Below are 72,089 nucleotides of genomic sequence, written 5' to 3' on the forward strand. Positions count from 1 at the left end.
TACGGCCACGCCAATCGCTACAAATTCCAGATGAGGCACAAAAACAGCAGGTGCTTCAACGGATATCAAGTGCTCCTTTAAGTGGGCTCTCCTCCACATCAACTTCAACATCACAAATACTCCAGTCCTCAAAGGTGTCACCCAAATCGCACTTGCTTCCTCACAGCTCCCAAATCTCCAGCTGCCCGTCTGAGTATGAGGTAGAACAGATGGTTGAGTCTGCAGAGCTGTTTACTCACACTGTAGCCTGGGAATCAGAGGTCGACTCCAGCGCTTCTGTGAATCCAGACGAGGAAATGATCTGCACTGATGCCCAGAATCTTTATGAGTCGGATCCAGGACCAGACGCAGAAGGTTCTGACCATAATGTAGACCCTCATTCCCAAACTGTAACTCCTGTTGGTGGAGACAATGAGGAAGACGATGATAAGACTCAAATACCTGATTGGAGCGACAACTTTAGTTTTTTGTCAGGGCAGGAACAGGTTGGCTCTGAGGACGACGGGTGTGATAATGCACAGGGTGATGATGATGAGGTCGGAGATCCCACTTACTGTCAACCCACAGTCAGCCAAGAGATGAGGTCAGCAGAGGAGGTGGAGGAAGATGCTAGTGACGACGAGGTCAGGTTGCGCCTTCCTGGACAGAGACGTAGTACTGGAAGCACGTCAACAACTGCATCCTCAAACACAACTCTGCCTCTCACCACAAGTCGTGGTGGCTCTTCAGGTCGCATGGGTGCTAAGCCTTGCATAGCCTGGGCATTTTTTCAGATCGATAAAGATGACCCAACTCGTGTTATCTGTAACATTTGTCAGCAAAAGCTAAGTAGAGGCCAAAAAATACATAGTTTGAGTACTTCATGCATGAACCGGCACATGGACATGAAGCATAAGTTGCAGTGGGAAGCTCAGTGTGCTACAATGCGGTCTAGCCGGCCGGGCCAACCACCGTCTGCCATATCTTGTGCATCCGCGGCCTCTTCATCCTCTGTGACTGGGGGGACAGCAGTCACACCTGTTTTGGGGCGCAGACCTGCCACCTCTTTACCCGCAACAGCCAGCGTGATTGGCAGGTCATCATTTTCTTTGGAGGTGGTAACACCAGCTGGTCTTGAGCGCTGTCCGACATCGATAGCACCACCTTTGGATCAAGGCAACCTAACATGTCCGCCTGCATCTTCCTCACAGACCAGCAGTTTGCCGGGGACACCCTTATCAACCCCGTCTAAGCACAATAGCCAGCCCTCGGTCCCTCAGATGTGGACAAGTAAAAGACCATTTCCTCCTAGCCATGAGAAAGCTAAGAGGTTGAATTTCACCATCTGCAAGCTCTTGGCTACAGAAATGCTGCCTTTCCGCCTGGTGGACACAGAGGATTTTCGAGACCTTATGTCCGTCGCAGTGACCCAGTACCAGATGCCCAGTCGGCACTACTTCTCAAAGAAAGGTGTGCCTGCGCTCCACCAGCATGTCGCACACAACATCACCGCTTCTTTGAGAAACTCTGTGTGTGACAGGGTGCATTTCACCACAGACACTTGGACGAGTAGGCATGGACAGGGGCATTACATGTCGCTGACTGGGCACTGGGTAACTATGGTGACAGCAGGACAAGGGGCTGCTGTCCAAGTCTTGCCGTCCCCACGAGTTGTGCGTCAATCCTCTTTATGTAATTTTTCCTCCACTGCTTCTGCCTCCTCAACCTCCTCTCGGTCTTCCACCTGCACCCAAAGCCTGTCTGGTCATGCCACAAGCTATCTAACTGCGCAGAAGGGATCCTGCACACCTCCTTACTATGCTGGCAGTAGGGCTCAACGTCATCAGGCGGTTTTTACATTGAAATGTCTGGGAAATGTGAGTCACACAGCTGAGGAGTTGTGGTCAGCTCTGGAGAACCAATTTCATGAATGGTTGTCTCCACTGGACCTGAAACCAGGGAAGGCCGTGTGCGACAATGCTGCAAACCTGGGTGCGGCCCTTCGCCGGGGCAATGTCACACACGTGCCTTGTATGGCTCACGTGTTGAACCTGGTTGTCCAGCAATTTTTAGCCCACTATCCCAGACTAGATGGCCTTCTGCAGAGGGCACGGTCGCTGTGTGCTCACTTCCGCCGTTCGCATCCCGCAGCTCAGCGACTTACATCTCTACAGAAGTCGTTGGGCCTGCCACTTCACCGGCTAAAATGCGATGTGCCTACCCGGTGGAATTCAACTCTGCACATGTTGCAGCGACTGTGGCAGCACCGACAAGCCCTTTTGCAATACGTTCTGACGTATAGCCTGGGCCAACGAGATTCAGAGGTGGGGCAAATCACGCTGGAGGAGTGGTCTCAGATCAGGGACCTATGCACCCTTCTGCACAGTTTTGAAATGGCGACGAAGATGTTTAGTGCTGACGATGCCATTATCAGCATGACTATTCCGGTGATTTACATGCTGGAGCACATGTTAAACAGAATTCGGAGTCAGGTGGTGGCACAAGAGGAGGTGGAGGAAGTAGAGGAGGAGGAGTTGTATGCGGAAGGGCTAACATCTGCAAGGTCCAGACGGTCGGCAGCACCAAGGCGGCAGGCATGTGAGGGTGGGGGAGATGATTTTACCAGGGCGCATGGTAGCAGCCAAACTAGTGAGGAAGGTGCAGGAGCCCAGGAAGAAGTGGAGGACGAACTGATGGAAGACTCATCAGATGAGGGAGACCTTGATCACATTTCTGTTGTGCGAGGTTGGGGGGAGAGGACAGAGGAAGGAAGCATGATTGCTACCTCGCCACCAACACAACAGGGACTTGGTGCTCCTGGATGCGCAACACACATGAGTGCCTTCTTGCTGCACTACCTGCAACATGACCCTCGAATTGTGAGAATTAGAAATAATCCTGACTACTGGGTTGCCACACTGTTAGATCCCCGGTACAAAAGTAAATTTGCAGAAATTATTCCTGCCATAGAAAGGGATGCACGCATGCAGGAGTATCAGCAGAGACTGTTGCAGAATCTTACATGTGCTTTTCCACAAAATACCAGTGGTGCACGTAGTGAATCTCACAGTTCCAACTTGCCAACCGTGGGACCGTCAAGTGTTCAGCACTCAAACCGTAACAGAACCACAGTATCTGCTGGTAACATCAATTTTGCGGAATCATTTCACCACTTTTTTAGCCCATCCTTTCCAAGGCCACAGGAGACAAGAAGTCTGACACATAGTCAACGCCTAGAGACGATGGTACAGGAGTATCTCCAAGTAAACATTGAAGCCACGACTGTGTCACTGGACCCTTGCTCTTTTTGGGCTTCCAATCTGGATAAATGGCCTTAGCTAGCCACTTACGCCTTGGAGATCTTGTCATGCCCCGCAGCCAGCGTTCTGTCTGAACGTGTGTTCAGCGCTGCTGGTGGTGTGCTGACAGATTAGCGCACGCAGCTCTCCACTGATAATGTAGACAGACTCACATTCATAAAGATGAACAAATCATGGATCCGAAACGACTTTTCTAACCCTGTGTCATCCTGGGGAGAGTAAAAGCTTGATGATTGGTTAAAATCACCCTACCAACCGTTTTAAGCTTTCAAATTACTAATCATGTTTATCTGTATCTTGACTGGAAAATAATTTGGGCTTTGTAGCAGTGTGCAGCACTGATCCTATTAGGCCATCTATAATAAGCTTCACCAGATTTAAAATTAAAAATAATTTTTAGCTGCATCTAGCCCGGAAAATAATTTTGGGGCTCCGAGATGCGCAAGACACATAAGTGCCTTCTTGCTGCACTACCTGCAGCATGACCCTCATATTGTCAGAATTCGAAGTAATCATGACTACTGGGTTGCCACACTCTTAGATCCCCCAAACTTTTCGATCAACCTTTTCATTTTAATAAAGACCAAAAAAATGGTAATTTTTGAAATTATAAGCATTAGCAGGTTGTTAGAAACTGAAATCAAACAGTTTTCAACTCAAAACTTTATTCTAGGTGATGTTACATTTTCACATAGGACCCCTTGTTCGAAAGGAGCTTCTGAACTCTCTCGTCCATTGAATTTGTCAGGTTTTGGATGGTTTCTGCTTCAATTGTTTTGCATTAGGACAGAATACCCTCCCAGAGCTGTTGCTTAGATGTGAACTGCCTCCCGCCATCATAGACACTCCTTTTAATGATGCTCCAAAGGTTCTGAATGGGGTAGAGGTCAGGGGAGCATGGGGGTCACACCATAAGTTTGTCCCCTTTTATGCCCATATCAGCCAGAGATGCAGATGTTTTATGTGCAGCATGAGATGGTGCATTATCATGCAGAAAAATGATCTTGCTGTGAAATACACGGTTCTTCTTCTTGAACCATGGCAGGAAGTGCTGTTTGAGAAAATCCACATACATTATGGAGTTCATCTTTAGCGCCTTCAGGGATCCTAAAGGGGCCGACAATCTCTCTCCCCATGATTCCAGCCCAAAACATTACTCCACCTCCTCCTTGTTGGCGCTGTAGCCGTGTTTGCGTGGGGTGTCCATCAACCAGCCATCCTCCACTCCATTCATCTGGACCATCGAGCGCTGCACGGCACTCATCCGTGAACAAAACAGTTTTGAAATCAGTCTTCATGTAATGTTTGGCCCACTGGAGCCGTTTCTGCTTGTGTGAAGTGGATAGAGGAGCTCGACAGGATGGCATATGCACAGCTGCAAACCTCTGAAGGACCCTGCATCTTGTTGTTCGGGGGACGTTGGAGGCACAAGCAGCTTCAAAAACTTGTCTGCTGCTATGACAAGGCTTTTTTGCCGCTGCTGTTTCAACCTGACGTAATTGCCTGTAGGAAAGAGTCCTCAATTTGCCCTTATCAGCACGCACACGTGTGTACTGTGAATCAGCTACATACTTCTTGATTGCCAAGACACTTCATCCTGATCATCGCACAATGTTGATTGTAGTCATGCCTTGACCTAAACACTCCACAATTTGTTGCTTCTCAGCAGCCGACACATCCTTTTTCTTTCCCATTTTGGCAGAAAATGTAGGCTGCTTAATAATGTGAGAGAGCCTTCTTAAGTAGTCTTGCCTTTCATTGGACACACCTGCCAAACTAATTAGCACAGGTGTCTGCAATTGCTTACAGTGATATAAAGAGCCCTGACACACATCACCATCAATGAGTTTAACTGACAAACAAACAAATTCTTCCCTTATCACTCCTAAACACTTTTTGCATAATAATTTGGAACGCGGTGTACATGTGCTTTTCCACAAAACACCAGTGGTTCACGTAGTGAATCTTACAGTTCTAACTTGCCAACCGTGGTCTGTATGGAATTGTTCAATAAAGGGCCCAAAATTAAGATAACATAGATGGGAGAGGTCTCTATGAATAGGAATTCCTAAGTATTTGATACCCTGTGAGGGCCAGGCAAAGGGAAAGTTGGACTGGATGGAATCCTATATGGATTTAGGGAGGGAGACATCGAGGGCCTCAGACTTCGCTGCATTGATTTTAAAATTTTACCATGTAACAAAGTGATCTATTTCAGCCATAACAGCAGGGATGGATATATGTGATTGAGTGATATATACTAGGACATCATCAGCAAATAGAGAGCACTTGTACTCGGTGCCTCCCACCTCAATCCACCTAATATTGGGGTTATGGCGAATTGATGAGAGCAGGTGCTCCGTCACTAGGATGTATAAGAGAGGGGACAGAGGACATCCCTGCCTTGTCCCATTGGTGATTGTGAAAGGTGATGAAAATGTTCTGACGCACCCCCTGGGCCTTGGGACACCCGGTGCCGGACCCTTTTTGGTGGATGCTGGTGGTTGTAGTCTTCGTGGCAGCGATCCGGTTCCGTGGCTCAGGGCGGTCAAACCAGTGGCGGAACTATTTATGTGGTTTTGATGTTTAAATGTCCGACTACGCCACCCGTGGATTGCGGTCAGAGTGAACCGCCGCTACAGGGCAGACCGCTAAGGCTGGTGTTGTGGGTGCAGCAGAGCGTAGCATAACTCCCCACGGGAGGAGTATAGCCTCAGGGCAGTGTATGCGGAGGATGGGGGTGATGGTGCAGGGCAGCAGCAGTAACGACATGGAGTCAGTGATGCAGTTCAGGGCCTTTACTCACAGTTCTTATTATCCAGACCACGTCTGCAGGTAACGGCTGCCCACGTCGTACTGTGCTCACCAGGTGAGGGGCTCAGACAACTCCCAGATAACTTTGGAGCGCTTCACAGGACCCCCTTTGTGTGTCCTTTGTCTGGCCTTTCTTACCAACACTTCTGTCCGGCTGCCTCGGTCCTCCTCTTGGTAAACTTGGCGCCAGTTTCCCTGACCCTATGTGGTGCCTTCCTAGCGGGTGGAGCAAGGGGCTGCGCCACATAAAATGTCAGAGCCTCCGGTTTCTAGCTGAGGGTCGTTTCCTGCCTCCACTAGTTCGGGGACCGGTCTCCCCCTTTGGCCTGACCCCTCCACGCAGGTGGATTCGGGCGTGCGGTGGCGACTCGCCCGTCCGCACCCCTGGGATCCCTTCATTCCTCGTTCCTGGAGCCTTCTCCGCTCCTCTTCCTTCCTTCTCCCTCTTGCAGGCCTGGGCCTCTGTTACTAGGCCCGCCTCCGGAGCAGAGCTCATGCAGAGCCCCTGCTCCCTGCCACTTCTGCTCAGACTTCTCTGCACTGAACTAAGATGGTGCCCACCTTTTATACTCCCTTCTCAATGCACCCAGGAACTGCTTCCTCCCTGCTCCTGCACTGCAGGGTTCCCCTTCCTCAGTGTTCCCTCCCCCCACTCCAGCCAGGGACAGGGACTGTCGTGCCCATCTCAGGGGCATATTGGTCGCCCTGCCCCACGGCAATATGGTGTAATGCATGCAGGTGTCGGGTCCTGATCCACACTCCATCCTTATCTGAGAGTGAGATATCACACCTCTGGGTGAGGTGCTATACGTCTGTAGCAACCGAGCCCTCGGTGCTACAGTTCCATTTATCTTCAGCCTAGGTGACGTATTGTGATACAGGGCCGTGATTTTGGCTATAAAAGGGTCCCCTAGACCCCTACCCCAAGCTTTTTAAGAGAATCATATATGGCGTGCCAGGAGACTCTATGGAATGCTTTCTCAGCATCCAACGAGAGTATCTACTTACAAATTTTTAACTGCATCTAGCCCAGGAAATACTTTGTGCCTAGTAGCAGTGTCTGCTAGTCAGCGGATTATCCCGGCTGTTAAGCAAGCTACACCACCTGTAGTTTGGACACTTAATTATTTCAAAGGAAATGCTTCGGGACCATGGGATACTTAGTGAAGAGCATCAGGAGGCACCCCAAGGCATAGGGGCTGGGACTGGCACTAGGATGCCTTGCGGTGGACAGCCGAGCTCGATCCTTATAAAAGCTTTTTAACTGCAGCAGCTTTAGTGGACGCTACTGGAGCTGGAATTACGCGGCTGCTGGCATGAGACTTGCCCTCCAATAGATCCTTGTAAATGGATTTAAAGTGTATTCATTCAAATTAGAGGGACAATTTAAATTAAAAAGCTTAGAGCTGCCTCCACCACAGGGGGGCTCTCTCGACCCACCAGCGGACAGGCACCAGTATTGGGAGAGGGGGGCTGGCCGTCAGGGTTCACCGCGGCTCTGGCACAAACCCGGCGACACGGAGGTGGCACGGGCAGGAGCGGACTGGCCGTCTCGGCTTCTCACTTTTTGGATTTTAGAAGGGCATGACATGCCTATATCTGTGTCTCCCCCTCCTTTTACTCCTCCACCTCTTTTCTTTTCGCATGACTATATGTACTTGTCACTTTTCCATGTGTTAGTTGTGTCTTCTGAGCAGTTTGTCAGCTTTTGGACACCTTTGAAGGTGTTTTCTATGTGTTTCTATGTGTTTTTGTTTGCCTGCCATTGGTTTTAACGGTGTTCGAAGGTGTTCGACGAACAGTTCGACGAACAGTTCGGCGAACACACGGGTGTTCGACGAACCGAACCGAACTCGAACACTATGGGGGTGGCTCAACACTAGCGGTAAGTATGTATTTATTTATTTTTTTAAATCAGTGAGTATTGATAATACTGGGGCTGCATTTTACCCTATGGAGGGGGCTGCATTTTACCCTATGGTGGGGGCTGCATTTTTACACTATGGTGGGGGATGCATTTTACTCTATGGTGGGGCTGCATTTTACCATATGGTGGGTGCTGCATTTTACTGGAGGACCATGATGAGTGCATTATACTGTGTGTAGGACCATGGGGAGTGCATTATACTGTCTGGAGGACCATGGGGAGTGCATTATACTGTGTGGAGGACCATGAGGAGTGTGTTATACTGTGTGGAGAACCATGGGGAGTACATTATACTCTGTGAAGGACCATGGGGAGTGCATTATTCTGTGTGGAGGACCATGGGCAGTGTCTTATACTGTGTAGAGGACCATGGGGAGCGTCTTATACTGTGTGGAGGACCAGGGGCAGTATCTTATACTGTGTGGAGGACCATGGGGAGTGTCTTATACTGTGTGGGGGACTATGGGGAGTGTCTTATCCTGTTTGGAGGACCATGGGGAGTGCATTATAATCTGTGGAGTGTGAAGGTTTGTGTGAGGGTCATTATACTGTATGTAGGCCCATTATACTGCATGGAGATCTGTATGGGGGTCACAATTGGGGGATCATACTGTGTTGAAGTCACCATACTTTGACTCGGGAGCTGAGGTGGGGTACAGTAGGGTCACTATACTGTGACTGTGGAGGCCAATGTGAAGGAATCCACCATGGGAGTATCAAAATGTGTTTGGGGGCACTTTTGTTGGCATCATACTTTATAGGGGCAAAGAAAGAGGAATCTAGGACTTCAGCAGGAGATATGCTCTTTAATTCATTTTTTTGGGGGTGCCCAATTAGAACTTCTCCTATGGGGCCCCATGATTCCTATGTACGCCCCTGGGTGGGTGCGGCTGTTATAGTTGTACAGTCATTTAAAGGTATGGCCAAGTCATCTGGGATCCATGCCTGGTTCATTATGAGGAATGTTAGGTTCCCCACATTAGATGTGGATAGGTGGATAGGTGGATGTGCTTGTCTGTGATCACACCCCCGCCATGCTAAACACACAACCCAACATAACACTTTCCGCAAGGCAGGCCAGCACCTGAAAGGAGGCATAAAAGGCAAGCTCAGGCCATGTGTCCTATTTGAAGACCCAGAAGTTAAATGGGGCAGATCCATCTGTTATTATGTAAAGACGTGTGGATACCTACTCTTCCACCATGTTATTTTAATGCTGGCTCCTGCTAATACGGACCCTATTACATGGTGGTACTATATGTTGTGGCATGCTCTTAATGTTTTGCCACACTAACCCTGCCTTCTGAGGTGCTGGAGGTTACCCAGCTGCATTGGCTACTTCCTTCTACACCTCAGCCTTGTATTCCACTGTCCCTGCTGTCAGGTGGGAAAGCCATTAGCAGTATGTGATTGTATTCACACATTTTGCAATTCCTCTCCAGTGATGGAAGTAATGATGGAATGTTGTCTTTGTGGCAGGGATCCAGCAGTGTGGCTACCCAGTAATCTGCACTGGTAGAAATATAGGCAATTTGGTGGTTGTCAGGGTTCAACAGGGTCGACACCGGGGAGATCACGCAATATCCCACCGCAGCCACCAATTTGTCAAGGTTCCACTGGGGAGATCATGCAATATCTCACCGTTGCTGTCACTCTGTCAGGTATCGGCAAGCGACCAGTGAGCATATAGCATCACACCTTCCAAAGCATGGAATATGTGTATACGCCCCCAGTACGATCACTGTCAGCTACACGATAGCCCAATTATTATTATTCTCTGCCACCAACGGCCAGATGTGAAATATAATAGAGTCCTGGTCAGACGCCAGCATTCTGGTAGTGTATATGGCTTTGGGGGAGGGAACGATTACAGGACAAAACAAACAGGATTATTAAATTTTATATTTAATCCAAAAGGGAGGCAGTGCTATGAAAAATATACAAGATTTTACAAATGGACATTTACAATACAGAATAGACAGTTACATAAAATAAACAGGATTACAGAAGAAACTTACTATAGAGTTTGCAGGGACGAATCAGTATAGCTGGAGGAGGGGCTCCCCGATTTGATTTGAGCATTATCGAACGTGATACGTTGCTTATAGTATCTATATTCCCCTGGCAAAGAATGCTCATCTATAATCCATAGACTCTTTTATGCCTAAAGGAAGATCTGCCCACACACTCCCGGTGCTGACATCACAGGGCTGGACTCTAGCCTGCACATTTTATTTAAGATATCTGTTTTTTGGGATTGGGAACTTATCACTGGTTGATCCCAAAAGCCCAAAAGTGATATCATAATTTCTATTATGATTTTACCTTCATTTACAGACCACACATGGTGTAGCAGCGATCCGTTATTCCGGTGCTCTTGCTCTACAGCTCCCCGGAGGGGCTTACGGCTACGAAAAAATAAGCATCTTGTTCCTTGGCTGACCCTGCCACTAAAGACATGGGTCCCCTTATTATTAGTGATGCTCGAAGCTCGCCGGAGCAGTATTTCCGGGGTTGCTCGGCGGGAGCTCGGGTTCCCTCCCTGCATGTTTGGCGCTCTTTAGAGCACCAATTAACATGCATGGATTGTCTGCCACACACTGTAAAGCCGCAGCCATGTTGGTTGTAGCATTACAGTGATTGGTTGGCCGCACAGCATCATCAGGTCTATATCAGACCTGGCGCCGCCATGCTCGTCAGAGTCTACTCCTCAATCGGGCAGTGTAGGGAGAGGTGCTGCTGAGCTAGGCAGAGACTGGGTTGTTTATTAATTAGTGTAGGTATTCTACAAGATTCTCTACATATCCATCTCAACTAACAGTCCTTCTGAGGACTAATCTAGCTGCAGAGATATCAGTGCTAGGCAGGCAGGCAGGTTATATAGCAGACTGCAGTGCACATAGCAAGAGTTCCAATTCGGTCTGCTGGTGCTTTTACAGATATTTATAAAATTAGGCCCATGTATAAGCGCCAGGAATACTTTTTTTTGGATCTTAATCCTGATTATTTGCTTAAAAAGCAATCCAGAGAACACCGTTTTTCTGCGCCATTTGCTTGTTGGCACTGCAGAATATAGCCAGGTCCTTTCCATATTACAACGCTAAAAATCCAGCAATTTAAAACTGTGGTTTGTCGGTCACACGGATCACATATAATTGTGCTGAAAATATTGCCATTTCTGGCCTCCATTGAAATTTTGTTGCAGTGTGTCAGTGAACTTATTGACACAAGGTCGATGCTGTTAAAAATAGTTACCTACAGGCCAGCTATTTAAAACTGTGGTTTGTCGGTCACACGGATCACATATAATTGCGCTGAAAATATTGCCATTTCTGGCCTCCATTAAAATTTTGTTTCAGTGTGTCATCGAAGTTATTGACACGAGGTGGCTGTTAAAAATAGTTACCTACATGCCAGCTATTTAAAAATGTGGCTTGTCCGTCACACGGATCAAATAGAAGTTCACTCAAAATTCTGCCATTTCTGGCCTCCATTAAAATGTTGTTTCAGTGTGTCAGTGAAGTTATTGACACCAGTTTGCTGTTAAACATAGTTACCTACAGGCCAACTATTTAAAACTGTGGTTTGTCCGTCACACGGATCACATATAACTTTGCTTCAAATTAAGCCATTTGTAGTGAGCGTGGAAGATATTGTCCTCCATTTAAAATTGGCAAGGCATGTGGCAAGGGAAGGGGAACTGGACATGATGGTGATGGTGATGGTGCATGCAGAGGCCGAGGCCGAGGGCAAGCTGAAATTGTGCCACAACAAACACCCACATCTCTGGCTCGACCTTCCGGTCCCAATTAATAGGGGACCGCAGAACATCACTATTGAACACAGAGCAGTTTGAAAAGGTTATTGGTTGGATAGCAGATAATGCTTCCAGTCACTTAGCCACCACCACCACCGTGTCTTCCACACAGTCAAGTCTCAGTAGCCGTGACTCTGGACCACATATTCCTCACCCTGATCCTCCTTCCTCCCACCATGCCGAGTGCCCAGAAACAACTGATCCCACACTTGGACACTCCGAAGAGCTGTTCACTTTTCCATAAATAGATTTGGGCCTCTCGCCTGGTCCTCTTGAAGCGAGGCAAGAGGAGATTGCATGTAACGATGCCCAAATAATTGTGCAGCCACGGTCATACGAAGGCGATGGTGGAAAATGTCACAAGATGAGGACGATGATGAGACACAATTGCCAGAAAGTCAGGAGGAGGATCAGGGTGCGGAAGTAGAAGACAAGGTGGTGGATGATATTGTAACTGACCCAAAGTGACAGGAGGACATGCAGAGTGAGGACAGCAGCACACAGGGAAGGGAGGCAGAGCGCCCCAAAAGAGAGGAAGAAGCAGTTTGGTGGCCGCAAACAGAAAGCGGGCAACCGTTCCCCGTAATACCAAAATGACGGAAGTTGCCAGTACAACTGTTCAGTCTTCCTGAGTCTGGTTGCTTTTTAAAGACTCTACAGATAACCCCAAAAAGGCCATTTGCACAACCTGCCAGGCCAGCATCAGCAGGGGTAGCAAAACGACCAGCCTGACCACCACCAGCATGTTCAGGCACATGGCAGAAAAGCACCCGACTTTGTGGGCCAAACCCCAGGGTCCAGGAACAGTGTCTGCAGGTGACACCACTGCATATTCCGCTGTTGTGCATGCAAGCCAAACCCCTGTCCATAGTGCATGTGAAGATGCCTCCTGCCCTGCACCTGTCATTGCACACTCTCAACTAGCACCATCAGCAAGCACGTCCTTGTCCCAGCGCAGCGTTCAGTTGTCCATACCCTAGTCCTTGGAACCCAAGTGCAAATACACAGCCAAACCTGATGGCAGCGACCGTCCTTCGGTACACGGTCTCCAGCCACCACTATTTCTCCAGTTGTGCCGTCCCCGCATTACACAAGCACGTGTCCCACAACATTAGCTGTGCCCTCAACAATTCAGTAACTGGGAAAGTCAACCTAACCACGGACACGTGGACAAGTGCTTGTGGGCAGGGACGGTACATCTCTCTGACAGCACACTGAGTTAACACAGTCGGATCTTGGTACTGAACTCATCCTCCCGATGCCGAGTATTGCGGACCATAGGTCAATCAGGGTTGCCCTCACAGTCAACAGCTCCTGCACCTCATCCTCTTCAGCCTCCTCCTTCTCTTCAGCCTCCATCTCCGAAATGATCACATCAGTCACAAGCTGGAAGCACTTCAGCACCGCCTCAGCCAAGCAGCAACAGGCTGTGCTAAGGCTAATATGCTTAGGTGACAAACCGCACAATGCTGAAAAGTTGTGGACAGCTCTGAAAGAGCAGGCTGATCTGTGGCTGACAACGCTGAACCTACAGCCAGGCATGGTCATGTGTGACTATGGCCGGCACCTTGTGGCGGCTCTGAGGCGAGCTCACACATGTACCATGCCTGGCCCATGTGCTTAACCTCGTGGTTCAGCGGTTTCTCAAAACCTACCCGGAGCTGCCAGATATGCTTGTCAAAGTACGCCACCTGTGTGCCCATTTTAGAAAGTCACCTACAGCTTCCGTCGCCTTTGTCGTGCTTCAGCAGCATTTTCAGCTTCCAGCTCACTGACTGGTGTGTGATGTCCCCACGCGTTGGAACTCTACACTGCACATGTTGGGAAGGATTTGTGAGCCGAAGAGGGCAGTTGTTGAGTACGAGCAACAACAAGGCCGTCGGTATTCAATTCAAACTACACACATAAGACCTCAGGAGTGGACATGGATGTCAGACATATGTACCATCCTCCAAAACTTTGAGAACGCCACCAAGATGTTGAGCGGTGATGACACCATAATTAGCGTCACCATCCTGCTTCTCTGTCCTCTGAAATGCTCTGTGCTCACAATCAAAGAGGATGCATTGCAGGCAGAGCACAATGAATTGAAGCAAGGAATCATACAGCCAAGCCTCATCTCATCCCAATGTGGATTTGGTGACAATGAGGAAGAGGAGGAGGAGAAAGAACAGGATCTAGTTTCATGCCCTATAGACGGTACTACCTGCTCAACTGTCATACCATCTGTTCAGCATGGATGGCCTGAGGGCAGGGAGGAGGAGGAGGAGGAGGAGGAGAAGGAGAGCATGGTCAGTCATCCTTTCGATGAGGACATGGAAGTCTTGCCTGTTAGCAGTTTGGCATGGATGACTGAGTTTATGTTTCGCTGCCTTTCCCGTGACCCTGGCGTTCTCAAAATTTTGGGTGACAGTTATTACTGGTTGGTGACACTTCTAGACCCACGCTACAAGGAGAACTTTATATCTCTTATTCCTGAGGCGAACAGGTCTACAAAAATGGGGCAGTACCAGAAGGCCCTTGTTGCGGATCTATTAAAAAAATTACCATCTGAAAATGCTGGTTGCATAGGTCACAGTTCGTTGGACAACCAAGGACTACAGGCGAGAGAGACACAACTCCAATCCTGCAGAGGCAGGGGAACACTGTCAAAATTCTGGGAGAGTTTTCTCAGCCCCTTCCATCGCACAGGCCCTGAGGCGCGGGGTACCCTCACAAGAAGTGCAAAGTTTGGGAAGATGCTGAGGGAGTACCATGCCAACCCTACCAACATCCTCTGTGATTCCTCTGTGCCTTATAATTATTGGGTATCCAAGCTGGACACGTGGAATGAACTTGCTCTCTACGCCTTGGAGGTCCTGGCCTGTCCTGCTGCTAGCGTTTTATCAGAGCGGGTTTTTAGTGCCGCTGGTAGAAATATTACTGATAAACGCATCCGCCTATCAACTGAAAATGCTGACAGGCTGACTCTTATCAAAATGAACAAGTGTTGGATTGGGCCAGACTTCTCAACACGACCGAATGATAGCAGCGTAACATTAACTCAAATCCAGTTTTTTTTTTTGGGAGGTGTATTCCCATGCACCTTTTCACACCCACATGGGTATACCCTTCCTGATTTGGGCTATTTGCTCTTGTCCTCCTCCTTCTCCTCATCCTCATCCTCCACCACCATATCACCAGGGTGACGGTGGTCCGTGATGCAACACCCACATAATTTTTTATAAGGGTGTTTATAATGCCCGTAAAAAAAATTTTTATACACTATGTTCATGTATACCCCAAAGGGGTAAATGTTTGGCAGCCCATACACTTAGTGCATGGTTATTACAAGTAGAGGAGACCCGCTCCTTTCTAATGGGAACATTTTTTTATGATACCCTCCTCCACGTCTTTTCCAAGGTGTATTGGAGTGCCTCCAAATTTTTGGCAGCTCTTGCATTCACTGCATAGGCCAACACTATGGGAGACCAACTTCCTAATAATGCGAACATTTTTTCATGAATCCCTCTACGTCTCTTCCAAGGGGAATTGGAGTGCCTTCAAATTTTTGGCAACCCTTGCCTTCACTGCATAGGCCAACACTATGGGAGACCCACTTAATAATAATGGGAACATTTTTTCATGAGGCCCTCTACGTCTCTTCCAAGGGGCATTGGCGTGCCTCCCAATTTTTAGCAGCTCTTGCATTCATTGTGTAGGCCAACACTTTGGGAGACCCACTTCCTTATAATGGGAACATTGTATTCAGTAGGCCCTTTGACCTCCACGTCTCTTCCAAGGGGCATTGGAGTGCCTCCAAATTTTTGCCAACTCTTGCATTCACTGCATAGGCAAACACAATGGGAGACCAACATCCTAATAATGGGAACATTTTTTTTAGGAGGCCCTCCTCTAGGTCTTTTCCAAGGGGCAATGGCGTAGGTCCAAATTTTTGGCAGCCATTGCATTCACTGCATAGGCAATCAGTATGTGAGACCCACTTCCTAATAATGGGAACATTGTTTTCAGGAGGCCCTCCTCTAAGTCTCTTTAAAGGGGAATTGATGTGCCTCCAAATTTACAAAGGGGTATTGGGGTGCATCCAAATTTTGGGCAGACCTGCCACTCACTGCATACGCAATAACAGTATAGGAGACCCATTCTTTAGTAATTGGAACAGCAAAGCATATCTGGCTGATGGCTCGCTAAGAATAGCGAGGGCCGACTGCTGGCCCTTTAAGAATAGTAAAGGCAGCCTGATGGCCCTATAAAAATAGGCTTTGTGACTTTCAGAGTGTCTCCTTCATAAATGAAACAGGATGTGTCTGATCATGTGTCACACACCACATGGCCAGATAAGGTTGTAAAATGTTAAAATGACATTTCCCCGTGAATGCATTTGTCACCGTTGAAAGCAATGCAAAAGTGCAAAAACGCATCAAAAATGCTACGTGTGATCATAGTCCAAGGTGTGGAGGAGTATTTTTGTTTTTGGTTATTTATTTTGCCTTATATACAAGTCATTACCCTGGAAAGGATGTTCCTTAACATATTTCCCAGGAAAATCCATTTTGGTTTCATTTTCGTATGTTTTACTGTGAGTCCGTAAAAGTGGCGCAATACCTCTGACAACGTTGTTGACAGCAGTGACCTGGGAGTCAGAAATGCTTCCAGGGGTCTTCCCCATGCTGTTCCCATGTCATTTGAGCACTGTTCCCATCGATTTGGGCAATTTTTAGGTCCTCTGCAGACAGCCGGGGGGAGCCGCCTGAGTTTCCCATAGACTTACATTGCACTTTTGCATTGCTTTCAACCATTACAAATGCATTCACCAGGAAATGTCATTTTAACATTTTACAACCTTATCTGGCCACGTGGTGTGTGACATATCGTCAGACACATGCATACAGTGCTGAAAAGACATGGGAACAGCATGGGGAAGTCCTCTGGAGGCATCTCTGACTCCCAGGACACTGACTAAAAGTGTGCCCATCATAAGTGATCCTTGGCGCATGCGAAGATGCCTCCCACCATGAACCTGTCGTTGCAGACTTGCAACAATCACTGTCCACGTCCTTGTCCCACTGCAGCGTTCCTTGGAATGCAAGCGCAAGTATGTCGGCAGCCACCCACAGACTCACATGCTGCAATACTAAATTGTCAAGTTTTTGACAGCTGCTTGCACTTGAAATGTGGCCTTTTAGGCTCATGGAGGCGGAAGCTTTTGATAACCTCATGATAACGGCGGCTGCCAGGTGTCCATACTTGGTCCCCAGCTGCCACTATATTTCCCGGTATCGCCTCCGCCTTCCACAAGCACGGGTCCCACAACATTACCCGTGCCCTCCCCAGTGCACTTACTGGGAAGGACCGCCTAACCACAAACACGTGGACAGGTGAATGAGGCCAGGGACGGTACGGAGCCAGTCCACAACTTTTTTTGCATAGAGGGAAACCGTATCTACCCTGCATGTCATCTCTTCCAGGAAGTCCTGTAATTGCAGAAGCAATGGCAGCTCGTCCAACATCAACTTGCACTTGTCGGTGGTGCTTTGACACACACACATCTTTCTTTGCGCATTTAATGTCTTGAATACAGAGTTGGACAATGGCCCCATCTGTAATGCATTTTGAGAAATCACATGCATAAACATGGCCGATACACATTAAAAAAGCAGCCATAGAGTGTCCTGGAACATTTGCCCACACTTTTCTTAGCCAGGGCTGCTTTTTAGCAGGGTTGGACGGGCCCACCAGAGACTCCTCCGGCGGGCTCTGGCTCCTCCTTCAGGAGAGTTCATAGTGCCGTATCTACCCTGCGTGTCATTTCTCCCAGGAAGTCCTCTAAAGCTGCTTGCACTTGAAATGTGGCCTGAACATTACAGCTGGTACTTTTCTGTGGGAATTTGCTTGCCTCCTACCAGCCTGGAATATTTCCAGCAAACTATGGTACGACGCCATGGTATTAGGACTGCCCCCAGTACCAGTAGCGAAGCCATCCCCAATTTCCTTCTCAGGAATTTTATTTGGTAGGCTGAGTGGCTGCCCAAATACATTTTCTCACAAAGAAGCTGAAGATAGAATGGCAGTAGGTGCAAGTTTCTCCAGCCTGTTAGATATTAGAGGGTGAACGGCAGCACATTGGATCAGTGGTAAGCACTGAAGTCTTGCAGTGCTGGGATCCTGGGTTCAAATCCCAGCAAGGACAACATCTGCAAGGACTTTGTATGTTCTCCCCGTGTTTGCGTGTGTTTCCTCAGTAAAAATAGAGTGTCTGGGAACCTTCCCATACACTTTTCTTAGCAAGGACTGCTTCTCGGCAGGGTTGGACGGTCCCACCAGAGAATCCTCTGGTGTGCCTTGGCTTCTATCTCAGGAGAGTTCATGATAGCGCTAACTTTGCATCTGCTATGGGGCTCTTGAGCGGGGGAGAAAAGTTATCCCTCAGAATCAAATCCTCTGGTGGAGGTTAGCTCTCGAGTAGATCAGGGGGAACCAGTGGATGTCGTGTATCTCGACTTCTCAAAAGCGTTCGATAGCGTGCCACATAATAGGTTGGTATACAAAATGAGAATGATGGGGCTGGGGGAAAATGTCTGCAAGTGGGTAGCTAACTGGCTAAAGGATAGAAGGCAGAGGGTGGTTATAAATGGAATATACTCAGATTGGGTAAGCGTCACTAGTGGGGTACCACAGGGGTCTGTACTAGGCCCAATGTTATTTAATATCTTTATTAATGACATAGTAAACGGGATAAATAGTAAAATATCAATATTTGCAGATGACACAAAGTTATGTAAAACAATTAATACAAAAGAGGACAGTGCAGACCTACAGAGGGATTTGGATAAGCTGGGTAGGTGGAGCATTAAATATCAAATGAGGTTTAACGAGGAGAAATGTAAGGTCATACATATGGGAAAGAAAAATGGAAGTCACCAGTACTCACTGAATGGGAAATCATTGGGGAATTCAGAGATGGAGAAGGACTTGGGCATCTTGATTGATAGCAAACTAAATTGGAGTGCCCAAAGTCAGGCCACTGCTGTAAGGGCAAACAGGGTAATGGGATGTATCAGAAGAGGTATAGCTGCAAAGGATGAGAACATTGTTCTTCCACTGTACAAAGCACTGGTTAGACCACACTTGGAATACTGTGCTCAGTTATGGGCCCCAATATATAGAAAGGATATAAATGAGCTTGAAAAGGTACAAAGGAGGGCAACAAAATTAATAAAGGGAATGGAGGGACTGCAATACCCAGAGAGGTTGGCAAAGCTAGGACTATTCAGCCTGGAAAAGAGAAGGTTGAGGGGGGACATAATAAATGTGTACAAATATGTTAGGGGACAGTATAGAGATCTTGCCCGGGATTTGTTCAAAAGGAGGGATATTACGGTAACAAGAGGGCACTCACTAAGACTGGAAGAGAAAAGGTTTCAGCACCAGCATAGGAAGAGGTTCTTTACGGTAAGAGCAGTGAGAATATGGAATTCACTGAGTGAGGAGATGGTAATGTCAGATTCACTACACCAGTTCAAGCGGGGACTGGATGCATTTCTAGATACCAGGCAGATTTCAGCATATACTTAAAAATAAAATAAAATAGTAGGTTGATACAGGGATTTATTCTGACTGCTGGTTTCAGAGTCGGGAGGGAATTTTTCCTCAAGTGAAGATTGGCTAAATCATTTGGGGTTTTTGCCTTCCTCTGGATCAACTTTAGCAATTACAGAACTAACAGGTCGAACTTGATGGACGCAAGTCTTTATTCGGCTTTACAAACTATGTTACTATGTTACAATGTTTTTCAATCTGAAACAGCTTCTCAGTGGGAGTTGTATTTCACCACAGCCATATTCTTTAGCTCGGTGAAAGGACTGGCATAGGAGGGAAACCGTAGCTACCCCAGCTGTCATTTCTCCGTCACCAGGTTCTGCCCATTGTCACACACGACCATGCCTGGCAGTATGTTCAGCGGTGACAGCCACAGATCAGGCTGCTGTGTTACAGCTTTCAACAACTCTGCAGCACTGGGCGGTTTGTCAATTAAGCATTAAGCATGTTATCTTCAGCACAGCCTGTTGCCGCTTGGCTTTGGCAGTGCTGCAGTGCTGTCAGCTTGTGACTGATGTAGTCATTTCGGAGATGGAGGAGGAGGTGCATGAGCTGAACAATGTGATTACATTAAGGTTAAATTTGTGAAGCTTTTTTTATACTAAAAAAGATCCTATTGTTTTGTTTTTTTACGTTATTTTTTAAGAGAAATGCATTAACAGGGAAATGTAATTTTAACATTTTACCACCTTATCTGGCAATGTGGTGTGTGGCACATCATCAGACACATCCTGTTTTATTTATGATGGAGGGACTCTGAAAGTCATAAAGCCTATTTTTATAGAGCCATCAGACGGGCCTTACTATTCTTAAAAGGCCAGCAGTTGTCCCTTGCTATTCTTAGAGAGCCATCAGCCAACTATGCTTTATTGTTCCCATTATTAACAAGTGGATCTCCTATACTGTTATTGCGTATCCAGTGACTGCAAGGGCTGCCAAAAATTTGGATGCAACCCAACACCCCTTTAAAGAAACATAGAGGAGGGTTTCAGTAAAAAAAATGTTCCCATTATAAAGGAGCGGGTGGTAATGCCCATGCTGTGACTGCAAGGGCTGCCAAAATTTGGGAAAAACCCCACTAAGAATTTAAAGACACATAGAGCAGGGCCACAGTAATGACAAATTCCATTTAGAAAGGATAGAGTCTGCTATACAGTTATAGGGTATGCAGTGAGTCCAACGGCTGACCAAGTTTAGGAAAAACCCCACTAAGAATTTAAAGACACACGGAGCAGGGCCACAGTAACAAGGTACGACATGTTCCCATTAAAAAGGAGAGAGGCTGCTATACAGTTATAGGGTATGCAGTGAGTCCAACAACTGACCAATTTTAGGAAAAACCCCACTAAGAATTTAAAGACACATAGAGCAGTGCCACAGTAACAACAAATTCTCATTAGAAAGGAGAGAGTCTCCCATAGTGTTGGCCTATGCAGTGAATGCAAGGGCTGCCAAAAATTTGAAGGCACTTCAATGACCCTTGGAAAAGACGTGGAGGAGGGCCTCATAAAAAAATGTTCCCATTAGAAAGGAGTGGGCCTCCTATACTTGCAATGCCCATGCACTAAGTGTATGGGCTGACAAACATTTACCCCTGGGGGTATCCATGAACATACTGTATAAAAAAAAATTCATTAACACCCTTTAAAAAAATTATGTGGGTGTTGCATCACGGACCACAGTCACCCTGGTGATATGGTGGTGGACGATGAGGAGAAGGAGGAGGACAACAGCAAATAGCCAAAATCAGGAAGCGTATACCCATGTGTGGGTGTGAAAAGGTGCTTGGGAATACACCTCCCAAGAAAAGACACTGGATTTGAGTTTATGTTAAGCTGCTATCATTCGGTGGTGTTGAGAAGTCTGGCTCAATCCAAGCCCTTGTTCATTTTTATAAGAGTCAGCCTGTCAGCATTTTCAGTTGACAGGCGAATGCGCTTATCAGTTTTAATTTCAACAGCGGCACTAAAAACCCGCTGTGATAAAACGCTGGCGGCAGGGCAGGCCAGGACCTCCAAGGCATAGAGATCCAATTCATTCCATGTATCCAGCTTGGATACACAATAATTATAAGGCACAGCGGAATCACGGAGGACGTTGGTATGGTCGGCAAGGTACTCCCTCAGCATCTTCCCAAACTTTGCAATCCTTGTCAGAGTACCCCGCGCCTCAGGGCCTGTGCAATGGGAGGGTCTGAGAAAACTCTCCCAGAACTTTGACAGTGTTCCCCTGCATCTGCTGGATTGAAGTTGTGTCTCTCTCGCCTGTACACCTTGATTATTCAGTGAAGTGTGCCCTCTGCCGCCAGCGTTTTCAGATGGGAATTTTTTTAATAATTCCGCAACAAGGGCCTTCTGGTACTGCCCCATTTTTGTAGGCCTGTCCGCTTCAGGAATAAGAGATATAAAGTTCTCCTTGTAACGTGGGTCTAGAAGTGTCACCAACCAGTAATGACTGTCACCCAAAATTCTAAGAATGCGAGGGTCAAGGGAAAGGCAGCATAACATAAACTCAGCCATGCGTGCCAGATTACTAACAGGCAAGATTTCCGTGTCCTCACCAAGAGGATGACTGACCATGCTCCCCTCCTCCTCCTCCTCTCTGTCCTCTGGCCATCCACACTGAACAGACGGTGTGACAGCTGTGCAGGTAGTAACGTCTATAGTGCATGAAACTAGCTCCTGTCCTTCCTCCTCCTCCTCTTCCTCATTGTCACCCAATCCACGTTGGGATGAGATGAGGCTTGGCTGTGTGTAAACACCCTGTATGGTTCCTTGCTCCATTTCATTGTGCTCCGCCTGCAATGTATCCTCTTTGATTGTGAGCACAGAGTTTTTCAGAAGACAGAGAAGCGGGATGGTGACGCTAATTATGGCATCATCGCTAGGGTTGAGCCACCCCCGTAGTGTTCGAGTTCGATTCGGTTCATCGAACACCCGTGTGTTCGTCGAACTGTTCGTCGAACACCTTCGAACACCGTTAAAACCAATGGCAGGCAAACTAAAACACATAGAAAACAACTTCAAAGGTGTCCAAAACCTGACAAACTGCTCAGAAGACATAACTAACACATGGAAAAGTGACAAGTACATATAGTCATGCGAAAAGAAAAGAGGTGGAGGAGTAAAAGGAGGGGGAGACACAAATATAGGCATGTCATGCCCTTCTAAAATCCAAAAAGTGAGAAGCCGACACAGCCAGTCCGTTCCTGCCCGTGCCACCTCCGTGTCGCCGGGTTTGTGCCAGAGCCGCGGTGGACCCTGACGGCCAGCCCCCCTCTCCCAATACTGGTGCCTGTCCGCTGGTGGGTCGAGCAAGCCCCCCTGTGGTGGAGGCAGTTCTAAGCTTTTTAATTTAAATTGTCTCTCTAATTTGAACGAATACACTTTAAATCCTTTTACAAGGATCTATTGGAGGGCAAGTCTCATGCCAGCAGCCGCGTAATTCCAGCTCCAATAGCGTCCACTAAAGCTGCTGCAGTTAAAAAGCTTTTATAAGGATCGAGCTCGGCTATCCACCGCAAGGCATCCTACTGCCAGTCCCAGCCCCTATGCCTTGGGGTGCCTCCTGATGCTCTTCACTGAGTATCCCGTGGTCCCGAAGCATTTCCTTTGAAAAAATTAAGTGTCCAAACTACAGGTGGTGTAGCTTGCTTAACAGCCGGGATAATCAGCTGACTAGCAGACACTGCTACTAGGCACAAAGTATTTCCTGGGCTAGATGCAGTTAAAAATTTGTAATTAGATACTCTCGTTGGATGCTGAGAAAGCATTCCATAGAGTCTCCTGGCACGCCATATATTATTCTCTTAAAAAGCTTGGGGTAGGGGTCTAGGGGACCCTTTTATAGCCAAAATCACGGCCCTGTATCGCAGTATGTCACCTAGGCTGAAGATAAATGGAACTGTAGCACCCTGAGGGCTCAGTTGCTACAGAGGTATTGCACCTCACCCAGAGGTGTGATATCTCACTCTCAGGTAAGGATGGAGTGTGGATCAGGAACCGACACCTGCATGCATTACACCACATTGCCATGGGGCAGGGCGACCAATATGCCCCTGAGATGGGCACGACAGTTCCTGTCCCTGGCTGGAGTGGGGGGAGGGAACACTGAGGAAGGGGAACCCTGTAGTGCAGGAGCAGGGAGGAAGCAGTTCCTTGGTGCATTGAGAAGGGAGTATAAAAGGTGGGCACCATCTTAGTTCAGTGCAGAGAAGTCTGAGCAGAAGTGACAGGGAGCAGGGGCTCTGCATGAGCTCTGCTCCGGAGGCGGGCCTAGTAACAGAGGCCCAGGCCTGGAAGAGGGAGAAGGAAGGAAGAGGAGCGGAGAAGGCTCCAGGAACGAGGAACGAAGGGATCCCAGGGATGCGGATGGGCGAGTCGCCACCGCACGCCCGAATCCACCTGCGTGGAGGGGTCAGGCAAAAGGGGGAGACCGATCCCTGAAACTAGTGGAGGCAGGAAACGACCCTCAGCTAGAAACCGGAGGCTGTGACATTTTATGTGGCGCAGCCCTTCGCTACACCCGCTAGGAAGGCACCACATAGGGTCAGGGAAACTGGCGCCAAGTTTACCAAGAGGAGGCCCGAGGCAGCCGGACAGAAGGGTTGGTAAGAAATGCCAGACAAAGGACACACAAAGGGGGTCCTGTGAAGCGCTCCAAAGTTATCTGTGAGTTGTCTGAGCCACTCACCTGGTGAGCACAGTACGACGTGGGCAGCCGTTACCTGCAGAAGTGGTCTGGATAATAAGAACTGTGAGTAAAGGCCCTGGACTGCATCACTGACTCCGTGACGTTACTGCTGCTGCCCTGCACCATCACCCCCATCCTCCGCATACACTGCCCTGAAGCTATACTCCTCCCGTGGGGAGTTATGCTACACTCTGCTGCACCCACAACACCAGCCTCAGCGGTCTGCCCTGCAGCGGCGGTTCACTCTGACTGCAATCCATGGGTGGCGTAGTCGGACATTTAAACATCAAAACCACGTAAATAGTTCCGCCACTGGTTTGACCGCCCTGAGCCATGGAACCGGGTCGCCGCCACGGAGACTACAACCACCAGCATCCACCAAAAAGGGTCCGGCTCCAGGTGTCCCAAGGCCCAGGGGGCGCGTCAGAACATTTTCATCACCTTTCATAATCACCAATGGGACAAGGCAGGGATGTCCTCTGTCCCCTCTCTTATACATCCTAGTGACAGAGCACCTGCTCTCATCAATTCGCCATAACCCCAATATTAGGTGGATTGAGGTGGGAGGCACCGAGTACAAGTGCTCTCTATTTGCTGATGATGTCCTAGTATATATCACTCAATCACATATATCCATCCCTGCTGTTATGGCTGAAATAGATCACTTTGTTACATGGTCAAATTTTAAAATCAATGCAGCGAAGTCTGAGGCCCTCGATGTCTCCCTCCCCAAATCCATATAGGATTCCATCCAGTCCAACTTTCCCTTTGCCTGGCCCTCACAGGGTATCAAATACTTAGGAATTCCTATTCATAGAGACCTCTCCCGTCTATGTTATCTTAATTTTGGGCCCTTTATTAAACAACTCCATGCAGACCACGGTTGGCAAGTTAGAACTGTAAGATTCACTACGTGAACCACTGGTGTTTTGTGGAAAAGCACATGTACACTGTGTTCCAAATTATTATGCAAAAAGTGTTTAGGAGTGATAAGGGAAGAATTTGTTTGTTTGTCAGTTAAACTCATTGATGGTGATGTGTGTCAGGGCTCTTTATATCACTGTAAGCAATTGCAGACACCTGTGCTAATTAGTTTGGCAGGTGTGTCCAATGAAAGGCAAGACTACTTAAGAAGGCTGTCCCACATTATTAAGCAGCCTACATTTTCTGCCAAAATGGGAAAGAAAAAGGATGTGTCGGCTGCTGAGAAGCAACAAATTGTGGAGTGTTTAGGTCAAGGCATGACTACAATCAACATTGTGCGATGATCAGGATGAAGTGTCTTGGCAATCAAGAAGTATGTAGCTGATTCACAGTACACACGTGTGCATGCTGAAAAGGGCAAATTGAGGACTCTTTCCTACAGGCAATTACGTCAGGTTAAAAGAGCAGCGGCAAAAAAGCCTTGTCATAGCAGCAGACAAGTTTTTGAAGCTGCTGGTGCCTCCAACGTCCCCCGAAAAACAAGATGCAGGGTCCTTCAGAGGTTTGCAGCTGTGCGTACGCCATCCTCTCGACCTCCTCTATCCACTTCACACAAGCAGAAACGACTCCAGTGGGCCAAACATTACATGAAGACTGATTTCAAAACTGTTTTTTTCACGGATGAGTGCCGTGCAACGCTCAATGGTCCAGATGGATGGAGTGGAGGATGGCTGGTTGATGGATACCCCACGCAAACACGGCTACAGTGCCAACAAGGAGGAGGTGGAGTAATGTTTTGGGCTGGAATCATGGGGAGAGAGATTGTCGGCCCCTTTAGGATCCCTGAATGGGTAAAGATGAACTCCATAATGTATGTGGAGTTTCTCAAACAGCACTTCCTGCCATGGTTCAAGAAGAAGAACCGTGTATTCCACAGCAAGATCATTTTTATGCATGATAATGCACCGTCTCATGCTGCACATAACACATCTGCATCTCTAGCTGATATGGGCATAAAAGGGGACAAACTTATGGTGTGACCCCCATGCTCCCCTGACCTCTACCCCATTCAGAACCTCTGGAGCATCATCAAAAGTAGTGTCTATGATGGCGGGAGGCAGTTCACATCTAAGCAACAGCTCTGGGAGGGTATTCTGTCCTCATGCAAAACAATTGAAGCAGAAACCATCCAAAACCTGACAAATTCAATGAACGAGAGAGTTCAGAAGCTCCTTTCGAACAAGGGGTCCTATGTGCAAATGTAACATCACCTAGAATAAAGTTTTGAGCTGAAAACTGTTTGATTTCAGTTTCTAATAACCTGCTAATGCTTATAATTTCAAAAAATGACCATTTTTTTGGTCTTTATTAAAATGAAAAGGTTGATCGAAGAGTGTGGGTGATCTAAGAGTGTGGCAACCCAGTAGTCAGGATTACTTCGAATTCTGACAATCTGAGGGTCATGTTGCAGGTAGTGCAGCAAGAAGGCACTTATGAGTCTTGCGCATCTTGGAGCCCCAAAATTATTTTCCGGGCTAGATGCAGCTTAAAATTATTATTAATTTTAAATCTGGTAGAGCTTAGTATAGATGGCCTAATAGAATCTGCACACTGCTACAAAGCCCAAATTACAGATAAACATGATTAGTAATTTTAAATCTGGTGGAGTTTAGTATAGATGCCTAATAGAATCAGTACTGCACACTGCTACAAAGCCCAAATCATTTTCCAGCCAAGATACAGATAAACATGATTAGTAATTTTAAATCTGGTGGAGCTTGGTATAGATGGCCTGTTAGAATCAGTGCTGCACACTGCTACAAAGCCCAAATTATTTTCCAGCCAAGATACAGATAAACATGATTAGTAATTTGAAAGCTTAAAACGGTTGGTGAGGTGATTTTAACCAATCATCAAGCTTTTACTCTCCCCAGGATGACACAGGGGTAGAAAAGTCATTTTGGATCCATGATTTGTTCATCTTTATGAACGTGAGTCTCTCTACATTATCAGTGGAGAGCCGCGTGCGCTTATCTGTCAGCACACCTCCAGCAGCGCTGAACTCACGTTCAGACAGAACGCTGGCTGCGGGGCATGACAAGATCTCCAAGGCGTAATTGGCTAGCTCCGGCCATTTATCCAGATTGGAAACCCAAAAGGAGCAAGGGTCCAGTGACACAGTCATGGCTTCAGTGTTTACTTGGAGATACTCCTGTACTTCTTGTCTCCTGTGGCCTTGCAAAGGATGGGCTAAAAAAGTGGTGAAATGATTCCGCAAAATTGATGTTACCAGCAGATACTGTGTTTCTGTTATGGTTTGAGTGCTGAACACACGACGGTCCCACGGTTGGCAAGTTGGAACTGTGAGATTCACTACGTGCACCACTGGTGTTTTGTGGAAAAGCACATGTAAGATTCTGCAACAGTCTCTGCTGATACTCCTGCATGCGTGCATCCCTTTCTATGGTAGGAATAATTTCTGCAAATTTACTTTTGTACCGGGGATCTAACAGTGTGGCAACCCAGTAGTCAGGATTATTTCTAATTCTCACAATTCGAGGGTCATGTTGCAGGTAGTGCAGCAAGAAGGCACTCATGTGTCTTGCGCATCCAGGAGCACCAAGTCCCTGTTGTGTTGGTGGCGAGGTAACAATCATGCTTCCTTCCTCTGTCCTCTCCCCCCAACCTCGCACAACAGAAATGTGATCAAGGTCTCCCTCATCTGATGAGTCTTCCATCAGTTCGTCCTCCACTTCTTCCTGGGCTCCTGCACCTTCCTCACTAGTTTGGCTGCTACCATGCGCCCTGGTAAAACCATCTCCCCCACCCTCACTTGTCTGCCACCTTGGTGCTGCCGACCGTCTGGACCTTGCAGATGTTAGCCTTTTCGCATACAACTCCTCCTCCTCTACTTCCTCCATCTCCTCTTGTGCCACCACCTGACTCCAAATTCTGTTTAACATGTGCTCCAGCATGTAAAACACCGGAATAGTCATGCTGATAATGGCATCGTCAGCACTAAACATCTTCGTCGCCATTTCAAAACTGTGCAGAAGGGTGCATAGGTCCCTGATCTGAGACCACTCCTCCAGCGTGATTTGCCCCACCTCTGGATCTCGTTGGCCCAGGCTATACGTCAGAACGTATTGCACCAGGGCTTGTCGGTGCTGCCACAGTCGCTGCAACATGTGCAGAGTTGAATTCCACCGGGTAGGCACATCGCATTTTAGCCGGTGAAGTGGCAGGCCCAACAACTTCTGTAGAGATGTAAGTCGCTGAGCTGAGGGATGCGAACGGCGGAAGTGAGCACACAGCGACCGTGCCTTCTGTAGAAGGCTATCTAGTCCAGGATAGTGGGCTAAAAATTGCTGGACAACCAGGTTCAACACGTGAGCCATGCAAGGCACGTGTGTGACATTGCCCCGGCGAAGGGCCGCACCCAGGTTTGCAGCATTGTCGCACACGGCCTTCCCTGGTTTCAGGTCCAGTGGAGACAACCATTCATGAAATTGGTTCCCCAGAGCTGACCACAACTCCTCAGCTGTGTGACTCACATTTCCCAGACATTTCAAAGTAAAAATCGCCTGATGACGTTGAGCCCTACTGCCAGCATAGTAAGGAGGTGTGCAGGATCCCTTCTGCGCAGTTAGAAAGCTTGTGGCATGACAAGACAGGCTTTGGGTGCAGGTGGAGGACCGAGAGGAGGTTGAGGAGGCAGAAGCAGTGGAGGAACTTTGAGATAAAGAGGATTGACGCACAACTCGTGGGGACGGCAAGACTTGGACAGCAGCCCCTTGTCCTGCTGTCACCATAGTTACCCAGTGCCCAGTCAGCGACATGTAACGCCCCTGTCCATGCCTACTCGTCCAAGTGTCTGTGGTGAAATGCACCCTGTCACACACAGAGTTTCTCAAAGAAGCGGTGATGTTGTGTGCGACATGCTGGTGGAGCGCAGGCACACCTTTCTTTGAGAAGTAGTGCTGACTGGGCATCTGGTACTGGGGCACTGCGACGGACATAAGGTCTCGAAAATCCTCTGTGTCCACCAGGCGGAAAGGCAGCATTTCTGTAGCCAAGAGCTTGCAGATGGTGAAATTCAACCTCTTAGCTTTCTCATGGCTAGGAGGAAATGGTCTTTTACTTGTCCACATCTGAGGGACTGAGGGATGGCTATTGTGCTTAGACGGGGTTGATAAGGGTGTACCCGGCAAACTGCCGGTCTGTGAGGAAGATGCAGGCGGACATGTTAGGTTGCCTTGATCCAAAGGTGGTGCTATTGATGTCGGACAGCGCTCAACACCAGCTGGTGTTACCACCTCCAAAGAAAATGATGACCTGGCAATCACGCTGGCTGTTGCGGGTAAAGAGGTGGTAGGTCTGCGTCCCAAAACAGGTGTGACTGCTGTCCCCCCAGTCACAGAGGATGAAGAGGCCGCGGATGCACAAGATATGGCAGACGGTGGTTGGCCCGGCCGGCTAGGCCGCATTGTAGCACAGTGAGCTTCCCACTGCAACTTATGCTTCATGTCCATGTGCCGCTTCATGCATGAAGTACTCAAACTATGTATTTTTTGGCCTCTACTTAGCTTTTGCTGACAAATGTTACAGATAACACGAGTTGGGTCATCTTTATCGATCTGAAAAAATGCCCAGGCTATGCAAGGCTTAGCACCCATGTGACCTGAAGAGCCACCATGACTTGTGGTGAGAGGCAGAGTTGTGTTTGAGGATGCAGTTGTTGACGTGCTTCCAGTACTACGTCTCTGTCCAGGAAGGCGCAACCTGACCTCGTCGTCACTAGCATTCTCCTCCACCTCCTCTGCTGACCTCATCTCTTGGCTAACTGTGGGTTGACAGTAAGTGGGATCTCCAACCTCATCATCATCACCTTGTGCGTTATCACACCCGTCGTCCTCAGAGCCAACCTGTTCCTTGCCCTGACAAAAAAATAAAGTTGTCGCTCCAATCAGGTATTTGAGTCTCATCATCATCTTCCTCATTGTCTCCACAAACAGGAGTTACAGTTTGGGAATGAGGGTCTAAATTATGGTCAGAATCTTCAGCGTCTGGTCCTGGATCCGACTCATATAGATTCTGGGCTTCAGTGCAGATCATTTCCTCGTCTGGATTCACAGAAGCGCTGGAGCCGACCTCTGATTCCCAGGCTATAGTATGAGTAAACAGCTCTGCAGGCTCAACCATCTGTTCTACCTCATACTCAGACGGGCAGCTGGAGATTTGGGAGCTGTGAGGAAGCAAGTGCGATTGGGGTGACACCTTTGAGGACTGGAGTATTTGTGATGTTGAAGTTGAGGTGGAGGAGAGCCCACTTAATGGAGCACTTGATATCTGTTGAAGCACCTGCTGTTTTTGTGCCTCATCTGGAATTTGTAGCGATTGGCGTGACCGTAAGAAAGGGATCTTATCACATTGTCCGCTAAAAGAAGTAGACATTTTAGTTTGGCTGGAAGATGGTCTTTCTTCTGCAGATGTTACTGATGCTTTAACACCTATCCCACGGACACAACTTTTTTTCCCCTTCCCAACACGCCTATTCCCCTTTCCACCAGCAGCAGGCCTTTTTCCACTCATTTTGGTGGTTAACTAATTCACAACCCTGGAGTTGTTTGCACAAAAAAACAATGGATGGGAACCGAGCAGAGCTGAGTGGCCAAACTGTGGTATTAGGCGAAAACTATTGGCTGGGTTAGATGCAGAAAAAAATTATATTCAATTTGCAACCTGATGGAGGTCAGTATAGATGGACTAATAGACCAAGTCCCACACACTGCTAGAAGCCCAAATACTTTTTCAGAGCTAGATGCAGAAAAAAATTATATTCAATTTGCAACCTGATGGAGGTCAGTATAGATGGACTAATAGAACAAGTCCCACACACTGCTAGAAGCCCAAATATTTTTTCAGAGCTAGATGAAGAAAAAAATTATTTTTAATTTGCAACCTGATGGAGGTCAGTATAGATGGACTAATAGACCAAGTCCCACACACTGCTAGAAGCCCAAATAATTTTTCAGAGCTAGATGCAGAAAAAAATTATATTAAATTTGCAACCTGATGGAGGTCAGTATAGATAGACTAATAGACCAAGTCCCACACACTGCTAGAAGCCCAAATATTTTTTCAGAGCTAGATGCAGAAAAAAATTATATTCAATTTGCAACCTGATGAAGGTCAGTATAGATGGACTAATGGAACAAGTCCCACACACAGCTAGAAGCCCAAATATTTTTTCAGAGCTAGATGAAGAAAAAAATTATATTCAATTTGCAACCTGATGGAGGTCAGTATAGATGGACTAATCGACCAAGTCCCACACACTGCTAGAAGCCCAAATATTTTTTCAGAGCTAGATGCAGAAAAAAATTATATTCAATTTGCAACCTGATGGAGGTCAGTATAGATGGACTAATAGACCAAGTCCCACACACTGCTTGAAGCCCAAATATTTTTTCAGAGCAAGATGCAAAAAAAAATTATATTCAATTTGCAACCTGATGGAGGTCAGTATAGATGGACTAATAAACCAAGTCCCACACACTGCTAGAAGCCCAAATATTTTTTCAGAGCTAGATGCAGAAAAAAATTATATTCAATTTGCAACCTGATGGAGGTCAGTATAGATGGACTAATAGACAAAGTCCCACACACTGCTAGAAGCCCAAATATTTTTTCAGAGCAAGATGCAAAAAAAAATTATATTCAATTCGCAACCTGATGGAGGTCAGTATAGATGGACTAATAGACCAAGTCCCACACACTGCTAGAACCCCAAATATTTTTTCAGAGCTAGATGCAGAAAAATATTATATTCAATTTGAAACCTGATGGAGGTCAGTATAGATGGACTAATAGAATGATGCTATGCCCAAAAGGTTTTACTTCACTAGGTGCAGTAAAAAAAATGGTATTCTATACACAGGTGGTGTAGCTTGCAACACAGATAGGCTACTCCACTGACTAACACACTCTGCAATAGGCCAAAAAGGATTAGCTTTGCTAGATTTAACCAAATGTTGTGAAAAAAACTTGCACAGCACTGGCACAGACCTGCCTGGCAAAAACTGATACGAACTGATGTAACTTAGTTCTGAAAAGGACTGCAATTACAATTAGTCTTTACTCCCAACCTATCTATTTAAGAGCACAGACCTGCCTGATAAAAGTCATAGGAAATGCTGTAACCTAGTCCTTAAAAGGACTGCAATCACAACTATTCCCTACTCCCAAGCTATCTGTAGATTTGTGCGAAAATTGGCTTGAAATTAACAAGGTATAGCACACACAGCAACAGCGGTGCCGTCTAATACGCAGCTGCAGCAGTGAGAAAATGGTGGCGACGGGGAAAATGGCTTGGTCTTATAGGGCAAGGACATGTGACATACACTGCCAATGACACATGCCTTTGCTTGTGTGAAAAAAAGCACTTCGTTCCGTGTGTGCGCCTCTGATAGGCTGACAGATTGCACCTCCCCACTGTAAATGCGGGAAAGAGAAAAAAAATGGAGATCTTCATTGTTCCTGCAGATATCCATCCCCTGCCCCTTCCCCCACCCAGCTGTACACTTAAACTGCATATTAACATTAATTTTCAGCATTACTGAGAAAAATCCAGTTATGATTTTGGTGCACGAACAGTTATCGAACATAACCTCGAACAGCCAAAGTTTTTTCAAATCGTTCGTGTTCGCCGAACGGCTCGAACACCGCCCAAAACAGCTCGAATTTGAGATTGGCGAACAGTTCGAGTCGAACAACGCTCATCTCTAATCATCGTCGCTCACCATCTTGGTGGAGTTCTCAAAGTTTTGGAGGATGGTACATATGTCTGACATCCATGTCCACTCCTGAGGTCTTATGTGTGGAGTCTGAACTGAATACCGATGGCCTTGTTAATGCTGGTACTCAACAACTGCCCTCTTCTGCTCACAAATCCTTCCCAACATCTGCAGAATAGAGTTCCAATGCGTGGGGACATCATACACCAGTCTGTGAGCGGGAAGCTGCAAATGCTGCTGAAGCACGGCAGGGGCGGCGGAAGCTGTAGCTGACTTTCTAAAATGGGCACACAGGTGGCGTACTTTAACAAGCCGATTCAGCATCTTTGGGTTAAGCACATGGGCCAGGCATGGTACATGTGTGAGCTCGCCTCGCCTCAGAGCCGCCACCAGGTTCCGGCCATTGTCACACACGACCATGCCTGGCTGTAGGTTCAGCGGTGTGAGCCACAAATCTGCCTGCTCTTTCTGAGCTGTCTACAACTCTTCAGCATTGTGCGGTTTTTCACCTAAGCATATTAGCTTCAGCACAGCCTGTTGCCGCTTGGCCGAGGCAGTGCTGCAGTGCTTCCAGCTTGTGACTGATGTGGTCATTTTAAAGATGGAGGCTGAAGAGGAAGCTCAGTAGGAGGCTGAGGAGGATGAGTTGCAGGAGCTGTAGACTGTGGGTGTAACCCTGATTGACCTAGGGCCCGCAATCCTCGGTGTCGGGAGGACGTGTTCCGTTCCAAGGTCTGACTGGGTCCCGGCTTCCACTATGTTAACCCAGTGTGCCGTCAGCGAGATGTACAGTCCCTGCCCACAAGCACTTTTCCACGTGTCCGTGGTTAGGTGGACTTTACCGGTAACTGAATTGTTGAGAACACGGCTAATGTTTTGAGACACGTGCTTGTGTAATTCGGGGACGGCACACCAGGAGAAATAGTGGCGGCTGGGGACCGAGTACCGAGGGACGGCCACCGCCATCAGGTTGTGGAATGCTTCCGTCTCTCGAGTCTAAAAGGCAAGTAGTCGTGAAATGTGAAAATTTAGTAGTGTGGCCTGTGGGGCATTGGCTGCATGTCTGCGCTTGCATTCCAAGGACTAGGGTATGGACAACTGAACGCTGCGCTGGGAAAAGGACATGGACGTGCTTCCTGATGCTGCTACTGAGAGTGTGCAACGACAGGTGCAGGGCAGGAGGCATCTTCGCATGCACCATGGACATGGGATTGGCTTGCATGCACAACAGCTGAAGAAGCAATGGTGCCACCCGCAGACACTGTTCCTGGACCTTGGGGTTGGGCCCACAAAGTCGGGTGCTTTGCTGCCATGTGCCTGATTATGCTGGTGGTGGTCAAGCTGGTCGTTTTGCCACCCCTGCTGATGCTGGCCTGGCAGGTGGTGCAAATGGCCTTTTTGGGGTTATCGGCAGAGTCTTTAAAAAACAACCAGACTCGGGAAGACCTAACAGTTGTACTGGCAACTTACTTTTTCTTGGTGTTACGGGGAATGGTAGCCTGCCTTCTGTCTGCAGCCATCACACTGCTTCTTCCTGCCTGTTGGGGTGCTCTGCCTCCCTCCCCCTGTGTGCTGCTGTCCTCGCTCTGCATGTCCTCCTGCCAGGTTGGGTCAGTTACTATATCATCCTCCACCTCTTCTTCAACTTCCACACCCTGGTCCTCCTCCTGACTTTCTGGCAATTGTATCTCATCATCGTCCACCTCTTGTGACACTTTCCCACCATCGTCTTCATGTGACCGTGGCTGCTCAAATATTTGGGAATCGCTACACGCAATCTCCTCTTGCCCCGCTTCAAGTGAACTGGGCGAGAGGCCCGAATCTATAAATGGAAAAGTGAATAGCTCTTCAGAGTGTCCAAGTGTGGGATCAGTTGTCTCTGGGTACTCGGCATGGTGGGAGGAAGGAGGATCAGGGTGAGGAATATGCAGTCCACAGTCTCGGCTACTGAGACTTGACCGTGTGGAAGACAGGGTGGTGGTGGTGGTGGCTAAGTGACTGGAAGCATTATCCGCTATCCAACAAACAACCTTTTGACACTGCTCTGGGTTGAATAGTAGTGTGTTGCGGTCCCCTAGAAATTGGGACAGGAAGGTCAGGCGAGAAGATGTGGGTGTTTGTTGTGCATGCACCATTACCAAGACGTCCAGTGCCACCTGCCTTGCCCATTTTAAATGGAGGACAGTATATTCCACGCTCACTAAAAGTGACTGAGTTTGGAGCGAACTTATATGTGATCCGTGTGATGGAGAAAACAGAGTTTTAAATACCTGGCCTGTAGGTATTAATAAGGATCTACGTATCCGAAATGCGTAAGCCTCTGTACGCTTTTATTTGCACCATGCTCTCATGGTTTTAATTTTTTCAAAATAAAGGCTATTTTTTAAGTCACTTTCACGAGTTGCTGGATAACTACCTCTTCATCACTGGCCTGTAGGTAAGTAGTTTGAACTGCAAACTGCGGTGAATTGCTTCAATGACACACTAAAGGAAATTTTTAATGGAGGCCAGAAATGGCAGTATTTTCTGACAACGTATATGTGATCCGTGTGACGGAGAAATCAGAGTTTTGAATACCTGGCCTGTAGGTAAGTAGTTTGAACAGCAAACTGCGGTGAATTGCTTCAATGATACACTACAGGAAATTTTTAATGGAGGCCAGAAATGGCAGTATTTTCTGACAACGTATATGTGATCCGTTTGACGGAGAAAACACAGTTTTAAATAGCTGGATTTCTAGTGCTCTAATATGGAAAGGACCTGGCTGTATTCTGCAGTGCCAACAACCAAATGGCGCAGAAAAAATGGTGTTCTCTGGATTGCTTTTTAAGGAAATAATGACGATTAAGATCCAAAGAAAGGTATTCCTGGCCCCTGAGACCTGGGCCTTTGTACATAAATACCTAACAGCGGCAGAAGGCAGAATTGGAATGGAGCCTCTTGTGCTATATGCACTGCAGTCTGCCATATACACTGCCTCTCTATACACCCTGCCTGCCTGATATCTCTGCAGATGGATTATTCCTCAGAAGGACTGTTTGTTAAGATGGATATGTGTAATGTACGGTTTTTCTCCCTACACTACCTAATACACAATCAAATCTGTCCCTGACGCAGCAGCAGCTCTCCCTACACTGTCTGATCCGGAATGACTGTGACGAGCATGGCGGTGCCAGGTCAGATATAGACCTGATGACGCTGTGTGGCCAGCCAATCACAGTAATGGCCACAACCATCATGGCTACAGCATTACAGTGCATGGCAGGCAATCTCTGCATGTTCATAGGCTCTCTAAAGAGCGCCAAACATGCAGGGAGGTGATCCGAGTACCCGCCCGAGCAACCCGGAAATTCTCGGCGAGCGCCGAGCATCTCGAGCAGTGAGATGCTCGGGTGAGCACCGAGCAGTAGCGAGCATGCTCGCTCATCAATAGTTATAGCTTTACAAGTCACTTCTGCTTCAGGTGATAATTTCCAGAGAGACAGATGCTGGAATGTCAGCTCTCCTCTTGTGACAAATGGTGGATAAGGGAGGGGTGAGAGGCAAGAGGGGTTTGGGAAAAATGGTTAATATTTCCTTAATAACTCCCTGACAGTGGTCATTGAGCCGGCACTGCAGCATGTATTGGGTCATGTGTGCCAGGCTGCCCAGAGGCAACGACAAGCTGTCCTCGGTTGGAGGTATATAATTTGTGTGCTCTGTATCTCCCCATCCACCTGATGCCCGTGAGCTGATCTGAGTGCCACCCTGCGGAGAAAAGGGGTTGTTCCTCCTCCCCCACCTCCTCCTATACCTCATCATCATCATCCTCCCAAACTGTCCCCTGGCTGTACAGTTGGATACCTGTCCAATGTTGGAACAGTAACTCACCCTCCAAGCCATGTGTGGAAGACAGGCCTGATAACGGTGTGACTTGGGTCTGCTCCTCCTCCTTCTCTTCTTGCTCCTGTGCCACCACCTCATCTATCATGGCCTGAATAGTTTTTTCCAGCAAGCATATAAGTGTTATAGTATCGCTGATGATGGTGTCATTAGTGCTGGCCATATTGGTGGAATATTGGAAGCAATGCAACACGGCACACACGTCCCGCATGGAGGCCCAGTCATTGGTGGTGAAGTGGTGTTGTTCTGCAGAGAGACTCATGCTGCAACTGAAACTTCACTATTGCCTGATGATGCTCACACAGTCTCTCCAGAATTTGCAAGGTGGAATGCCACCATTTTGGTACATCGCATATCAGCTAGTGAGCGGGAAGGCAGAAGTGATGCTACAGCCCAGACAGGCGAGAAGCAGAGTGAGAATGACGAAAGTGTGCACACACTACCTGCACTTTCAGCAGCAGCTCTTGCATGTGTGGGTAGTTTTTCAGGAAGCTTTGCACTACTAAGCTCAGCACAAGGGATGTGTGTCAAACCAGCTAGGTCCAGAGCTGCTACAAGATTTTGCCCATTATCACACACCACAAGGCTGGGCTTGAGGTTCACCAACACCAACCACTCATCTGCTGTTTGATTCCAGTCCACAGCTCCTGCACATTGTGGGATTTATCCCCCAAACAGAGGAGATTAAAAACAGCCTGCTGTTGTTTCCCCTTGGCTGTGCTCAAGTTGGTGGTGAAGGTATTCCTGTGACCGAATGAAGAGGCAGTGGAGGAAGCAGAGTAGAAGGAGGAGGCAACCTAGGCGGATAAATGTCCAGCAATACTAGGTGGTGGTAGGATATGAGCAAGAACGACGTCCACGTCTGTACTAGCAGCCACTACATTTACCTATTGGGCAGTTAGGGAGATGTAATGTCCCTGGCTGGGCTGACTGGTCCACATATAAGTCATTATGTGGACCTTGCCACTGATGGGGTTGTACAGTGCTCACCTGATTTAGTCCGCAACATGTTTGTGCAGGGCAGAGATGACCTGCCTGGAAAAGTAGTGGCACCTGGTAACAACATACTGCGGAACAGCCACCTCCATCAGTTGTTTAAAACTGTCTGTGTCCACCAGCCAGAATGGCTGCATTTCAAAGGCCAGTAATTTGGAAATTCTGTTATTCAGGACCATGGCCTGTGGGTGTCAAAGGGGGAGTATCTCCTCTTTCTCTCAAGGATTCGGGGGATGGAAAGCTGAACACTTCCACTTGGATTGTGTTGGGATGCTTGGTTACAACGGTGAGGGTGGTGGTGGTGATTCTGTCACATCCTCTCTTTGCAGGGAGGCAGGTGGCCTGTTGATTGTGAATGGGAGGAAGAGGCCGAGACTGCAGAAGAGTGAGCAGGAGGAGGTTCAGATCAAAAAAATATGTTTTTCAAGGTGTGTACTCCACTGCACCTTGTGCTTGGAATTCAGATGCCTCATCATACAGGTGGTGCTCAGGTTCAGAATATTTATGCCTTACTTTAGGGTCTGATGGCAGACTGCAAACCACCTGTTGCTTGTCGGCAGCACATTCCTTGAAGAAATACCATGCTAGTGAGCTCTTTTGAGCTGTCTTTGGTGTGCTTATTTCAGTGGCGTTGGGGACAGTTAAAGCCAACATACTTGCTAGGGGCCACCCGCTGCACTTTGCACTTTGCTCCTTCTTTTGCTGTGCTGCAGTGGCAGCGTGGCCACCTCCTTTTCCTCCAAACTGCGCAGGTCACTAGGATGGCCACCGCTCCATGTGGGGTCTAGGACCTCATCATCCCCTGCATCATCTTCCACTGACTCCTCAACCCTGCCTTCCTTGCCAGTCTGCACACTGCAGAAAGACGCTGCAGTTGGCAACTGAGATACATCATCATCTGACATGTCCACTGACCATGTGCACTTGCCCTCCCTTGTACTCGTCCTACAACATAACAAGTGCTTGGGAATCAGTGAACTCAGTCTCTTCCACATCTGGGACAGGGGTAGGTGGATGGGCTATGGAACCACTGCCAGCGGAGTCATCAAAAAGCAGAAGAGACTGCAGCATGACTTGGGGCTCAGACTGTTCGGCTGATTTGCAAGGGGGAGAGGTGGAAGCCAGATGACCATGGTCCTGAGGTGCCAACTGTACACAGTCTACAGTGGAACGGGTGGAAGATAATGCAAAGGAACTGGAGCCTCTCTAAGCTATCCAATCTAACACCTTTGTGGCCTCGCCATTCGTGCAACGAGCCTGCGAAAGGACACATAATGTCGCCAGCGTACACCAGAAGAAGGTGTTGTATTTGTGTGCATAGCAGGTACAGAATGACCACGTCCTCTGCTTGCATCAGCTACACCAGCACCACCATCACCACGTCCATGTCCCCTATTTAATACTCTCCTCATTTTTTCAAGTGTTCTTTCTAAACACTACTCGCAAAGAGATGGAGGAAGAGTAGATTCATTTATTTGTAACAGTACTAGAAAACACCCAGCTGTCCTGAAAACTTATTTCTTTGGTCTAAAAAAGGCAACTAGATGGCTGATGCCAATTATTTATTTCCTGGACTACTAAAAAACACACACTAGTCCAGAAAAGATATTTTTTGAGCCTAGAAATGACAACTAGACGGCTGATGTGATACACACAGTGGTCCTGAAAAAGTATTTATTTGTCCTACTAATGGCAATGAGATGGCTGATGCTAATTATTTATTTCTCAGACTACTAGAAAACACACAGCGGCTGAAAGAATAGTACTCTCACAGGCGGGGGGTGCAGAGTACACACAGCAGCATAAAGGGCAGTACTACCACAGGCGGGGGGGTCACATATACTCTACAACTTGGTTTGTGTGAAATTTCATTGGTTTTAAATAAAAAAACAAAAATTGGCCTGCTACAGATGTACAGATTTGATCCCTCTGTACGTGGTCCACAGCCGTCACTATTTCTCCTGTTGTGACATCCCCATCTTATACCAGAACATGTCCAAGAATATCTCCCTTGCTGTTACTGGGATTGTCCACTTAATGACCGACACATGTACAAGCGCTTGTGGTCAGGGAGCTACCTTTCCCTGACAGCACACTGGGTGAGCATTGTGTAAGCTGGGGCAGAGTACCACCCTGGCAAGGAACATGTGCTACGGACGTCGAGGAATGCTGGCCCTACTTCTATCAGGGATTACTCCACCTCCTTCACTAGTTCCTGCACCCTATCCTGCTCATCTTCATCCTCAATCTCCGATGTGCTATCTCAGAGTAAGTTGTTCACATCACCAAAAGCTGGAAACTCTGCAGCACTGCCTCAGTGAAACGGCAACAGGCTCTGCTGAAGCTAATTTGTGTATGAGACACACTGCAGTAGTGTTATTGAAAGGAATAAGAGACCAGACAGATCTTTGACTCTCGCTGTTGAACCTCAAACAATGCATGGTCGTGTGTGATAATGGCCATAACCCAGTGGTGGTTGTGAAGCTTGGCAAGCTCACACACGTACCATGCTTGGCCCTCATGCTCAAATTGGTAGTTCAGCAGTTTCTGAAAACCTACCCAGATTTGTCAGAGCTTCTGGTCAAGGTACGCCACGTCAGCACCCATTTCCGCAAGTCAGCTGCAGCTGCTGCCGCTCTGGCAGTGCTGCAACAGCACATGCAAATGCCAGCTTACCAACTGGTGTGCGACGTGACCACAAGCTAGAATTCCACACTGCACATGCTGGCAAGGCTTTGCGCGCAACAGAGGCCAGTTGTGGAATACCAGCTCCGACACACCCATTGGTATTCTGGTCAGCCTCCACACATAACATCTGAAGAGTAGGCATGAATTTCAGACATTTTTGCGGTTCTTCAAGATTTTGAGAACTCCACAAAGATGGCGTCAGTGCAACGATCCCGCTGCTGTGTCTACTAAAACAGTCTCAGTTGACAATGAAACATGAAGCTTTGCTTGTGGACCAGGTGCAGACTGTTACGTTCATGCCTGGATCTTCTGTTGTGAGTGTGGTTAGTGGTGAGGGTGATTAGTGGACCCAATGGGCCACGAACCAAGGAGTGCCTGGAGGGGCATTACTAGGGGCCTTACCAGATCTGACCCCGAATGCATGGCGGCTTAATTAACTCCACAGTCCGAGGAGGGACGAGGGAAGTGACCCAGGTGCTACTCCAGGGCAGACCTCGGTCACACAGCTGTTCACCCACACCAGGGTATGCAGGAATGGGCAGGTTCATCTGGTGTATAGATACGGCACCTGCCGGTACTTAGATCTAATGGGAATACAGATAGGCAGGCGAGTACTAGCAGGCACGGCTGATATACAGGCAGGCAGGCACAGCTAGTATACAGACAGGCAGGCAGGTACTGGCGGGCACCGCTAGTATACAGGCAGGCACTGGCGGGCATGCAGACAGACGGGTAGACAGGCTGGATAAGGACCAGTATAGACTGGGATATAGAAGCAGAGCCGCATGGTGCGGACAGGAAGCAGAGCAGAGCTGGGTGGGACAGAGACGCAGGTGCGGATGGGAAGAGGAACAGGGTAGGGTGGGGCGGAGCTTGCAGGTGCAGATGGGAAGAGGAGCAGGGCGGGGCAGAGCCGCAGGTGCAGCCGAGAAGAAGAGCAGGGCAGAGCCAGAGGTGTGGACGGGAAGAGGAGCAGGGCAGAGCCGCAGGTGCGGACGGGAAGAGGAACAGAGCCGCAGGTGCGGACGGGAAGAGGAGGCAGAGCCGCAGGTGCGGCCAGGCAGGAATTCTGCAGAGCGCCGCCAGGCGGGACAAGGCTCTGTTCACAAGGAACAGACAGGTACAGGAAAGCACAGGGGAATAGCAAGAGGATATGTAGAGGGACAGGGAAACAGGACAGGCAGAGCCGGATTCACACAGGGTATTTACTATGAAGTAGTGAGTGGGACACACTCAAACTGAAGTACAGAGATGACAGGTAGCAGATAGGTTCTGGTACAGACACTGCAGGATATAAGAAAGGTATTGGTACAGACACAGGAGGTAAAGGGAAGGAACGGACAAAGAGGCAAACGGACTAGGACACAGTTCAGACAGGAATGAGATTCAAGTACGGGCCTGGGCATTCAGCCCCCAGGGTGGCGGAAATAGACTAGAAGTCAAAGGTACAGGTAACAGGCCTGGATACTCAGCCCCCAGGGTGGCAGAAACAGGCAAGATACAGGACAGGACCTGGCAACTCACAGTTGCACAGAACAAACTGAAAGATTGTGTTGCTCAGGCACCTCCCACTGGCCGGAGGTGCCCTAAGTACCCAGTGACTCACAGCAATAGGCTGGGGACGCATTAGGAATGCATACTGTTCCTTTAAGAATCAGGAAGTGCTGCCACCACCATAAACATGCAGCCAAGACACATGCACACAGCCAGCAGAGGAACACAATGCCCAGCCTTGATTGGTGAGTAGGTTGGCAGCTTTGCATGATGGGAGATGGGAAGCCATGCGAGCACGCCGCCAGGGATGTTACAGTACCCCCCCTTTATGCCCCCTCCTCTTCAAGCCCGTGAGGATTTTCTGCAGAGAAGTTGGAGGTCAATCTTTCTCAATGGACTCCCAAGACTTCTCTTCAAAAAATCTACCTCCTCTGTCCACTGTAATGAACGAGACAGGTTTCACCATCTTGGTGACTAGGATGCTTCTTCCCATCAAGCCATCCTCATTATCTGATGAAGTGGGCGAAGTACCAGGAATAGGGCATAGGAAAGTTTCACTCCATTTGTTGATATCAGGTAGCACCCTGGAGAATTCAAGAAACAACTGGGGGTCTTCTGCCGGGTTGGAGGGGTGCAGAGACTTAGGGGTAGCCACCACCTTGACATACTCTTTGCTAGACTTATTAGAGATGGAAGATACCTGCTCAAGGACCGTCTTTAGTCTGGTCTCTAAGACGACACGTCGACGAGGCGGGTGGGCACCTGAAGCCAAATGATAGAGAACAATTGCCGGGACTGTGTGGGGACAGCTCCACAACTTCTCTTCCTTCAGAGACTTCAGTGTACAGCAAGTCGGCAACTAACAGATCTGACGAAGAAGATGAAAACATTGCTAACTGACCTGGATGTTTGGGGACAGGACACCCCTTGTAACTCAGAAGTACCCCAGGAAATACCCTGCAGGAGCTCCAGACCTGAGCGGACACTAGAGCTCTCGGCTCTGGAAGACCTGTGAGTATACCAGACAGCACCTGGAATGTAATTTTCTTCATGTGTAATGCTCCAATCTGGAGCTTAATTTGTACAGACATATTTTGACTCTTTCTGAGTAGGGCTCGTACTTTCCCTGACAATGCCCATACCAGATTCTGGCAGCCTCTTCTACTGGCTCAAGGCTTTGAGACTCCCCAATCTTCGCAGAACAAAGACCATTAGCGTGTTCCATACAAATGCAGCGATACCGCAATCCAATTTAATGACTGAGTTCCGGCCTCTGCTTCGCAAGAGAAACACAGTCAACCTTCATGGATTCAGCACAGTTAGCTGCCTCTACAGGCTGGGAAACAGGAGGTCTTTGGGAAGACAGTACCTGACGTGATGGCTTTCCTCTACATCTTGCTCGCCTGGACTGTCTTTTAGAGTTGGGAAGAGATGTATTCCGCTTTGTCTACTGAATACTCTCATCCTTTGTGGATTCTGCGTGGGTAGCTGCCTCTACAGGCTGGGAGACAGGTGGGCTTTCTTCGCGCGTCACCCATCTGGACTACTCCAAGATATTGAAAGAGGGCGTATTCACAAAAGACTTGGTGGCAGGGTCATAGAAGACCATTAGAAAGGCCACCAGGAAGGCCTGCAGGTCAGAGATGATAGGATCTCTTGCTTCCCATAGGGAGGTGATTCAATTCAAGTGATCATCAGCTAGATAGGACATCAGAAATGCTTCTTTAACCCCATCAGTGGGAAAGTAATTAGTATAGAATTTGAAATGCAGCATGCATTGCTCCACAAACGCATGGCTTTGTTTTGGATCCCTGGGAACGAGTGCAGATAGTTCCATTTGAGTTGGTGCGGAAATCGCATGAATTTTTCTTGGCGTGTGTATTCGCCAGACAAGGATTCAAATGTCTCTGAGAGCGGAGGGCCAGGGGACTCATTAGGGACCATGTCCTGAGCAAACTGTTATGCTCACGCCTGGATCTTCTGTCGTGAGCGTGATTAGTGGTCCCACTGTGCCACGAACCGAGGAGTGACTGGAGGGACATTACTAGGGGCCTCGCCAGATCAATCCCCAGACGCAAGGCCTCTTAATCAACTCTGCAGTCCGAGGAGGGACGAGGAAGGTGACTCAGGTGCTACTCCAGAGCAGAACTTGATCACACAGCTGTTGACTAGTGATGAGCGAGTATGTTCAGTTAACCCTTTCGCCAAGTATACTCGGCCGAGCACCGAGTATTTATAGAATGCTCGGGCTTTAAGTTTTCATCGCTCCGTGAACATGATTTGCGACTGTTTGACAGATTTAATACATGTGAGGAATGCCTGTTTTTCCAGCATTCCTCACATGTATTAAATTTGTCAAACAGTTGCAAATCATGTTCATGGAGCGACGAAAACTTAAAGCCCGAGCATTCTATAAATACTCGGTGCTCGGCCGAGTATATTCGGCGAAAGGGTTATCCGAACATACTCGCTCATCACTACTGTTGACCCACACCGGGGTATGCAGGAATGGGCAGGTTTAGCTTGTGTGTAGATTACCCCCCCGCAGGTGCGGTAGGTCCAATGGGAATACAGATAGGCAAGCAAGTACTAGAAGGCACGGCTGATATACAGGCAGGCGGGCACGGCTGGTATACAGACAGGAAGGCAGGTACTGGCGGGCATATAGACAGACAAGTAGACAGGCTGGATAGGGACCAGTACAGACTGAGATACAGGAGCAGAGCCACAGGTTGCGGACGGGAAGCAGAGCAGAGCCAGGTAGAGCAGAGCCGCGGGTGCGGACGGGAAGCAGAGCAGAGCAGGGCAGAGCAGAACTGTGGGTGCAAACAGGAAGCAGAGCAGAACAGAGCAGAGCCGCAGGTGCGGACAGGAAGCAGATCAGGGCAGAGCAGAGCCGCGGGTGCAGATGGGAAGCAGAGCAGATTAGAGCAGAGCCGCAGGTGTGGACAGGAAGCAGAGCAGGGCAGAGCAGAGCCGTGGGTGCGGACGGGAAGCAGAGCAGAGCCACAGGTGCAGACGGGAAGCAGAGCAGGGCAGAGCAGAGCACATGTGCAGACAGGAAGCAGAGCAGGGCAGAGCAGAGCCGCAGGTGCGGACGAGAAACAGAGCAGGGCAGAGCAGAGCCGCAGGTGTGGACGGGAAGCAAAGGAGGGCAGAGCAGAGCCATAGATGCAGAAGGGAAGCAGGGCAGAGCTGCAGGTGTGGACGGGAAGCAGAGCGGAGCAGAGCAGAGCCGCAGGTGAGGAGGGGAAGCGGATCAGATAAGATCCGCTGGTGTGGACGGGAAGGAGAGCAGGGAAGAGCAGAGCCGCATGTGCGGACGGGAAGCAGAGCAGGGCAGAGCAGAGTCGCAGGTGAGGACGAGAAGCAGAGCAGGGCAGAGCAGAGACACAGGTGCGAATGGGAAGCAAAACAGGGCAGAGCAAAGCCGCAGATGCAGAAGGGAAGCAGAGCCGCAGGTGTGGACGGGAAGCAGAGCAGGGGGGCAGGTGCGGAGGGGGTGCGGAGCAGAGCAGAGCAGCAGGTGCAGATGGGAAGTGACGTGAAGCAGAGCCTGGCAGAGCAGAGCCGCAGGTGCAGATGGGAAGATGAGCAGAGCTGGGCAGAGCAGGGCCGCAGCGGATGGGAAGAAGAGAAGGGCAGAGCAGAGCCACAGGTGCGAACAGGAAGAAGAGCAGGGCAGAGCAGAGCCACAGACGCAGACAGGAAGAAGAGCAGGGCAGAGCAGAGCTGCAGGTGCAGATGGGAAGAGGAGCAGAGCCACAGGTGCAGACGGGAAGCAGAGCAGAGCAGAGCAGAGCCGCAGGTGTGGACAGGAAGAAGAGCAGGACAGTGCAGAGCCGCAGGTGCGATGGGAAGAAGAGCAGGGCAGAGCATAGAGGCAGGTGCGGACAGGAAGAAGAGCATGGCAGAGCAGAGCCGCAGGTGCGGACGGGAAGAAGAGCAGGGCAGATCAGAGTCGCAGGTGTGGACAGGAAGAAGAGCAGGACAGTGCAGAGCCGCAGGTGTGATGGGAAGAAGAGCAGGGCAGAGCATAGAGGCAGGTGCGGACAGGAAGAAGAGCAGGGCAGAGCAGAGCCGCAGGTGCGGACGGGAAGAAGAGCAGGGCAGATCAGAGTCGCAGGTGCGGCCAGGCGGGAATGCCGCAGAGCATGGCCCAGCGGGAATGCCACAGAGCGTGGTCAGGCTCTGTTCACAAGGAACAGACAGGTACAGGAAAGCATAGAGGAATAGCAAGTTTACAGAGGATAAGCAGAGGAACAGGGAGACAGGACAGAAAGAGCCAGATTCACATAGGGTACTTACTATGAAGTAGTGAGTGGACACACTCACAAACTGAAGTACAGAGATTACAGGTAGGAGAGTACAGACACTGCAGTATATGAGAAAGGTATTGCAACAGACACAGAAGGTAAAGGAAAGGAACAGACAAAGAGGAAAACAAGTAACGGACTAGGACACAGTTCAGACAGGAACGAGATACAGGTACGGGCCTGGGCATTCAGCCCCCAGGGTGGTGGAAATAGACTAGAAGTCACAGGTACAGGTAACAGGCCTGGATACTCAGCCCCCAGGGTGGCAGAAACAGGCAAGATACATGACAGGACCTGGCAACTCACAGTTGCACAGAACAAACTGAAAGATCATGTTGCTCAGGCACCTCCGACTGGGCGGAGGTGCCTTAAGTACCCAGTGACTCACAGAAATAGGTTGGGGACACATTAGAAATGCATGCACTGTTCCTTAAAGAATCAGGAAGTGCGGTCACCGCCGCCCTAAACATGCAGCGAAGACACATGCACACAGCCAGCAGAGGAACGCAGTGCCCAGCCTGGATTGGTGAGAAGGTTGGCGGCATCCTGGGAGATGGGAAGCCATGCCAGCACACCACCAGGGATGTTACAGAGACAAAGAAAGACATGAGACAGGGAGATACTACCCAGTCCAGACTCATCTTATGTGCTCAGCGTGGATTGGGCAACAATGAGGAGGTAGAGGCTGAGGAAGAGGAGGAGGAACAGGAGCTGGCTGATAGTGCCAAAGAGGCTAGTACTCACACAAGCTTCATCCCATCTCTCCAAAGTGGATGCGTTGAGAAGGAGAATGAGGTGGAACAGATGAAGGATGAGGAAGAGATAGAGAATAGTCATCATGGTGGAGACAGGGAAGTGTTGGCTGTAGGGACCTTGCATATATTGCTGACATTATGTACTGCTGCCTTTCCCGTGATCCTCGCGTTACATTCATCTTGGTCCTGCTAGACCCACAACTTTGCATCTCTTCTTCCTGAGGGGGAGAGGTCTTCTAAAATAGTGGTATACCAGAAGGTCATTGTGGAAAATATGTTGAAAGACTTCCCATCAGACAACGCTAGCACCAGGGGTCAAGCTTCCTTGCCCAACCAAGGAAGAGAGGTGAGGGAGGCACACAGCAGAGGCTTGGGTACACTGTCAAAGGCCTAGGTCAATTTCATACCCTCCCAGTGTCCATGACTTGATGACCAGGTATTTAGGTATTTTTAACAAGGAGGGAAAAGTTTTTAAACATAGTCAAGCAATACCTGGCTGAAAAAAAAGCATACTCCCTAATTCCTCTGTGACCTACAGCTATTGGGTCTCAAAAATGGACACCTGGCATGAGCTGTCCCTCTATGCCTTAGAGGTGTTGTGCTGCCCTGCCTCTAGCATCTTGTCTGAGTGGATATTTAGTGCCACCGGGGGGAGTCATAACAGACTGGCGCTTTTTCCTGTCAACAGAAAGTGCTGACAGGCTCACTCTGATAACAATGAACAAAGAGTGGAATAGACCAGATTTTTCCACACCATCAGATGACAGCAGCACATAAAAAGTTTTTAATGTTCAATATTTGAATGAGACCTGCCAGTTGTTAACTTCTAGCATCTACGGATGACTTTACTTATAATTTTTTCCTGGCTTTGCACTTTGTGAAAAGCCTTTGAGTGTAGAAGTAACACAACTAAACTTTCTTAATTTTTTATGAGGCATTACAGTTGGTGCCTTCAAGGGTGAATGGATGACCCGGTTTGTAATTATTGGCATGCTTTGCACTGTGTGCAGAGTTTTTATGAGTGTAGGGGTAGTACAGCTACACTTTGTTCACAATATTTGATTGAGGATCTACCGTTGGTGCCTTCAAGGGTGCACGGATGACCCTGCTTCTAATTTTGAGCCGGATTTGCACTTAGTGCATAGCCTTTATAAAACTAGGCATACCACTACATTACAATTTTAACAGAATGTGCATGAGGCCCTCCTTTATGTCTAATACAGGGTATATCTGAGTCCCTAATTTTTGGAACTTCTTGCTGACTTCATTAATTACATTGAAATTTCCAATTTTTTAACAAACATTTAGATTTTGGTTTACTTAAATTACAATTTTTTTAAATCCTTTTTAAATTTTGACTTGTACACAAGTCATTATACAATATAAAATGTTTATTAACTTTTTATTCCTGTAAAGTCCAATTTCTCGTTGATTTTGAATGTTTTATTGTCAGTCCTTAAAGTGGAGTAAAAGTGACACCATTGTGCTCAGCAGTGATCTGGGAGTCAGAGATGCTTTCAGGGGTCTTCCCCATGCTGTTCTACTTCCATTCAGCACTTTTTTAGAATCATTTTCAACATTTTCACTGCCCCACAGACCTGCTTGTAGGATCTACCGGAATAATGCTCGGATTTCCCATTGACTCCCATTATACTTGTTACTTGAAATGAGCACCCGAGCATTAGAACTTTCACGATTGATGTAACAAGCATCCAAGCATTTTAGTGCTTGCTCCTCTCTAGTAATAATAAGAAATTACACAAGTAAAAAGGACTGTAATTTATTTAATACCTCATACAAAAGCCTTTGTTGGTGATGACAGCTTCAAGATGCCTCCTGCATGGAGAAATTAGTCGCATGCATTGCTCGGGTGTGACATTGTTCCACACAAACACTTTTCAAATCCTGAAGGTTCCGTGGCTCCTTCTATGAACTCTGAGCCTTAGTTCCTTCCTAAAATTTATATGGGATTTAGGTTAGGTGATTAGCTGGGCCATTCCAGCATCTTTATTTTCTTTCTGTGAAACCAGTTGAGAGTTTCCTTGGCTGTGATTTTGGGATCATTGTTTTGCTGAATAGTTCACCCTTGTTTCATCTTTATCATCCTGGTAGTGGCAACAGATTTTTATCAAGAAAGTCTCAGTACATTTATCCATTCATCCTTCCTTCAACCATATGAAGTTTGACAGTGCTGTATGTCGAAAAATAGCCCCACACCATGATGTTCCCACCTCCAAACTTCACTGTTGGTATGCTCTTTTTGTGGTGATATACAATGCCTTTTAGCCTCCAAACATGGTGTGTAATATGGCATTCTAAGGGCTCAATTTTGGTCTCATCTGACCAGACTATACTCTCCCAGCATTTCACAGGCTGGTCTAAATGTTGTTGAACAAACTTAAAGCATGCTTGAAAATGCTATTTGTTCAGCAATGGAGATTTGTGTGAGCATGCATATAAGCCATGGAGGTTGAGTGCATTACTTATAGTTTTCTTTTAAACAAATGTAACTGCAAATTCCAGGTCTTTCTGTATCTCTCCACAAGTGGTCTTTGGTCCTTGAGGGGGAGCACCTGGTCGTGGCTAGTTTATGGTGAAATTATGTTCTTTCCATTTCTGGATTATAGCTCCAACAGGGCTCTTTGGGACCTCAAGTAGTTTAGAATTTCTTCTGTAACCAACACCATCACTATGTTTTTATAAGGTTGTGAAGGTCTTGAGACAGCTCACTGGTTTTACCCATCATGAGATTTTTTTTGTGTGGCACCTTGGTAATGAGACACCTTTTATAAGCCATCAGTTGTACCAGCTGATATTATTTTTCTCTAAGTGGCAGGATTGCTTTCTAAATACTAATAGATTTTAGCTGGTATCATGACTTTCCATGTCTTTTTGCACCTCTCTTTCTTTATGTGTTCAATACTTTTCCGTGGAGGAAGGAGGAGGAAATCCAGCATCCGGATGAAGCAAAATCAATTCTTTTATTGAGGATTAAATATAAAAACATGTATTCCAAGTCACCACCAATACACACGGTATAAACAATACAGACACGTTTCGGACTATTACCAATGAATAAGGACTCATAGTCCGAAACGCATTAGAGTTATTTATACCGTGTGTATTGGTGGTGACTTGGAATACTTGATTTTATATTTAATCCTTCAATGAAAGAATTGATTTTACTTCATCTGAATGCTAGATTTCCTTTTCCCTTCTCCATTGTCGGCACTGCAGTTTCTTCCGTGCAGCTGAAATGTTGATGTGGGTGAGCTGACTTTCTTTTTTTGAATACTTCTCCCTGTGCATTTCTCACTATTACACATAAATTAATTGATGGACATTTATGGTTTGATTTCTTTGCCTGTGTGGATTGTATGGTCTGTTACTGATATCTGGTGAGAAATTCATGTCAATAGCACCTTTAGAAATAAATTTACTTATAAAATTGGTGACATGTTCAATACTTATTTCACCTTCTGTATATGCATATGTAGATCTTTCAAAGATAAGTTCAGCAATTCCTTCATATGGCCAGTCAATTCTCCCATGATGGAATAATCAGTACTTTAATCAATATGCAAATGAGGCTGTAGATTTGAAGCCTGTGTTACACCAGCTCTCTTTCCAGCCCATTGTCACCTCCTCCTGCTTGACTGATGGCTCTTTTGTCTAAAGTCACACACCATAGACTCTGTCAGTCAAGCAGAAAGAGGAGGAAGCGATGGGCAGGGAATAGAGCTGGAGTGACATAGGCTTCAGATCTACATCATCACTGGCACATCTGTTCAAACACTGATTTCTCAGAAATGGAGGAACAGACTGTCTAGGTAAAGGTATTGCTTAAATAAGAGAATGCGATCCAGTGCACCCATGTTGAAGTAACCAGCAAATCATCGGTATGGATAAAAAACCACTCCTGCTCGGTGGTAGAAATAGGAAAATGTAGGGATATCCAGCCATTTTCTTGGATTAAAAAAATGTAAAAATGTTTATTAGTAGAATTGAATGAAAATAGAACATTCCCAGTTGTGACTTTAGTCACTACTCATGGGCAGATCATGAGGCAGAGATGTCAGATGTTGCGGGGTCAGTACCAAGAGAGCACATAGAAAACCAAGGGGTAAGACAAAGGCATAAATCAGGTCACAGTCCGGGGTCAAAATACTAGGAGATAGAGGATTAAAACAAAAGGACAAGATGAAGGGGTAGTCAGAACATGGTCCAAGGGGTCAGGTAGCGGAAGATCAGAACTCAGCACAACAGAATCAGGCAAACACTAACCAGGAAGCACAAACTACATCTAGCGGGGATCAGAGACAGTCAGCTCAGTTAAGTAGCTTGGCAATCTACAGAACACCTGAAGAAAGCCCAGCACCTCCCAGTCACAGATTGGACGACCGATCTGTTACTGAAAGTACTGACAGTTCAGCACGCCTATCATAAGATTGGATGGCCAAGCTGCCAATCAAAACAGACAACTCAGCATGACCCACATTCAATTGGTCACTCACTGTGCAGATGAATCGTGACAGTATCCCCTCTTCTAGGGTGGTCACGGGACCCTTAGGTTTCCAAGGAAATCGGCGATGGATGTCCCTGACCAGACGGCTCGAGCAGGGACCCAGGATCTCTTCTCCGGTCCATAACTTCTATAATGAATAAGGTACTGGAGGGAATTACGGACTTTACGGGAATCAACAATCTTTTGCACTTCAAACTCAAAATTGTCATTGAAATAAACCAGCCGAGGCAGAGATGAAGGAGACAAAACTAAAGGGACAAACTCATTTAGCAGTAATTTATGGAATACATTTGGAATGCAAAAAGATGGAGGGAGTTTTACTCTAAAAGCCACCAGGTTAGCTAGCTCCAAAATCTCATATGGATCAATAAACTTAGGACCCAACTTCGCTGATGGTACTTTCAATTTAATATTTTTGGAAGATACCCAGACCTTATCACCAATTTTGAATATGGGACGCCCCTATTTCTTATCTCCCTTCCGTTTCTGGCAATGCTGAGCCACCCCAATATCCTTCTGAACCTTCCTCCAGACATCCCCAAATTTCTAGACTTTAACAAAAACTACCAAGCATCTTATTTTACCTTGGTAATGAAGAAGTGATATTAGAATTATTTATAAAAATTTTTTTTATGGATATTTATAGTATAAAAACTAATTTAAAACCAGAAAAGAGTGCTGAATGAAGTGAGGGACATGGGCTCTACTAGTAAACAAGCAGCAAGGTAAGGTTTAAACCAAATAAATTTATATAAAAACCAACAATTACAGGATCATACAAAATGTTTTACCGGGGTATACAAATAAATATATAGCATACAATTAGTTTGGCCATTTGTAGGCCAAACAAATAATTTTACTGCTGCATCTATACGAGTAGTATGGCAAAAAAATAAATCTACTCTTTAAAGCACAACATTTTTCTGTGGGTACAATTTTAGGCTACGTTCACACATTGCATATTTTTGCACGCTCTTTTTCAAAATACGCAATGTGCCTTGTGTCTGCCGGCAAAGTGAATGGGAAATTCACTTTGCCGTTCAGACACTGTTTAATTTTACGCAGCGAGAAAGCGTAGCTGCGTAAAGAATTGACCTGTCAATTCTTTATGCACCGCGGCCTGCGCTTTCTCACATATTATGCCCATTATAAGCGATGGAATTACGTAGCGGTATTCACACACTGCGTAATTCCAGCGCTTTTTTACTGAGGCGCAGGAGAAACTATGGATACTCACCTATCCGATGGATGGGAGAGGCGTCCGGTCCGATCCCACGGCTTCCAACATCTGCCGGTGAACCGATCAGCTGATTGTCAGCTGACCGGCTTGTAAATCAGCTGACCGGCTCATACATCAGCAGATCGGTCTAGTCAGCTGATTGGTATACCAACCGATCAGCTGATGTACGAGCCGGTCAGCTGATTTACAAGCCGGTCAGCTGACAGTCAGCTGATCGGTTCGCCGGCAGATGCTGGAAGCAGCAGGATGATGCCTCAGTGTCTGTAGGTGCAGGAGATGAGGCTCCGCCCACCAGCTCCGGCCTGTAGCTCCAGCAGAGCAGCTGCTCCCAGCATGGCCCCTTCTCCCTGCCTCCCATTTGCTCTCTCTCCCTGCCTCCCCTGTGCTCTCTCTCTCTGCCTCCCCTGTGCTCTCTCTTTGCCTCCCCTGCTCCGCTCTCCCCCTCCTGCCTTTGACGCGCCCCCTGGGCCCGTGTTGTTTGGGGGATTACCCGGAGCCGGATCAGATGGGGGGGGGGTTGTAGTCTCCGAGTGGCGGTGACCCAGTCCGTGCCCAGGGTGTCAAGCTCAGTGTGTGGCAGTCCTTATAGATGTTACTAGATGTTCTTTTATGTCGACTACGCCACCCGTTGAATTGCGGTCAATACGGCCGCCGCTGCAGCAGGGTCCGCTGAGGCTGGTGATGTGTGTGCAGCTCAGGTAGTATAACCCCCAACGGGAGGGGTATAGCCTCAGGGGGTCAGGTGTAGAGGATGGTGGTTGTGGAGGTGCAGTGAGGATGGTAATGAGACTCAGAGTCGGGCTGTGCAGTTCAGGGTCTTTACTTACTGCTGTTATGCTGGTCACTCCGGCCTTGAGTGACCGCCCGAGCCGTGCTGCGTCCACCAGGTCCTGGACTCGGCCAACTCCCAAGTAATTCTGAAGCGTGATCCTGAGCTCCCTTTCTGACGTTCCTTCTCTCTGGCCTTCCCCACCAGGGATCCACCTAAGTCCGGCTCCCTCGGGCCTCTTGTTGGTAAACCCTTGTCTCTGGGTTCCCTGACCCTATTCTTGGTTTGCCTTCCGGGTGGATTTAGTGGGTGGTCGTGGCAGATCCTGCCCACGACCTCCGGTCTCTGGCTAAGGATTAGGGCCCTCCACCAGCTTGGGATCCGGTACCCTTGTGCCAACTCTTCACCCTCTGATCTAATCTTGGGTTCTTGGAGTTCTCTCTTCTCCCCCTCTGGGTCCTTCTTTCTCCTCTCTCTCTCTGGGCCTTGGAGCTGCTCTCCTCCTCTGCTCTCTTCCTCTGACTCACTCTACCAAAGACTGACAGACTGACTGACCCTGATCTAAGATGGTTCCCACCTTATATACTCCCTCTATGTGTGAGCTCAGGTGACCAGCACCCAATGAGCTCCTAGCACTACCCAGACTGCTCCCCCTATCTGCCCCTACACTACTGGGATGTTCCACCCCCCTCCCACTCCAGCCAGGGACAGACACTGTCGTACCTGCACATTTCTCTAGTGGGAGTACCATTGGTCTGTCCCCCGGAAATGGGATGTGTGTAGTGCATGCAGCCTACTGAGCTCAGTTCCACACTCCATCCTTACCCGGGAGTGGAATACCACACCTCTGGCTTGAGGCGTAATACCCCTGTAGCAGCCGAATCCTCAGGGTGCTACACCTTCAGCCCTGCCATTTGCAAGAACACTCTGCAGTCGGGCCCTGGGAGATGGGAGGCTGCATCAGAGAAATGCATCATGTGGAATCATCTGCAGAGAGGGTAAGCCCATGTGTAATGTGTGTGTATATATGTGTATGCATATGTGTGTATATATGTGTGTATATATATGTGTGCATATATGCAGTGGTGCACCGCCAATGGCGGCAGGCCACTCCACTGTTATGGGACCCGTGAGCCTCACCGCAGCGAGCCCTGCTTCTTCCCGTTAGCACCCGCAGTGCCCGGCCGCTCGCCAGCACAAAATGATGGGATTGGAAACGTCTTCTGATGCTTCCTCCTCCATCATCATTGCTCACACTGTCAGCCGGAGGGGGCCCAGTGCGAGCAATGATGATGGAGCAGGTAGCGTCAGAAGACGTTTCCATCCCCATCATTTTAATCGACGTATGACGTCATTACAGGGAACTCGCTGCTATGAGATGTCCGGCGCTTCACACTGCACGCTGAGGAGACTGGAGCATCGGCTGGAACCAGGAGAGGTGAGTACTGGATCTATTTTTTTAAAATCAGTGACCGGTGGCCATAATACAGTATGAGTGTACCCTGCAAAAAAAACGAATGTGTAAAAAAACGCACCAAAAAAAACGCAGTGTGTGAATGGAGGTGCTTTTTTTACCTGCGTAAAAAAACACAGGTAAAAACTGCAGGAAAATACGCGCGCGTAAAAAAAAAAGCAGCAAATACGCAATGTGTGAACGCAGCCTTAATCAACTTCTCTGGGGGATCTGTGTCCCATGGTCTGGGGGTGACATTTTTTATCAGCTTCTATGGGGGTACACTGTCCAATGCTCTGTGGATTCAATTTTTAATCAGCTTCTGTGAGGGTACTTTGCCCCATGGTCTGGGTGAAATGTTTAATCAGCTTCTGTGCGGTTACTGTGTCCCATGCTCTATGAGTGACCTTTTTATTCAGCTTCTGTGAGGGTTCTGTGTCCCATGCTCTGGGTGAAATTTTTAATCGGCTTCTGTGGGGGTACTCTGCCCCATGGTTGGGGAGTAAAATTTTTAATCAGCTTCTGTGGGGGGCACTCTGTCCCATGCTCTGAGGGTGACATTTGTAAGCTGTTTCTGTGGGGATACTCTGCCCCATGCTCTGTGAGTGAAATGTTTAACTGGGCTGGCGGTAGCAAGCCTCAGTCTCTGTGGGGGTACTATTAAATTTTTTATGTTATTCATTTACTTCCTATTTTACCATGATTGCTATGGTAACATAACCCCTTTAAGTCATCTCCCTATCCACGTTTGTTTGCAAGGCAATTGTCCTACTTGTACCCATATTTTGCTTCCTTTTGCTGCCCCTAGCACTTACTCCGACCATATTACAGCCATTTTACAGCACTGAAGTTTGAGTTCCCTTTGACTTATATGGGATTCAGGGTCCAGGGTCCAAACCTGGACATCCACGGGTCTGCTCATCCCTAGAGATGAGATCAAACTGAGATAAATTCCTTTCAATTGCACCAATAATTCGAATTGTGATCTCATTTTCTGGATACAAGCAAAATGATGGCTTGCTTGTCCCCATTTTTCTTATTTTTTTTAACAAATTCCTGGCAGTATAAGGAATTAGGAAAAAGAAATTACACTCATCCCTTCCCTCACTTGTTCACACAAGATCCTCCATTAACTTCCTTCCTCACTATGACTCTTGTCTTCTTTTTCGTCTTCAGTCTTCTTCACTCTTTAGTGATTTTAGCACTGGCTAGTAGAGATGAGCGGTGTTCGACTAAAACTGTTCGCCAATCTCAAATTCGAGCTGTTTTGGGCGGTGTTCGAGTCGTTCGACGAACGCGAACGATTTGCAAAAAATTCGGTTGTTCGAGGTTATGTTCGAGAACTGTTCGTGCACCAAAAGCGTGTCCTGCATGTCTGGCGCTATTTAGAGCACCAATCATGCAGGGATTGTTTGCCACTCACTGTAATGCCACAGCCATGGTGGTTGTGGCATTACAGTGGTTGGCCAAATCGATGGGAACAGTGCTCACAGTGAAACATGAAAAGCCGGCAATTCAGCAGCGGCATACACCGGTACCCGACAATTTAGAACCGAAAGAATAGAGAATCACACATAGATTAGATAGAGAGAAACATGTCATTCACATATATAAGAAGTACAGTGATAGTGTTGATTACTGTACTTGTCATTTAGTGTTAAAATAAAGGATTTATTAAAAAAAAATTCGCGTGGGGTTCCCCGTAATTTTAGTCTCTAGCGGAGGAAAAGCAGACGGCTTGGGCAGATGTTTGAAGCCTGGGAAGGGGGTAATACCCACGGAGCTTCCTAGGCTACTAATATCAGCCCCCAGCTGAATACCTAGCCTTTACTAGCTATTAAAATGGGGGACCCCAAAAAAAATGACGTGGGGTCCCCCCTATTTTAATAGCTAGCAAAGGCTAGGCAGACAGCTGGGGGCTGATATTAATAGCCCAGGAAGGGTGCCATGAATATTGGCCCACTCCCAGGCTAGAAACGCCAGCCGTCAGCCGCCCCAGAAATGGCGCATCCATAGGATGCGCCAATTCTGGCACTTAGCCTCGCTCTTCCCACTGCCCTGTAGCGGTGGTAGTGGGTTAATAGGGCTAGGGTTGATGTCAGCTTATAATGCCAGCTGACATCAATCCCAGGTTAGTAATGGAGAGGCGTCTATAAGACACCCCCATTACTAACCCCATAGTCAAAGTTACAAAAAAAACACAAACACCCAGAGTAAAGTCCTTTAATTGAAATAAACACACAATTCTTTATTGTTCTAAATTAAACCATACTTACTATCACGTCCATTCCAGCTGAAGCCAACGATCTCCTGCAATAAAAGTAAAATAATAAAGCAACATCATCCTTACCTTTCCATGGTTCCCACGACGGCTCCAGCTCTGCTACATTCACATGACAGGCTGGACCGCAGCAGAACGCTGCCATCCAGCTTGCCATGCCGCAGACACTGAGAAGTGCAGGCATGCTTGCGCTCCTTAGTGTCTAGCTGTGACAGCATAAAGATGAGCCGAGGTCATATCCAATGAACTCAGCTCACCTCATGCATGTCACGGACAGCGTGGGAAAATTCTCAGCACTCAGCGCTTGAGCAGCAGAATTCTCCCACGCTGGGATGGCATTGAGATGACAGGCTGGATCGCAGCTGAGCGCTGCCATCCAGCATGCCATCCTTCATAGACATTGCAGAGCGCAGGCATGCTTGTGCTCTGCAGTGTCTCTGAAGGATGAAAAGCTGGATGGCAGCGCTATTACCCCCTTCCCAGGCTTCAAACATCTGCCCCAGCCGTCTGCTTAACCTCCGCTAGAGACTAAAATTACGGGGAACCCCGCACCAATTTTTTTTTTAATCCTTTATTTTAACACTAAATGACAAGTACAGTAATCAACACTATCACTGTACTTCTTATATATGTGACTGACATGTTTCCATCTATCTAATCTATGTGTGATGCTCTATTCTTTCTGTTATAAATTGTCAGGTACCGCTCCTGAATTGCCGGCCGGCTTTTTTAAAGAGACGGTGCATGAAAACACTAATATTTTTTTTAATAAATCCTTTAACACTAAATGACAAGTACAGTAACCAACACTGTCACTGTACTTCTTATATATGTGACTGATATGTTTCTATCTATCTAATCTATGTGTGATGCTCTATTCCTTCTTGTCTAAATTGTCGGGTACCGGTGTATGCCGCTGCTGAATTGCCAGCCGGCTTTTTTAAAGAGAGTGTCTTGTGAGCAGTTTGTCAGCTTTTGGACACCTTTGAAAGTGGTTTCTATGTGTTTCTATGTGTTTTTGTTTGCCTGCCATTGGTTTTAACGGCGTTCGACGGTGTTCGATGGTGTTCTAAGGTGTTCGACGAACAGTTCCACGAACATCCCGGTGTTTGACGAACCGAACCGAACCCGAACACTATGGGGGTGGCTCAACACTACTGGCTAGGTCTAAAAGACATCATAATTTTGTGGGGCAAAGCACGTCATGATTAGAGATGAGCGTTGTTCTACTCGAACTGTTCGCCAATCTCAAATTCGAGCTGTTTTGGGCGGTGTTCGAGCCGTTCGGCGAACACGAACGATTTGAGAAAAATTTGGCTGTTTGAGGTTATGTTCGATAACTGTTCGTGCACCAAAATCATAACTGGATTTTTTTCTCAGTAATGTTGAAAATTAATGTTAATACGCAGTTTGAGTGTACAGCAGGGTGGGGGGAGGGGCAGGGGATGGATCTCTGCAGGAATAATGAAGATCTCCATTTTTTTTTCTCTTTCCCGCATTTACAGTGGGGAGGTGCAATCTTTCAGCCTATCAGCAGCGCACACACGGAGCGAAGTGCTTTTTTCACACAAGCAAGGGCATGTGTCATTGGCAGTGTATGTCACATGTCCTTGCCCTACAAGACCAAGCCATTTTCCCCGTCGCCACCATTTTCTCACTGCTGCAGCTGCGTGTAAGACGGCACCACTGTTGCTGTGTGCGCTATACCTTGTTAATTTCAAGCCAATTTTCGCACAAATCTACAGATAGCTTGGGAGTAGGGAATAGTTGTGATTGCAGTCCTTTTAAGGACTAGGTTACAGCATTTCCTACGACTTTTATCAGGCAGGTCTGTGCTCTTAAATAGATAGATTGTGGGAGTAAAGACTAATTGTAATTGGAGTCCTTTTCAGGACTAGGTTACATCAGTTCCTATCAGTTTTTGCCAGGCAGGTCTGTGCCAGTGCTGTGCAAGTTTTTTTCACAGCATTTGGCTGAATCTAGCAATCCTTTTTGGCCTATTGCAGAGTGTGTTAGTCAGTGGAGTAGCCTATCTGTGTTGCAAGATATACCACCTGTGTATAGAATACCAATTTTTTTACTGCACCTAGTGAAGTAAAATCTTTTGGGCATAGCATCATTCTATTAGTCCATCTATACTGACCCCCATCAGGTTGCAAATTGAATATAATTTTTTTCTGCATCTAGCTCTGAAAAAATATTTGGGCTTCTAGCAGTGTGTGGGACTTGTTCTATTAATCCATCTATACAGACCTCCATCAGGTTGCAAACTGAATATAATTTTTTTCTGCATCTAGCTCTGAAAAAAAATTTGGCCGTCTAGCAGTGTGTGGGACTTTCTCTATTAGTCCATCTATACTGACCTCCATCAGGTTGCAAACTGAATATATTTTTTTTCTGCATCTACCTCTGAAAAAATATTGGGCTTCTAGCTGTGTGTGGGACTTGTTCTATTAATCCATCTATACAGACCTCCATCAGGTTGCAAACTGAATATAATTTTTTTCTGCATCTACCTCTGAAAAAATATTTGGGCTTCTAGCTGTGTGTGGGACTTGTTCTATTAGTCCATCTATACTGACCTCCATCAGGTTGCAAACTGAATATATTTTTTTTCTGCATCTACCTCTGAAAAAATATTGGGCTTATAGCTGTGTGTGGGACTTGTTCTATTAATCCATCTATACAGACCTCCATCAGGTTGCAAATTAAAAATAATTTTTATCTGCATCTACCTCTGAAAAAATATTTGGGCTTTTAGCTGTGTGTGGGACTTGTTCTATTAGTCCATCTATACTGACCTCCATCAGGTTGCAAACTGAATATAATTTTTTTCTGCATCTAGCTCTGAAAAAATATTTGGCCTTCTAGCAGTGTGTGGGACTTTCTCTATTAGTCCATCTATACTGACCTCCATCAGGATGCAAATTAAAATAATTTTTATCTGCATCCAGCTCTGAAAAAATATTTGGCCTTCTAGCAGTGTGTGGGACTTTCTCTATTAGTCCATCTATACTGACCTCCATCAGGTTGCAAATTAAAAATAATTTTTATCTGCATCCAGCTCTGAAAAAATATTTGGCCTTCTAGCAGTGTGTGGGACTTTCTCTATTAGTCCATCTATACTGACCTCCATCAGGTTGCAAATTCAAAATATTTTTTTGTCTGCATCTAGCTCTGAAAAAATATTTGGCCTTCTAGCAGTGTGTGGGACTTTCTCTATTACTCCATCTATACTGACCTCCATCAGGTTGCAAATTAAAAATAATTTTTATCTGCATCTAGCTCTGAAAAAATATTTGGCCTTCTAGCAGTGTGTGGGACTCATTGTATTAGTCCATCTATACCAAGCTCCACCAGCTTTTAAATTAATAATAATTTTTAGCTGCATCTAGCCCTGAAAATAATTTTTCTTCCCAATAGTGGTAGCAATAGAAATATGGGGCGCGCGCCTGGCTTACAAAAATATACGCTTCATAACAAAAAACAAAAGCCTAGCGCACTGCATTAATAAGATGGCATCATCGTCTCCCCCAGTGCTAGGCCTACTACCCAGGCTAGCATTCCTGTGCCTAAAACACAATGTATGGGTCTGCGCTAGCCACTATGCTGAGGGGTCTAAAGCTGCTGCTAACGCTTTATAACAATTCAATTGGCAGATTTTCACAGAGCTCTTCCACAACGCCCACCCATCGGGCAACAGTTGCCCACCTTCCCTATGGGATCTAGTGGCGAATAGTTGATGCCATTAATCAGAGCGTCAGTTGCCCCGTCGACGTGGCAAGCATACGGTAAGGCATGGGAAGAGTGGACACGACTAGTAACAGGCAGACGGGTTGACCAATGTGAACAAGCCAGATCACAAGTCACCATAGAATTTCTCCACCAGCTAATTATGAGGGGCATATCAGGGGCGTCAGCGCAGCGGTGTCTGACCGGAGTAGCATTTCACTTCCAACTACTGAATTGGGGAGATGTGACAAAGGTTCATCATCAGACAATCCATAAAAGGGTGGAAAAGGGGTCAGCCAAGTCAGGAGTGTAGACGTCCCGTGTCACTTAAACTGATTTCTCACATCATATCCCTAACACCATTAACATGACACTCACAATTTGAAGCAACACTACTGTCTACTGCATTTGTGATCACCTTCTTCGGGGCGCTATGCATAAGCGAATTAGTCCCTCAATCCAAAATTACCACCAGTGGAGGCTTATTACACCAGGACGTAGTCATAGCCAATAATGCAATACGTCTACGCATACACAAATCGAAAACGGTTCCAGCGGGCAGGGGCACTTGGGTACTTCTACAACCCACAAACGGTACACTGAGTTGGGTAACAATAGTAAAAACATATCTAACCATCAGATCACAAAGTAATTTCTTCCTATCACACATTGATGGAATGCCATTATCAAGATACCAGTTCCAAGCTATATTTAATAAATGCATAACATCGGCAGGGAACCACCCCAAAGATTACGGGACACACTCATTCCGCATAGGCGCGGCCACGGAAGCAGCAAGAGCAGGACTGTCAGAAACGGAAGTTCAGAGGATAGGGTGATGGCGATCCACGTGTTTGGCAAGATACATAAGACCGGACTTGTTATCCTAACGTGGTTTCTTTCTTTTACAGGTGACGCTAAGCCAACAGTGTGGGTGATAGGCCACTCGTATATGTATTGGGCAGAAAAAAGGGCGAAAGTCTGCCCAGGCGGGAGGAAATTAGAGTTTCATAACACATATTTCAACTAGAGAGGTATTAGAGGCCTGCTATGGCCACAGGTACTAATGAAGGTAATCAAGGTAGGGAGAGAGGCAAGATGTCCGGTCATCTTAGTTATACAGGCCGGGGGAAACAACCTAGGTCATCATAACAGCGCATAACTAATGGCAATAATGAAACTAGACACTGAGCGCTTCAGAGAATTTTTCACAAAACTAGCGATAGTATGGTCAGAGATTGTGCCGATAGCGGTATGGCAAGGTGCGCGAGACATCACGGCCATCGAACGGACAAGGCGGGTAATAAATATTCGGATGGCAAAATTTAGAAGAGACAGAGGCGGTGTAGTGGTACGACACCGACAACTGGAAGGAGATAAAGCAGGCCTCATACGGCCCGACGTTGTTCACTTAATGAATATTGAACTGGACATATTCCTGTCAGGACTCCAGGACGGAGTGGAACAAACGTTAAGAGTGATGGGTGGGGGTCAGAGTCCTGCATACGAGTGCGCAGGATCCTCCGTGGCCTGGAAATAGAAAGGACATGTTGGAGAGTTACACTTGTTGGCCAACTTGCCGGAGTGGAGACCCAGGGCATGCTGCAACAAGCTGAATTATTTTAGAAATAAAATGCCTTTCTAATGGAATGAGTATAAAGAGTTAATAAAGCTGTGACCGATCCTCACCCATCCAGTTGTAAGAGTTACATTATTGTATTGTCAAGGAAAGGGGGGCGGTAGGGGGGCTGAGCGTCTGGGTTTGGTTGGGGGTCCCCACAGTCTGCCTAGGCTAGATGCATTTAAAAATTCTTATTAGATACACAGGCGGTGCATCTTGCTTCGCAGCTGGGCTACTACGCCCAAAGTATTGCCTAGGCTAGATGCAGTTAAGAATTCTACGCTGACTAGCAGACACTGAAGATTTGGAGCAGACCTCTGATCTCTTCAGACTCAACCATCTGTGTTACCCCAAGCCATAGTGTATCTAGTTTCTTACATTTAAAAAGGGGGGGGAGCGACCCAACCCACCTGGAATTGACGATGCCAACGTCACGTAAGACACAGCAAGGGGACTCCAAAAAGAGTCTCCATTTTTTCCCAAAATTGTGGCACAGACACCACTTAACCCTAGAACACATACCTGGGGCCTCGCAGGCCCGCCCTGTTAATTGTTTTCTATTTTCTGCAAGATTACTTTAGTTAGAATTTTGAAACTCTAGGTATTCTTCATGTATATAGTTGTTTGTCATTTGAGTTTGAGTTATTCCATGTTATTTGCACACGAGCCTAAAAGGCCCCAGGTATATGAAAGTGTAGATTTTTATGGTCATGCGTTCTAGGGTTAAGTGGCATCAATTGCCCCACAGTTGCTTAAAACGGTTGGTGAGGTGATTTTACCAAATCCTCAAGGTTTTAGTCTCCCAAGGATAACACAGGGGTAGAAAAGTCCTTGCGAATCCATGATTTGTTCATCTTTATGAACGTGAGTCTGTCTACATTCTCAGTGGACAGACGCGTGCGCTTATCTGTTAGCACACCACCAGCAGCGCTGAACACACGTTCAGAGAGAACACTGGCTGCAGGGCATGACAAGATCTCCAAGGCATGAGTGGCGAGCTCCGGCCATTTTTCCAGATTGGAATACCAAAATGAGCAAGGGTCCAGTGACACAGTCATGGCTTCGATGTTCACTTGGAGATACTCCTGCACCATCCTCTCTAGGCGTTGACTATGTGTCAGACTTCTTGTCTCCTGTGGCCTTGCAAAGGATGGTCTAAAAAAGTGGTGAAACGATTCCACAAAATTGCTGTTACCAGCAGATACTGTGTTACTGTTACGGTTTGAGTGATGAAGACTCGACAGTCCCACGGTTGGCAAGTTAGAACTGTGAGATTCACTACGTGTACCACTGGTGTTTTGTGGAAAAGCACATGTAAGATTCTGCAACAGCGTCTGCAGATACTCCTGCATGCGTCAATCCCTTTTTATGGCAGGAATTATTTCGGCAAATTTACTTTTGTACCGGGGATCTAAGAGTGTGGCAACCCAGTAGTCGAGATTACTTCGAATTCTGACAATCTGAGGGTCATGTTGCAGGTAGTGCAGCAAGAAGGCACTCATGAGTCTTGCGCATCCAGGAGGACCAAGTCCTTGTTGTGTTGGTAGGTAAGAATCATGCTTCCTTCCTCTGCCCTCTCCCCTCAACCTCGCACAACAGAAATGTGATCAAGGTCTCCCTCATCTGATGATTCTTCCATGCCCATCGCCAGTTCGTCCTCCACTTCTTCCTCGGCTCCTGCACCTTCCTCAACAGTTTGGCTGCTACCATGCGCCCTGGTTAATCCCTCTCCCCCACCCTCCCATGCCTGCTGCCTTGGTGCTGCCAACCGTCTGGACCTTGGAGATGTTATCCCTTCTGCATACGACTCCTCCTCTACTTCCTCCACCTCCTCTTGTCCCACCACCTGCATCTGAATTCTGTTTAGTGTGTGCTCCAGCATGTAAATCACTGGAATAGTCATGCTGATAATGGCATCGTCGTCAGCACTAAACATCTTCTTCACCATTTCAAAACTGTGCAGAAGGGTGTGTGGCGCCCCTGAGGGTTCAGTCGCCACAGAGTTACTGCATCTCACCCAGAGGTGTGGTATCTCACCCTCAGGTAAGGAAGGCATATGGCTCGGGACCCTAACACCTGCATCCAACACATACCCGCAGTGGGGGTAGTGCAAGATTGCTCCTAAGGGAGAGCACAGTCCCAGGTCCCTAGCTGGTGGAAGGGTCCTATGTAGTGGGTGCTTAGGGGAGCAGCTTAGCGGAGCACATGACAGGGAGAGTATAAATAGGAAGCTATCTTAGAAAGAGCAAGCCAGTCAGAGGAGGAAAAGTGACTGGAGCAGAGGCTCGGCATGAGCTCTGCTCCAGAGGCGGGCCTAGCCTGGGAGGCCCAGGACTGAAGGAGAGAAGAGAGGAGTGGGAGCAGGAAGGCTCCAGGAACCGAAGGGACCCTAGGGCTATGGGCCGTGCAGAAGGCCACCCGTACTCCTGCTGCTACCAGGAGGTAGAGGGGTCAGACCAGATAAGGGGAACCGGTCCCTCAACTAGCAGAGAAACAGCAAGGCTCAACTAGAAACCGGAGGCTGCAGCATTTCATGTACTGCAGGTAAAAGTCCACACCAGTCTCACTAAGAAGGTAGCCACATAGGACCCAGGGGACGGAACACAAGTCGCCCGCCAAGGCCCGAGGATACCGGATAGAAGTGTCACTGGGTGTGAGGTGCAGGTAGAAGGCCAGAGAAAGGACACACAGAAGGGGGTCCTGCTAAGTACTCCGGAGATATCTGGGGGTGGACTGAGCCCCTCACTGAGTACGCACAGCACGACGGGTGAGATTGCTCTGGTACCTGTAATCTGGACTGCAACAACTGTGAGTAAAGATCTTGGGACTGCATCACACGGACTCTGTGTTCATTACTGACTCCCTGCACTACAACCACCATCATCCACCCACACTGCCCTCAAGCTACACTCTTCCTGTGGTGAGTAATAATACCATTGCTGCAAAACCACCAGCTTCAGAGGACTGATCCGCAGCGGCGGCCCCTTTTGCCCCACTCCAGAGGTGGCATAGTCGGACATTATAAAACCCATATATACAAATTACCCTTGGATTGACCGCCCTGGATCACGGACCGGGTCACCGCCACAGTGACTACAACCCCCAGCGTCTACCGGACCGGCTCAGGGTACCCCACGGCCCAGGGGGCGCGTCAACTTCATAGGTCCCTGATCTGAGACCACTCCTGCAGCGTGATTTGCCCCACCTCTGGATCTCGTTGGCCCAGGCTATACGTCAGAACGTATTGCACCAGGGCTTGTCGGTGCTGCCACAGTCGCTGCAACATGGTCAGAGTTGAATTCCACCGTGTTGGCACATCGCATTTCAGCTGGTGAACTGGCAGGCCCAACGACTTCTGTAGAGATGTAAGTCATTGAGCTGCGGGATGCGAACGGCGGAAGTGAGCACACAGCGACCGTGCCCCCTGCAGAAGGCCATCTAGTCCGGGATAGTGGGCTAACAATTTATGGACAACCAGGTTCAACACGTGAGCCATACAAGGCACGTGTGTGACATTGCCCCGGCGATGCAGCATTGTCGCACACGGCCTTCCCTGGTTGCAGGTCCAGTGGAGACAACCATTTATGAAACTGGGTCTCCAGAGCTGACCACAACTCCTCAGCTGTGTGACTCACATTTCCCAGACATTTCAAAGTAAACACTGATGCCTTGAGCCCTGCTGCCAGCATAGTAAGGAGGTGTGCAGGATTCCTTCTGCGCAGTTAGAATGCAGGTGGCATTACCAGACAGGCTTTGGGTGCAGGTGGAGGACCGAGAGGAGGTTGAGGAGGCAGAAGCAGTGGAGGAACTTCGAGATAAAGAGGATTGACGCACAACTCGTGGGGACGGCAAGACTTGGACAGCAGCCCCTTGTCCTGCTGTCACCATAGTTACCCAGTGCCCAGTCAGCGACATGTAACGCCCCTGTCCATGCCTACTCGTCCAAGTGTCTGTGGTGAAATGCACCCTGTCACACACAGAGTTTCTCAAAGAAGCGGTGATGTTGTGTGCGACATGCTGGTGGAGCGCAGGCACACCTTTCTTTGAGAAGTAGTGCCGACTGAGCATCTGGTACTGGGGCACTGAGACGGACATAAGGTCTCGAAAATCCACTGTGTCCTCCAGGCGGAAAGGCAGCATTTCTGTAGCCAAGAGCTTGCAGATGGTGATATTCAACCTCTTAGCTTTCTTATGGCTAGGAGGAAATGGTCTTTTACTTTTCCACATCTGAGGGACCGAGGGCTGGCTGTTGTGCTTAGACGGGGTTGAGTAGGATGTCCCCGGCAAACTGCCGGTCTGTGAGGAAGATGCAGGCGGACATGTTAGATTGCCTTGATCCAAAGCTGGTGCTCTCGATGTCAGAGAGCGCTCAACACCAGCAGGTGTTTCCACTTCCCAATGAACTGATGACCTGCCAATCACACTGGCTGTTGCAGGTAAAGAGGTGGCAGGTCTGCGTCCAAAAACATGTGTGACTGCTGTCCCCCCAGTCACAGAGGATGAAGAGGCCGCGGATGCACAAGATGGGGCAGACGGTGGTTGGCCCAGCCTGCTAGGCCGCATTATAGCACAGTGAGCTTCCCACTGCAACTTATGCTTCATATCCATGTGCCGGTTCATGCATGAAGTACTCAAACTATGGATTTTTTGGCCTCTACTTATGTTTTGGTTACAAATATTGCAGATAACTCGAGTTGGGTCATCCTTATCATTCTGAATAAATGCCCAGGCTATGCAAGGCTTAGAGCCCATGCGACCTGAAGAGCCACTACGACTTGTGGTCAGAGGCAGAGTTGTGGTTGAGGATGCAGTTGTTGACGTGCTTCCAGTACTCCATCTGTGTCCAGGAAGGCGCAACCTAACCTCGTCGTCAATAGCATCTCTGACGCCCCGCTGTGCTTGGTATCACATATCCTAGAAGAGTGTATTGATGGAATCCTCCACAAGAGGCCCCCATAAACATTCACACATCTCCACCTTCCACCTCAGACCAGCAGAGGGAGCCCGTTAGGGATATAAATAGGGAAGGTGGAGCTAGGCAGTTCAGTTCCTCTGAAGAGTTCCTGCAGTAGAGAAGCCTAAGAGAGGTCAGTCTGCAGTGGAGCTCAGTCTAGTCTAGAGAACTCAGTTAATAGTTCAGCTGTGGAGCACGAGGCTCCTGCTAACTAGATTCAGTAAGGCATAACCGGAATCCCTGGAGAACTACAAGTCCCAGGATGGCTAAGGTGCTGATACGTAACAGAGCCAGGAGACGCTTAGGCCCCGCATAGTGGGAGCGTGAACTCCAAGAGAAGGCCCTACCACAAGGTCAGCCAGCGCAGGACAGAGACAAAGTTAGGCCTAGCTCCAGGCAGGTCAGAAACTTACTACGCAGAGGCAAGAAACAGGAGGCCCTACACCCGCTCATTGGGGAGGATCCTGATATTCACCCTTCACCCTACAGTGCTCCGGGATGTGCCTGAATTTCCTCCAGTAAAAGGTACTGAAATGACTACCGTGTCCGTTCCCGTTCTTGCTCTGACCCAGCTGGGTCTCGCCTGTCCTGCATTACCCCTGCATACGCTGCCCTGAGACCTAGCTCCACCTGTGGGGAGCTATACCATCGAGCAGCCTTATCACGGGTCTCAGTGGACTGCTGCAGCACTGGTGCTTCTCACCAGATACCACAGGTGGCGTCACAAACTCTTATAAAATTAACAATTATCCACTCTTTTAAAGAGTGACCCCAGGGTACGGGCCAGGGAGCCGACCACCGCGACATCCCCAAGGCCAGGCAAAGGCCCGGGTACGGAGTCATCCCCATCCCCTGGACTAGTCACATCCTCCTCCACCTCCTCCGTTGACCTCATCGACTGGCTGACTGTGGGTTGACAGTAAGTGGGATCTCCAACCTCGTCATCATCACCCTGTGTGTTATCACACCCGTCGTCCTCAAAGCCAACCTCTTCCTGCCCTGACCGAAAAGTCAAGTTGTCGCTCCAATCAGGTATTTGAGTCTTATCATCGTCTTCATCATTGTCTCCACCAACAGGAGTGACAGTTTGGGAACGAGGGTCTACATTATGCTCAGAACCTTCTTCATCTGGTCCTGGATCCGACTTATAAAGATTCTGGGCATCAGTGCAGATCATTTCCTCGTCTGGATTAACAGAAGCTCTGGAGCAGACTTACGTTTCCCAGGCTATAGTATGAGTAAACAGCTCTGCAGACTCAACCATCTGTGTTACCCCATACTCAGACAAGCAGCTGGAGACTTGGGAGCTGTGAGGAAGCAAGTGCGATTGGGGTGACACCTCTGAGGACTGGAATATTTGTGATGTTGAAATTGAGGTGGAGGAGAGCCCACTTGAAGGAGCACTTGATATCCGCTGAAGCACCTGCTGTTTTTGTGCCTCATCTGGAATTTGTAGCGATGGGCGTGTCCGTAAGAAAGGGATCGTATCACATTGTTCACGAAAAGAAGTCGACATCTTAGCTTGGCTGGAAGATGGTCTTTCTTCTGCAGATGTTACCCCCCCCCTTGGGAGAGGGGGGCTGGCCGTCAGGGTCCACCGCGGCTCTGGCACAAACCCGGCGACATGGAGGTGGCACGGGCAGGAACGAACTGGCCGTGTCGGCTTCTCACTTTTTGGATTTTAGAAGGGCATGACATGCCTATATCTGTGTCTCCCCCTCCTTTTACTCCTCCACCTCTTTTCTTTTCGCATGACTATATGTACTTGTCACTTTTCCATGTGTTAGTTATGTCTTCTGAGCAGTTTGTCAGCTTTTGGACACCTTTGAAGGTGTTTTCTATGTGTTTCTATGTGTTTTTGTTTGCCTGCCATTGGTTTTAACGGTGTTCGAAGGTGTTCGACGAACAGTTCGACGAACAGTTCGGCGAACACACGGGTGTTCGATGAACCGAACCGAACTCGAACACAACCGGGGTGGCTCAACATTAGTCATGATGTTGATTGAGGCTTTGAGATTGCCAGAGATGTTGAAGAGTGAAGAAGACTGAAAACAAAAAATACAACTGTGCCGCCCCTGAGGGTTCGGTCGCCACAGAGGTACTTCACCTCACCCAGAGGTGTGGTGTCTCCCTTTCTCTCAGGTAAGGAGGGAGTGCTGCACGGAACCCCAACACCTACATCCAACACTAAACTACCCCAGGCCAGCAGGAGGGGCAAGGCGCAACAAGACGCAATGTAGTTTTTCTGCTGAGCTCTGACCCTGGCTGGGGTGAGGGGAACCCAAATTTAGGGGGAACCAGTAGTGGGTGTGGGTGGAGGAAGTAGTTTATGGGAGCACTCATACAGTAAATATGTAAAAAGGTAGACATCTTAACAGTACGGGGGAGTCGAGTAGGGACAGTTCAGAGGAACAGTCTGGGAGTAGAGTCTCTGTAGGAGCTCTGCTCCACTACAAGGGCCTAGGACAGAGGCCCAGGAGGGGAGCAGGGAGTAGGCTCCGTTCTACAGAAGGGATCCTAGGGGAGTACGGCGAGTGCAGGTGGCACCCATACACCCCGAACCTGCCAAGTGTCAGGAGGATCTAGGCCGCAAGAAGGGGACCGGCCCCTGGCCCAGTCGTGCAGCTTCAAGCCTCGGCTGGAAAAACCGGAGGCTTCTGACTTCTATAGCCAGTAGCCAAACCCCCACTTCAATCCAATTAAGTTCAAGCAGGTCTGTGCAACTCCGACGGACAGGGGGGGACCTCGCAGCACCCGAACAGGATTCACAGTGGGAAGCGCAGGGCAGAAGGGAGTAAGACCCAGCGTGAAGTCGGTCTAGAGAGGTACATAAGAAAGTGGGGTTCCGCCAGGTACTGCCTGAGGAAGGACTGAACCCCTGCCCGGTGAACGCAGTGCGACGAGGGAGGCTTGCACCAGTACAGTGCACCTGTGGACTGTCTAAGAACTGTGAGTAAATCTTGGATGACTGCACTGAGCTGCCTCCGCTCCTTTATTTCACCAGTGCCATTTCCCTCCCTGCACTACAATGCCCAGAGCACCTCCATTTATTCTACACTGACCTGAGGCCTGCTACACCTGTGGGGAGCCATTCCATCTCAAGCTGCCCTATCATCTGCCTCAGCAGACTGTCGCAGCGCTGGTGATCCTCACCTGACACCACAGGTGGTGTCACGAATAATCCCAAAACCCCCAAATAATAGAAGTTTCCCCTATTTTCACTGACCGCCCTGGGCCACGGACCGGGCCAGCCACCGTGATATTCCCCGGCTATCGGAGGCCCGGCTGCCGAGTACCCCACGGTCCTGGGGGCGCGTCTCAACTGTATCTGGGGAGAAGAATTTAGCCACTGGATGACTGGGCTGGAAGGACAGGTGATAGTCAAAGATGAAGGTCATTTTTTTAATCTCTTCATTTATAATTCTCTGGGGTCTATAGAGACTTTAGAGTATAAGCAGCTGGCAGCCATGAAGCTTGATTGACATCAAATAAATTCAACACAATTCAAATTTCCTCATCAAATTCAGTTGTATCTGACAAATTCAAATTCATCAGATTTACTAGTGATGAGCGAGCACTAAAATGCTCGGGTGCTTGTTGCTCGGGTTGAGCAAATCGTAATGCTTGGGTGCTCGACCCAAGCAACAAGTCCAATGTAAGTCTATGGGAAACTCTAGCATTTTTCCGGTGGCCCCCCGGAGGTCTGCAGAGGGCCTAAAAATTGCCCAAATTGATGGGAACAGTGCTGAAATGACATGGGAACAGCATGGGGAAGACCCCTGGAAGCATCTCTGACTCCCAGGTCACTGCTGTGAACAATGTTGTCAGTGTATTATGCCACTTTTACAGACTCACAATAAAACATATAAAAACTAAACCAAAATGGATTTTCCTGGAAAATACGTTAAGGAACATTCTTTCCATTCTGACTTGCATATAAGGCAAAATAAATAACCCCCCAAAAAAATGTTCCTCCACACCTTGGGCTATGCTCACACATAGCATTTTTAGTGCATTTTTGCACTTTTGCATTGCTTTCAACGGTGAAAAATACATTCACCAGTAAATGTAATTTTAACATTTTACTACCTTATCTGGCCATGTGGTGTGTGAGATATGATCAGACACATCCATACAGTGCTAAAATGACATGGGAACACCATGAGGAAGACACCTGGAAGCATCTCTAACTCCCAGGTGTGACAAAGTCACTGGCAAAGTACTGTAGGGGAGATATGTACACTGAGATTAATACCTGCAGTATATAGGAAAAAGGTTCCAGCACACGAGTGGATTAATCAGCCATCTTAGTGCTAGGGTGATTAAACACCTGTAGAAAGGGAGGAACTCAGAGGATAAAATCACAGCCTTTCAGAGCATTCGGTGTGGGGAGGGCCTAGACGTTAAAGCTCTGAGCTGTTTTGGTCATATGAAGGAAAGACAAACCTGGGATTGTTTGTTCTTGAAACGGGAGGTTACCTGTAGCAACAAGGACTGTGCCATATGTTATGGTTA

Source organism: Phyllobates terribilis, unplaced genomic scaffold, assembly GCF_046119375.1.
Source record: "Phyllobates terribilis strain yellow unplaced genomic scaffold, ASM4611937v1 Scaffold_4__5_contigs__length_816908805, whole genome shotgun sequence".
Taxonomy (NCBI): domain Eukaryota; kingdom Metazoa; phylum Chordata; class Amphibia; order Anura; family Dendrobatidae; genus Phyllobates; species Phyllobates terribilis.